General features: G+C 44.4%; 1 protein-coding gene across 2 annotated transcripts; it reads right to left on the bottom strand.

Annotated features, from left to right (window-relative positions):
• Nucleotides 1–39,235: 39,235 nt before the first annotated feature.
• On the bottom strand, nucleotides 39,236–50,158 carry POU4F3 (POU class 4 homeobox 3). 2 transcript variants are annotated; one of them, XM_032158247.2, is made up of 3 exons: nucleotides 50,107–50,158; nucleotides 41,735–41,864; nucleotides 40,523–41,419 (listed from the first exon to the last, which is right to left on the bottom strand). In XM_032158247.2, the coding sequence occupies exons 2-3, from the start codon at nucleotides 41,852–41,854 to the stop codon at nucleotides 40,523–40,525; spliced, it is 1,017 nt and encodes a 338-aa protein (XP_032014138.1). In that variant the 5' UTR covers nucleotides 41,855–41,864; nucleotides 50,107–50,158. The 2 variants fall into 2 exon arrangements, with proteins under 2 accessions (XP_058295964.1, XP_032014138.1); XM_058439981.1 differs by lacking the exon at nucleotides 50,107–50,158 and having other exon boundaries at nucleotides 39,236–41,419; nucleotides 41,735–42,128.
• Between the last annotated feature and the right edge of the window lie 21,931 nt (nucleotides 50,159–72,089).

Here is a 72,089-nt window from a genome sequence, read left to right as displayed (position 1 = left end):
TCTTTGGCTGCTTATTGTTTTTTGTTTTTTTCTCTTTTTTTCTTTTTTTTTTTGAGATGGAGGCTTGCCCTCTTGCCCACGCTGCTGTGCAATGATGTGATCTCAGCTCACTGCAACCTCTGCCTCCCGGGTTCAAGCGATTCTCCTGCCTCAGCCTCCCAAGTATCTGGGATTACAGGCGTGTGCCACCACACCGGTTAATTTTTTTGTATCTTTAGTAGAGACGGGGTTTCACCATGTTGGCCAAGCTGGTCTCGAACTCCTGACCTAATGATCCGCCTGCCTCGACCTTCCAAAGTGCTGGGATTACAGGCGTGAGCCACCATGCCTGGCCTTGCTTTTTTGTTATTTAGGCCTAATTCCATCCACTGAACCCGGAATTTTCTTTGATCATAAAACACTTGTACTAGCCATCGTCATGCTCCAGAAGTATCTTGCCCATTGGATCAACATATCGTAGACATTCGAAGCAGAAAAATAATGTCCTTGGCCAATATTTTCTTCGTGTACATTCTTTCTTGGCAAGTTTTCTCCAAGGGTTTCCTCTTGAATCCAGGAACACCTTGGAATGAAGAATATCTCTGATGCCTAATGCATCCTCTACATGAGTAGCCTGTGTCACTGAATACTAAAAGTAGAAAAATAATCTTACAAATCAAGGAGGAAAGAGATGGATGCTCTCGGTTACACTGAACAATAACTAATCACAAAAGAACTAGTTGTATGCCAGTAAAAGTATTATTACACACACAAAAAAAGGAGCAGTTCCAATTGTCTTGCTAGAAACTCCTTTAAAAGAGTAGGCAGCTCCTTTAGAAGAATCAGATGCCCACATGAACCTCAAATACTACGTTTGGCTTCTAAGACAACTAAGCTCTTCGGTAAAGCTTGGGGAGAAGGGGTAAATGGCAGCATTTAGCTTTTGTGACTGAACTGTGGGGCCTTGGAACCCTTCCACCCACTTGAAAAACGGTCGCCCATCTGACATTAATAGAAAAAGACCATTAAAAAGCTTTATGCTATTCTGTTCTCCTGGTTCTGGTCCCTCTTTGCCTTTGTTGCTGCTGGCATTTTATAAATTATGGATGCACCTAGGTGCTGCTGCTCCCACGTTTCCTCTGTAGTGCCGCTCGCTCCCCGCGCCTGCATCGCATCCTTCCTCTGAGCAAAGGACTGCGCGGCCCAGACCCCACATCAGTGTAATTAGCGCACCGCACAGAGCTCGGGTGTCAGGACTGCTTCCACTCACTGCCAGCCTTCTGCCAGCCCCTGTCATTCACGAGAAAGTCGGCCAGGCGGCTGCAAGGCCAGGAGCGCAGGCCTCCGCAGCAGGGAGGGGAGGCTCAAGGTGGAGACGCGGGGTCCCCTGCTGCCTGCCTGGGTGCGGGGACAGCGCTGGGATTTGGCAGCTGCCTCACACGATGTCTGATCACAAAGTTAGACAATGGGGAAAGGCGTGACATTCACATGTGCCCCTTGACTGGTTACAGGGGAGGTTGAGGAGAGGTAGATTTAAGGTGGGTGGAAAATTCCTAATGTGCCTGCAGCTGGAAGGGTTTTGAGGAAACCAGCAGACCAGTGCTTGCTGCTGCTTATGAGATGTGTAGCATCGGTGGTGATGGAGGGTTATTTGGGATGGCATGCTAAAGAACATTTTTTATTTTAATGGATTTGTGTTTGTCTTATATATCTGCATTATGTATCACCAACTCACAATTTCATGGGTTTTGTCAAAGTAGATATCTTGCATCCAATTTTATTTTAAAGAAAAATTAAATTATGCACAAGTTATGTGCAAATATGGCAAAGATGATAAAGAGCACACAAATGACAGAGGGAGGTTTGGGAAGAACTGAAAGAGGACCAGGGATTCTTAATTGTTTGGAGGGTCATGAATCCCTATAAGAACTTGAAGAGGCCAGGCACAGTGGCTCATGCCTGTAATCTCAGCACTTTGGGAGGCCAAGGCAGGTGGATCACTTGAGGTCAGGAGTTTGAGACCAGCCTGTGCAACGTGGTGAAACCCCGTCTCTACTAAAAATACAAAAATTAGCCAGGTGTGGTGGTGGGTGCCTATAATCCTAGCTACTTGGAAAGCTGAGGCGGGAGAATTGCTTGGGAGGTGGAGGCTGCAGTGAGCCAAGATCGCGCCACTGCACTCCAGCGTGGGAGACAGAGTGAGACTCCGTCTCAAAATAAAAAGAACTTGAAGTTGAAGAAAGCAAGTCTCTGCCCTCCCCAACAAAAAAAAAAAAATACATACACACACATTTGATGAGCAAATGCAAAGATTTCACAGATTCCTGGAAGGCCATACTTTGACCACCTAAGGATACATGGACTCCAGATTAAGACCCTGTGATCTATACAGTGAGCTCTTCAATGGTAGAAACTAGGCCTTATTCATCACTGTACCCAGGCACATAGGAGATCTTCAGAAATGTTTGCTTGGGCAGGCACAGTGGATCCCACCTGTAATCCCAGCATTTTGGGAGGCAAGAGGACTGCCTGAAGCCAGGAGTTTGAGACCAGCCTAGATAACATAGCGAGACCTCTTCTCTACAAGAAATAAAACTAATTAATTAAAAAACTTAGCTGGGCGTGGTGGTTTGTGCTTAGAGTCCCAGATACTTGGGAGGCCGAGGCAAGAAGATCGCTTGAACCCAGGAGTGTAAGGCTGCAGTGAACCATGATCATGCCACTGCACTCCGGCCTGGGCAACAGAGCTAGATCCTGTCTCTAAAAATGAAATAAATCAATGAGCTGTCATTCAGATCCTCATTTTCCTTTTTCAAGAAATGAGCCTGGGGCCCAGAGTGATCAATGAATTTGTCCAAGATCACAAACCTTAGGCAAAAGCCTATGTCTTCTGATTCCCAGTTACTCCACTGTTTCCCACCACGTCTATGTTTAATCCCAAAACCACCCCTCTACTTCTTTCACCCTTTGCCTCCATCCCCTCTAGCGAATCTAATACTGTGAGATTCCAGAGATGGAAGAAAAAGTAGGTGAAAAGAGAAGGCAGAAAAGGATCAAAGATGTCAAATTTGCTCCAGGCCCTTCCTCATGACACCCCTACCCTACTTTCACCTGAAGCACCAGTGGAAGGCTGCTCTCATCAATAACGGAGATACAAAGAGGGCAGTAACCCCAGGGCAGCCCTCTGTGCCATTTGTCATGATGGCATGGAGTAAGGAGATGTGTATATAGGTTTAATTTCCTTGGAGTGTTCTATCTACCTAAGCCCTTTCCCGGATGGTTATGAGATGCACACAGTTTACATAGGAGACCCATTAATGCTCTGTCTCTGGGGTTAATATTTAATTAGACAGTTTAAAAAATGTATACTATTACTGGGGAGACTGCTTCAGTGCTTGTCTCTTCCCTCTGGGATGCAGTGTTCAGACACAGAATTCTGAACCCCTCATGGTTCCCATGGAAACCTTCACCACTGGTGACTCCAGGCTGAACACAGGGGATGGCAAAGGCCTAGCGAAGAGTCCAGATGTAGACTTAAAGAGCTCTGGAATCTCCTCCAAGGGTTCAGCCAGAGGCCATCTGACTGGCTATGGCCAGCATTGGAGACTTTATTCTTCCAAAGGCAGTCTATCCAATTTTTGGACCACTCTGATGGTGTCAGAGGCCTTCTGTAGATTGAGCTCAAATAACTCACTTCTAATTGTCTTAGGTCAACAATGTGTGGCCACAGAGATCAAGTCAAATTCCTCTTTCATGTAAATTCCTAGCTATCATTATGATTTGAGCAACTCTTATATGTGTGTAGATACTGTGCTAAGCAATTTAGGTATAAATCTCATTTGATCCACACAACAACCACATATCATAGGCATAATTAGTGTGTCATTTTGCAGATATCCTGACCAAGACTAGGGGGCCAGCAACCACCAGAATAGGATTCCCACAAACCCAAGTGTGTCTAAGTCTACATCCCATGCTTTCGACCATAATGCCTCCTCCCTGTCACTGCTTCCCCTCAAGCACCCTTGAGATATTTTTTTCTTTTCTTTTCTTTTTTTTCTTTTATTTTTATTTATTTTTTTTTTGAGGCAGGGTCTTACTCTGTCACCCAGGCTGGAGTGCAGTGGCACAATCATAGCTCACCACAGCCTTGACCTGCTGGGCTCAAGCCCATCCTCCCACCTCAGTCTCCCAAGTAGCTGGGACCACAGGCATGTGCCACCACACCTGGCTAATCTTTGTACTTTTTGGTAGAGATGTGGTTGTGCTATGTGCCCAGCTGGTCTTGAGTTCCTGAGCTCAAGCAATCCTCCCTCCCTGGCCTCCCAAAATGCTGGGATTACAGGCGTGAGCCACCATGCTCAGTACTTGAGATATCTGAGGTAAGTGCTCCTGTCTTGCCTCTCTGAGGGTTCTGTTTTCTGAGCTAAGCTCCCTCAGTCACTTCAGCCAAAAGAACATGGTTTCTGCCTCTCTATCACTCATAGGCAACACTGGGGATTCTCCTGTACCCTGCTCCAGTTGATTAGTCTGCACACCCAGAGATGTCAAGCATCATTTCACTGTGATACCAACCAGGTACCCAAAGGTGGAGTACCACCTTCTACGGTGGAGCCCATACCCAACCCAGCTTCCTAAGTAACTAGTTGAGAGTCCCATGGGTCTTTTTCCCCTCATTCAGAACAGAAATTGCAATGTGAGATGGAATAAAATTTCTGTTGGAAACAGAAACCTAAACACATATTATGTTCAGGTTTAACTCAAACCCACGTGTATTTGGTTGCTTAAAATTTTCATCTGTTAAGCCATGTTTTCCAATCCTTTCCCTTTGCATTTGTTTGGAACTATATATAAATTTTTAATTTGCATTCCTGCCTATTTAAATTCCACCCTTAAATCTAGTTCATCATTCCAATCTCTTGAGATCGTTCAGAACTTGGTACTCATAGAATTTTTTTCTCCCAGTTCTGTGTGCTGTTCCTAAATTTGCCAGCCTTCCAGGTTTCTGAGTTGTTGATAAACACTGCACAGGAGACATGAGGACAGAACCCTTCATTGGAGACCTGTTTGGATATTGCAGGGGCTTTCTGTGCCCCGCCTAGGCGTGATTTCAGCGCTGTGGTGGGTAGCTTTCCGCACAGGATCACTTCATGTGCCCCCTCTGCTGTCTGTCAGCTATTCTGCCTTCAGGCTTTCTCCAAGGCTAAGGATGGCACCTAGCCCAGGAACACCATAGTTGGGCATAGGAGTGAGTGGATAAATGCCCAGCTTCCCATCTTTCAAAGGGACAGTTCCACTGAGGCACAGTGTACCTCGTTCCTCAGAGGGTCCCCAGGGAGGCTGGGCTCCAGTTGTGCCAGTGATAACAACCAGCCCAAGGTTATCAAATGTATTTATTAGCTTTTCTGCGTTTTGTCTCATTTTCCTCATTCTTTCAGTTAGGCTTCCTGGGATCCCCTATCAAAGAAAGCATCTGACCCAAGTTTGTATCTCAGTCTTTGCTTTCAGGAACCTAAACTGGGGCAGATATGAAGTTGGAAATAACAAAGAGATAGAGAGTTAGATCATTTCTGATTTCATTTCAGGACATCTTTTTAAAATGAGTATTCATTTTAAAAATATTTATGTTGAAGTTCTTCATCAAGAAAATAATATATAAAAAATGTAGACAACTGAGACAGGCTTGGTGGCTCATGCCTGTAATCCTAGCACTTTGGGAGATCTAGGCTGGCAGATTGCTTGAGTCCAGGAGTTCGAGATCAGCCTGGGCAACATGGCAAAACCCCGTCTCTACAGTTTTTTTTTTTAATTAGCCAAGCACGGTAGCACACACCTGTAGTCCCAGCTACTCGGGAGGCTGAGGTGGGAGGGTCACCTGAGCCCAGGGAGGCTGAGGCTGCAGTGAGCTGAGATCAAGCCACTGCACTCCAGCCTGGGTGTCAGAGTGAGACCTTGGGTGTCAGAGTAAGACCTTGTCTCAAAAATAAAAAACAAAAAGCACAAAACACACAGATATATAGATGATAGACAGATAGATGATAGATGATAGATAGATGATAGATAGATGATAGATAGATAGATAGATAGATAGATAGATAGATAGATAGATGATAGATAGATAGATAGATGATAGATAGATAGGACTGCAGGGAAATAAATCTAGCTATAATCCCACCACTTTGATAAAATTACTAGCTGGCATTTTTACATGTTGTATTTCTTTTCCATCTTTTTCTAGGCATATTTCAATATCAAGAGAATTACACTCTATATACCACCTTGTATCCTACATTTTAATTCAATGTCTTCTTATTCTTTCAATATTATAAAATCGTCCTAAAACCATCACTTTCTGGTTTTTTTTTTTTTTCTTTTGAGACAGAGTCTCACTCTATCACCCAGGCTGGAGTGCAGTGGCCCTATCTCAGCTCACTGCACCCTCCACCTCCTGGGTTCAAGCATTTCTCATGCCTCAGCCTCCTAACTGGGATTACAGACATGTACCACCATGCCCAGATAATTCCTGTATTTTTTTGTAGAGATGGGGTTTCACCATGTTGGCCAAACTGGTCTTGAACTCCTGGCCTCAAGTGATCTACCCACCTCAGCCTCCCTAAGTGCTGGGATCACAGGCGTGAGCCACCACACCCTGCCTGAAACTATTACTTTCAACTTCATTGTTTAATAATTATCTCCTGAGCAACATGGAAACATGGCAAAACCCTGTTCCTACAAAAATTAACTGGGCATGGTGGCGTGTGCCTGCAGTCCAGCTGCTCAGGAGGCTGAGGTGGGAGGATTGAGCCCGGGAGGTCAAGGCTGCAATGAGCTGTGATCATGCCACTGCACTCTACCCTGAGAGACAGAGCAAGACCCTGTCTCAAAATAAATAAAAATAATTATCTCTTCTTTGTTCAGTCTTCCAGGGGTCCCTGTCCTCTCGAGGGCTGGGTCTATGTCTTACCTTTTTCTTCATAGCACTACCTCAGTGCCCAGCATACAGTAAGTGCTCATTATGGCTCATGAAATAAATGAGCAAACACTTCATAGTCTACCCGGTATTTTTGTACATGAGCTGTTTCTAAATTTTCGGGACTGCCATTCATGCCGTGGCGAATGTATGGTATTTAGAACATCTTGGATTTCCCGTCACCCCTTGTCTTTCTGCGTCTATGTTGGCCTTATTCATATAACAAACCTTGGCAATCTTGTTCATGTGAAAAGTGGTGGAGCAAATAACTCAGAACATGTTACCTATTCCATTGACTCTGCAACTTCCAAGCAGGGCAGTTCAGCTTGGATATACAAACCTCGTAAGTAACCCTAAACTTGTCATCCTTATTGGAAATTTCCTTTAAGGTTATTCCATGCTGAGTAGTACTCCAGGGGTTCCTGGAAGGGAACACTTTAATTTCTTCCATTGATCACAGACATGAGAAGATCCAATTTATTTACCTGCTCACATCACCTAGTTTTCAAATGGCTTCTAAACACAGTGCCAATAAATAAATGATCATCCAGTAATAGGTCAAATTTATTTTTCACTTCTAAGGTGCCAGGTACTTTACATATAACTTTCACAGTACAACTCTCTGAGGTCACTACTATTATTCTTCATATTAAATAAACAAAGAAATGGGAACTAAGAGAGGTTAAGTAACTTGCTCAGGATTACACAGAAGAATAAGGTATAATTTTATTTTACAGAATATTTTTTATCAATAAGTAAATATTAACCTCCAGGACTGGTTCTCTGCATATGTGGAAAAGTGACCTGCTTGAATGATATAACCCAAGGGATATTAAAATATTGTCTCACCCCAAAACTTTACCTATTGCTTTATACTGCCATGGGGCCTGGAGATGCCATAATGAATTTACTTTTTGACTTATGGTACTGTCTGCAGACAGTCCTGAAAGAGAAATACAACGGTCCTAGTAGGGGCAGTATAGTAAGACATTTGCACACATTAAGGCCGGGCACAGTGGCTCACGCCTATAATCCGGCACTTTGGGAGGCCGAGGCTGGCGGATCACGAGGTCAAGAGATCGAGACCATCCTGGCTAACATGGTGAAACCCCATCTCTACTAAAAATTACAAAAAATTAGCCGGGCGTGCCTGTAGTCCCAGCTACTCAGGAGGGTGAGGCAGGAGAATGGCGTGAACCTGGGAGGCAGAGCTTGCAGTGAGCCAAGATCGCGTCACTGCACTCCAGCCTGGGCGACAGAGCAAGACTCCGTCTCAAAAAAAAAAAAAAATTAATTAATTTTTAAAAAAAGATATCTGCCCACATTAATACGTCAACCCTACTTAGGTTGTCAGATTAGTTAACTCTATGGTTCTTGACTCTACAATGTACCCCACACATTGTAACTATTCTTCCTCAACAGCTTTTGAAAATATTGCTGCCAGACCTCACCTGCCCCCTTGAGATTCTGATTCAACTGAGCTGAGCTAAGGCACAGGCAGGCTTGAGAACCCCTGAACTAACCACCATTCTATCACTTTATAAGATCCTGAAAACAATTGAAATATAGAATAACTAAGCTTCGTTAAGAATGTCTATTAAGATCCTGAGTAAAAGGGCAACTCCCAAGCTCAATATGTATTGGGAAACACTCAAGAACAACAACAAAATGGGGATGGAAAGGAGTTGAAAATCCATTTTCCCCATTTCCCATATGTGTTTGCCTTGGACAAACTTGGTTTGCTAGAGCTTTATCTTGGAGTTCTGCGGACCTTTTTTTTTTTTTTTTTTTTTTGAGATGGAGTCTCACTGTATCACCCAGCAGGCTGGAGTGGGCGCGATCTTGGCTCACTGCAACCTCTGCCTCCCAGGTTCAAGCAATCCTCCTGCCTCAGCAACCCAAGTAGCTGGGACTGCAGGTGCCTACCACCACGCCCAACTAATTTTTTTCATTTCTTTTTTTGTCATTCTTTCATTTTCTATCTGATTATATATAGTTTATTGGCTGAACTCCTGTCTTGGGAATCTTAGGCTGCATTCCTAGAACAGGGTTCCAAGGCCTAGGCTGCATATGGGGTGGGAATAACACCAGCCAGAGATGAAGTTGAGACAAAGCCAAGCAATTCATTTGGCTCAAGTGTCACTAGTAAAGGGGCAAGCAGAGAATCAGAAATCAGGCCTGAAGCAACAGGATGGGAACTGTAGAGTTAGGATAGGGAGAGGGGTTTTTGAATGAGGGAGAGGATGCATGGCTTGGAAGGGTTCTCCAAGGCTCTAGCACATAGGCAAGGAGGGCTTTAATAGCCACCTGTGGCATGACCTCAGGTAGGAAGGGAGCCATTGAGGCCACTGAGGCCTTTGAGCCAAGTAGAGAATTCTCCCACCCTAGCAAAATTAGCCTGGCAGCTGAAGAAAGCACAATTGCCTTTGTGTATTTTTAGAAGATGAAGTATTGAATCCCACTGCAGTAGTAGTGGTAGAAATAATTAATTTATTGATTACCCACTTGCTAGGTAGTGTTCAATGAGTATTATCTTACTTAATCTCCACAATAACTCTATAAGGTAGTTACAATCATGACTTTCTGGGATGGATATGGTCAATTGGTACTTAGCGCCAATTTCCACCTTCTTTGAGGGACATTTATGTTTTCCAAAGGCTAGAAAACTAGCTCATTTCCTGAATTCCTTGAAGCTAGGGTCTAGATGTGAGATAGATTCCATGAAGTAAAAGCATCTGGGCAAGATTCAGGAGGCAGAAATGAGAGAAAGGGCAATTTTCTGCTATGTTTGCTGTTTTTCACTTTGCAAGAAAAATTATGGAGATACTAATGTCTCATCTCCAGCTTTCAGAGGCATTTGCAGCAGTGTTGGCAGCTGATTTCAGTGGTCCAGTGTCCAGATAATTGCAGTGGCAGTGGAGGCTGATGTCTGAATAGTCCAAATAGTCCCTGAGATGGTGTGTTCTGGACCTCAGGTACTCTAGTGGCAAGCTGCTGGTTCCTCACCATCCTGATTGTGACAAAGGTCACATGATTATCTGCGATGTTTCAGGAGTCATTTCTACATACTCCATCTACAGTCCTGCCTTCAGCCCTTCCAATAATTTTTAAAGTACTTAATTCCAGTATTAACTCCCTTTGTGCCTCAAAATTCCTATGGTGATTTGATTCCTGAATTAAACTTTTTATATACAGATGAGGAAATGGTGTCTTAGAGAGTATTTTAAAAGGTTGCCCAGCTAATAAGAGGTAGATCAAGAACTCTATGCCCATTAAATTAAAAAGTGCTCCAAAATTTAGAACTAGAGTGAAGAATTCATTGGCTATATTTCTAATAGATTTGACAAAGCAAAGTACTGCAGAGCCAAGTTCACATGTACTTTCTTCCCACTCTTAAACCTATGGGTTGCACTTGTGATTGCGGTAGGTGCTTAACTTAATTGGTTTGCACCCATGCCGGGACCTCTGGGATGCCACTTACATAACTCATCCACAGAAGTCTGTCTTGCCAATAAGTACTTGCAGAAGGCTCTCACTCAGTAGCCACATTAAACACGGGGCTCCATTCCCTGTAACTAGCTACTTACCTACCCTAAGTGTTGGAGCCAGAGGAGCTGAGGACAAAGGAATCATCATAGTACTGAGAACTTACCATGTGCCAGGCATTGTTCTGCTATTTCACATTATTTTCTGGTATAATCCTCACAGAAACCCTGGGAGCTAAGCATGGTTATGATTCACATCTTAAAGATTAGGAAATTGAAGCACACAGATTAAGTCATCTGCCCAAGTTCATGCAGCCTGTGAGTGGTAGAGCCTAGATACCAATGCAGTGGTCACTTATTTATAATGCTATACCATCTTCCGGTCATACTCAGAATTTTATAAGTTTTTCTGTACCATGGTAAACCGCATGAAATCCTCTCTATAGTGAGGTCAGAAATAAATAAACAACAAAAAAATAATAATGCGTGGTGGCTTCCTTTAGGATCAGTCCTTCTCTGCTTTGCTTCTTTCCACCCCAGCTCCAGCAGGATGTGCCCTCTTCCAGGCACTAATGAGGTGGTGTTTCTGTTTTTTGTTTTGTTTTTTGAGACGGAGTTTTGTTCTTGTTGTCCAGGCTGGAGTGCGATGGCGCGATCTCGGCTCACCGCAACCTCCGCCTCACAGGTTCAAGCGATTCTCCTGCCTTAGCCTCCCCAGTAGCTGGGATTACAGGCATGTGCCACCATGCCCGGCTAATTTTGTATCTTTGGTAGAGATGGGGTTTCTGTATGTTGGTCAGGCTTGTCTCAAACTCCCAACCGCAGGTGATCCACCCACCTTGGCCTCCCAAAGTGCTGGGATTACAGGCATGAGCCACCGCTCCTGGCCAAGTGGTGTTTCTGAATAAGCCAGACCAGGATATGGTCAACCTCACCACACCAGTTCTCATGGCTACACTTGTTTGCTCCATTCTTCTTTCTGTCAGCAAGTAACAGTCACCTCATACACAACGGTTTCCCTTTCCATGGGCATACAGGACACAGACAGGTACCGTCATAGCACAAACATGCGGGCACAGAGAAAGAAATAAAAGATATTACTAGAAAATGGTTAGACTCGGCAGTTTCATGAAAATTTAAAATCAGAGTAAACACAAGCCTCTCTAATTAGACAGCCCTCTTTCTCCTGACCAGTGTTTCTACCAACCCTCATTTCTCCTAGAAATAGATCTTCACGAAGACGAGTATCTTTTTAAAATTCTGCACTACAGAGAGCCAGACTAAGATGGCTCTGTCGAAATTACAAAACACTATACTTTCAAATAGCTGCTGAATTATTTAGTGACTTTACACTGTCCAAATGCGGGGCTCTTTGGGTAGACAATGTCTTGGTTTCCCTCCTATCTCTTTTGTTATGACATTCAGTAAATGGAGAGATATTGCCCTTCTTAATAATTTATAAAATAATAATCCACATTAAGGATCAGGCTCCTCTGATAGGTTTGGGGTTTCAAATCAGGTAGTCAAGAGAATGAGAAGCTCAAAATTCTCTTCTAGCTTAGTTCAGTGATTGGTCCCAGCATACTCAAGCTTAACTTTTCAGTATTTGCTTCTTTTTCATCTCAACTTTTTCTCCTTCCTTGTGTGGTTTCTTGTACTATAAACTGTGCTTGCTATCACTTCTTGGCATCTGACTATCTGGTTTGGCCTTATGATGAAATACATCCTCTGAGAAGCAGAGAGCTGAACAATGTGTTATTGTCATGCACTTGACATTTCAAAGTTGCCTACTTACGCTGGCAAAGTCATTCCTTTCCTCATCTGTTTGGAAGGGAAGAAAGTAAAATGGAAGGAGGGAAGGAGGGAAGGAGGGAAGGAAGGAAGGAAGGAAGGAAGGAAGGAAGGAAGGAAGGAAGGAAGGAAGGAAGGAAGGAAGGAAGGAAAGAAAGAAGGCAGGCAGGCAGGCTGGCTTATTTAACATCGGAAGGCTGGTGTGGTGGCTCATGCCTGTAATCTCAGCACTTTAGGAGGCCAAAGCGGGTAGGTCACCTGAGGTCAGGAGTTTGAGGCCAGCCTAGCCAATATGGTGAAACCCCTTCTCTACTAAAAATACAAAAATTAGCTGGGCGTGGTGGCGGGTGCCTATAATCCTGGCTACTCAGCAAGTGTTTCTGATTGACTGAATAATCAATCCTCAAAAGAACATTCTCCTCCACTTCCCAGGGCCCTGGAGCTGCCCAGTGCTGTCCTAGCCACTCCACACTGGGTTCAGCATAGGTCTCAGTAGGGCACGGTACTATCAAAGGACAACCCTACACAGACCATGAGTCACAGGAAAGTTTCAACAGCTTGGGAAGCTGAGGCAGGAGAATCACTTGAACCTGGGAGGCAGAGGTCGCAGTGAGCTGAGACCGTGCCATTGCACTCCAGCCTGGATGACAAGAGCAAAGCTCCATCTCAAAAAAAAAAAAAAACACAAAAACAAAAAACAAAGATTGGGATAGGCTTGGGTGTGTGATCTCTTGTCTCCAGGGTGCAGATACATTCCCTCACCTCTGTGTATAATTTATGGCAAGATTCATGTGAATTCTGTGACAGCTATAGCAATTATTAAAATGAACAGGTATCCGCTTATCCAGAGCCAGGGAGTTCTAAAAGCTCTGCCAGTTCCTCAAGAGCAAGGATCCTGCCTTTTTCATCATTGTTCCCCCAACAGGATTTAGTATAGTGCCTTGCATGTCCATCCGGTATGTATTAATTCAGAGCTTACAGATATCACTGAGTATATACAGAGAAGAGTAAGACCTAGAATGTAAGCAGGTGAACAAATATTACAAGTATGCTAAGTGCTATAAAAATCACATGTACACAAGGCTGTGGGAGAACAGAGAAAGGGGCTACTGACTGATTCAGCTTAGGGAAGACAGGGAAGTATCACACAGGCAGTTGCATTTAGGGAAGGACTTGAAGGATGGATGGAGGGAACAGCATGTGAGCTACAGCAGCTGGAGAGTATGACACAATGGGGATACAGTGATACTTCTGAGTATTTGAAGCAGAGAGTTCCTGCCAAGTATAAGTGGAGTGGAGGCTGAAAAGATAGGTAAAGGAACTTGTGTAACACGCTTCAGATTTCCTGGGATTGTTGGCAAGAGTGGGGGGAATAGGCAGTTTCACACATTACTGGTGAGCGCACTCAAGGCATAACCTTTATGGAGCACAAATTGGCAATATCTACCAGAGGTAAAAATGTGTATCCCCTTTAACATGGCAGTTATATTATACATTTAGAAATTTATCCTATTGATATATTGTAAAATTACCTATGTACAAGAATAGTTATAATAGCATTGCTCACAAAAGCAAAAGACTGGAAAAAACAAAACTCAATTCTATTAACAGGGATTAGTTAAATAAATTATGGTACATCCATAGAATGGAATACAATGGGTAATTGTCAAAAAAATCAGTGAATTCCTTATATACTGACAGGGAATAAACTCCAAGATATAGCAAGTGTAATAAGAAAAGTATAGAACGGTATGCATTGACTGTTACCATCTAGAGAGAAAAAGAAAACATGAAAACACAAATGCATAAATATATATTTATACACACATACATAAACATGTATATGAGCAAATATATTCTTATAATTAATAAAACGTCTCTGGAAAGATACACAAACACATTGATAATAGCTCTGGGTGGATGGGAAGAGTAGAAAGAAGAATTTTTGCTGTATTCCATTATACATCTCTTCAATTTTAAACTATGTGAATGTAACACCTAGTCAAAGAAATTGAATACAATTAAAACTTTTTAAAAAGAGGTATAACAGAATCAGACATGTTATTCAGGAGCGTGAGCACTGTGAGGATCAAGAACCAGGAGGAAAGAGACCGGAGGCAGAGAGACTAATTCAGAGGCTATTGCCTACACCAGTCATGAGGTGGTGAACTCAGTGGCAGCGGGCATGAAGGAAGGCCACAGATTTCTGATATCATTTGGGGGTGATTATACTTAGCTTGTCTTGACCATTTACTATAGCCCAGGCAGGAGCCATTTTATTCCTCCTACCAGCACAAGAGTTTTTGTGGGGGGTTTTGTTTTGTGTGTGTGTGTGTGTTTTTCACAAGTCCCATAGTAAAGAGATTTTATTTGTCCCATTTTACAGAGGAGGAACGTAAGCTCAGAAAGATTAAGTGACTTACCAAAAGTCACATAGGGAGAGTAAATGGGTTCAAACCCCTACCCCCACACCACACTGGGGGCCTTTGTTGCAGCCGAGTGAGTAACCAGATCGGGGGCAACTGGATAAAGGGAGGAACCCAGGAGAGAGCATGGAAGCCTTTTGGCAGCTGTGAAAGACCGCTCTAGCTCCTGAGGTCATAGATGGCTCTGAGAAAGGGTATGTATCCTTGTCTGTGGGCTAGAATTTAGAGCACTCCTTGAGGGGCCTGTGGTTCCAATGTCTTGAGATCTACTCCAACACTGGGAAAAGTCCAGACCTCCCTAAGGTCTACTGAAGCCAGAGGCTCCATAAGACTCAATTCTTCCAGTCTCCCCAGCAGGGATTCGATTCACTGGCTCTGGGGGCTTGCCAGGGCAAGATGTGCCTCTCCCTCCCCAGCAGGAAGAGCTAGAAAGGGGTTCCCCGGGGTGCCGTTTAGCTGGAATGGGCTCCATATTTTCCTTTCCCATCTCCCTGCAGTATCAAGTGTGTGACTATTGATTTCTCCCTGCATTTGTTTTTGTTATTCATTATTTATGGGATCATTTTTCCATCGTTCGTGCATGAAGGCAAATTTTGTGTAAAAATCAATTGAGTGAGCACCGCCGATGGCTTGTTGCGTTTTCTTGGCTTTCATCTCTGAGGCATCAGTTCTCAGGAGATGCAGAGCAGGAGATGGGATTAGGGGCATGCCAGAGTGGGAAGGGGAGGTGAGGACAGGGCAGGGTTAAAAATCTGCCTTAAGAGTCCTAGCCTGTGGAATCACTTTTCATCCCTCCAACATTCTGCTGAGCTCTCCTGGAAGTCTACGTAAGGATACATGTCTTCCTGCCCTCATCTCATCCCTACTTCCCTTGCCCCTTTGCCGGGCTGCCTCGATGAAGGGGTGGAGTTCCAGCTGTAGAACCATTTCCTTTTCATATAGATTTATTTCAATGTAGAAGCCCATAAGACCCTTCAGGATTGAGGCTTGGGGGCCTGCTCTCTAGTGGCTCACCTTGAAGACTCCAGGGAAGTCACCCTGAAAGATCAGACATGGGAGAGTGGGACTAAGAGCAGGGCTGACATTTAAAAGCATCTGCTGTATGTCAAGCCAGGCTGAGTGCTTTGCTTATATTCATATTTGAGCTTCAGCACAAATATGTGTGAGGTAAGTGAGTATAAAGAAAGGAGCAAGGAGCCGGGTGCGGTGGCTCATGCCTGTAGTCCCAGCACTCTGGGAGGCCAGGGTGAGTGGATCACCTGAGCTCAGGAGTTCAAGACCAGCCTGCCCAAGATGGTAAAACCCTGTCTCTACTAAAAATACAAAAATTAGCTGAGCATGGTGGCACACATCTGCTGTCCCAGCTACTTGGGAAGATGAGGCAGGAAGATCCCTTGAGCCCAGAAGGTCAAGGCAGTAGTAAGTTATGATCGCACCACTGCACTCCAGCCTGGGCAAAAAAGTGAGACCCCACCTCCTTCCCTGCAAAAAGAAGGAAGGAAGGAAGGAAGGAAGGAAGGAAGGAAGGAAGGAAGGAAGAAGGAAGGAAGGAAGGAAGGAAGGAAGGAAGGAAGGAAGGAAGGAAAGAAAGGAGGGAGGGAGGGAAGGAAGGAGGGGTAGCCAAGGGATTTGGTGTCAGAAAGTCTTGGTTAAAGTCCCTATTAGTCCCTTCCTAGATATGTGACCTTGGATAAGATATTTAACCTCTCTGTGCCACAGTTTCTTACTTGTAAAATTGGGATAACATTGCTGCTTACCTCATATGAGGCCCTGCATTTAAGGGTAGGTGTCCGTGGCTTATGGTAAAGATTCAATCCCTAAAAGCTGGCTCCTTTATTCCTTCATCCACCAGCTTAAATGTCACTTCCTCAGAGAGCCCATCCCTTTTAACCCTAGCTACAGTGGGTACTTCTAACCCTGGCAGTGACTTTCTGTCATACCACCCTTCGTTTCCTTCTTGTGTGCATCATGATCTATAACGCTCTGGATTATTTGGGAACTGCCTCAACTCTCCTCATGCTTCAGTTAAAACATAAGTTCTATGAGGACATGAACTTGAGTGTCAGAATCTAGTATGGTGCACATGTGGCAGATGGTGAATTCTCAATAAATGTAAGTTACTATTGCCATCATTCTCATTTTCCAGATGGGGGCATAGAGGCCAGGCTGAGTAACCTGCCCAAGCATCACTAGGTAAGTGGCACAGCTGGCATTCCCACCCAGTGTGTCTGACACCAAAGCCATGCTCTTTCCACCCCCAACTGGTTTGTTTTCTTTTTTTCTTTTTTTTTGATGGAGTCTCACGCTGTCACCCATGCTGGAGTGCAGTGGCACAAACTCTGCTCACTATAATCTCTGCCTGCTGAGTTCTCCTGCCTCGGCCTCTGGAGTAGCTGGGATAACAGGCGTGCACCACCACACCTAGCTAATTTTTATATTTTTAGTAGAGACAGGGTTTCACCATGTTGGCCAGACTGGTCTCAAACTCCTGACCTCAAGTAATCCACCTGCCTTGGCCTCCCAAAGTTCTGAGATTACAGGCGTGAGCCACCACACCCAGCCGCACTCCCCCAACTTTCGTGTTGCCACGAATTCAAATTCAGGTTAATGTTTGGCAAAACTAGAAACTAGTCAAATGTTTTTTGCAGCACTTCTCCCTGTGCCACGTCCTCTTCCCTTTTTAAATCTACTTTTATAGTTTGGCAGTGGCCAACCGAGATCTGAGGCTACATTTCTTAGCAAGTGTTTCTGACTGACTGAATAATCAATCCTCAAAAGAACATTCTCCTCCACTTCCCAGGGCCCTGGAGCTGCCCAGTGCCATCCTAGCCATCCCACACTGGGTTCAGCCTAGGTCTCAGTAGGGCATGGTACTGTCAAAAGACAACCCTACACAGACCATGAGTCACAGGACCATGAGTCACAGGAAAGTTTCAACAGACCCTACACAGACCATGAGTCACAGGAAAGTTTCAACAGCTCTGCTCCTCACTGAGTCCGTCAGGGGATTGGTACACAATTTGTAAAATTCAGCATGGTTCTTCAGTTTTTCAAATGACAGGTTGCCTGGGCTACATGGGGATTTCTCATTCACTCAGAGTTTTGTCTAAGAGTCTGCCCCACTCCTCTTGTAGAAGAACATGCTGATCTCCATTTGAAGGGGCTTTTAAAAACCAGAAGGGACACAGCTTGCTGGGGGAAGGTCTGTAGGCCACAGATGTGTTTTGTTTTGTTTTAAGAGAAAAGTCAGAAAGACAAGGAAATCCAGATTCTACCTCCACACCATCCAGGACTAAGTTCTCTCCCAAAGATCACCCAAGTGGGCATATATGACTCAAGGAACAAGAGGCAAAGCATTCAGGATGCCTTTAGAAGCCTTAGATCTAAGAACCATCTAAGACTGGGAAAGATTTGGGATAGAAAAGACCCAGAAAATCTGGGAGACCCCTGGAAGACATCTAGACCAAGGGTCTGCAAACTATGACCTGACACCCAAAGCTGGCCTACTGCCTGTATTTATAAATAAAGTGTTACAGGACCACAGCCATACCCATTTGCCCATTTATTTCTGTATTGTCTATGGTTGCTTCTGCACTGCAATGGTAGAGTTAAGTAGTTGCAACAAAAATTGATGGCCACAAATCCTGAAATATTTACTATTTAGCTCGTTACAGAAAGTTTGCCACGTTGTTTCCTAAACTGGGTTCTGAGAAAAACTAGCATCCCTTGCATCATGGTTATTTATTAAGAAAAAAACAGGTGGAGGGAAGAGTTTACATTTGGTCAAATATGTTTGAGAAATGCTCCATTCTGAAAAGACTACAAAGTTTTGCAGTTAAAACAAACAGCAACAACAACCAAAAAAGTACTCTTTGAAAATCTCCCAAGTTTATTTTATTTGTCCATAGGCTATTTCCTATGGTAAAACAATATGTCTGGAGTTACCAGTGGGTGCGTGGACGCAATTTGATAAATATCTATATAGCTCATTTATTCCAAAATGTCAGTCATTTTATGACCTTTTCGATATTTGCCAATTGTATGTACAACCCACATAATATTTATTGAATGTATTTACTAAACATTTTTCTTTAATTACTCCCTTTTAAAACTTGGTCTCAACCAGTTAACAATATCCATGAAATTATGCACTCGAGATACATGCATGTGTGTGTGTATATAGGGGGGTCAGTTGAGCTATAAAAATAGTCATATTATTCTATATACCCACTTAATTATCTACATACTACCCATAGAAGATGATATAACACATTTTAAGATATATTGGATAAGTTAAATTAAATTAAAAATCCAGTTCCTCAGTTGTATTAACCACATTTCAAGTGCTCAATAGCCACCTGTGCCTGGTAGCTACCATACCGGATAGTGCAGATACAGAACATTTCCATAATCTCAGAAAGTTTTACCGGACAGCACTGGGCCTCTCTAGAATCTTTTTTTTTTTTTTTTTTTTTTTTTTTTAGTTTTGCTCTTGTCGCCTAGGCTGGGGTACAATGATGCAATCTCGGCTCAATGCAACCTCTGCCTCCCGGGTTCAAGCAATTCTTCTGCCTCAGCCTCCAAAGTCGCTGGCATTACAGGTATGTGCCACCATGCTCAGTTAATTTTGTACTTTTAGTAGAGATGAGGTTTCACCATGTTGACCAAGCTCATCTCCAACTCCTGGCCTCAGGTGATCTGCCCGCCTCAGCCTCCCAAACTGCTGGCATTACAAGCGTGAGCCACCGTGCCTGGCCTCTAGAATATTTTAAAATTACTCAGCATTGTTGCTTCCCTCACTGTCCGCACCCCCTACTGAATTGTTTATAACTCTTCCAGCAAACCCTGAGAAGGATAGCTATCAGGACCAAAGCCAGTACTCTTTCTTCATCTTATCTCCTTACCAGAGCCCACCATCTTCCCCAAATAGTCTACTTCTCTCTCTCTTTCTCTTTCTCTCTCTCTCTCTCTTTCACACACACACACACACACACACACACACACACACACACACACACACCCTGTACTCCAATGCCACAGATTTCTACCCTTTGGTCTATACAAGAAAGAGCCAGAGCTGCCTTCAGGGACCCAAAAGCCAGCCTAGAACCTACTAGAATGGCAAAGACTGAACATGGGAGCTTCCTCATTCTGGGCTGCAGGCTCCCAACATGCAAACGGAAAAAGATTGGATTGGATCAAGTATAACACATTTGTGATCTGTGAGCTACACCTGGCTTACGTATGTGTTTAGTTTGAAACATGTGATTTTTAAATTTTTATTTTATGGCAAGAGAGATAAGGTGGCATCACATTTTAGAAATCTAAATTGCCAGCTTCTCAGGAAAAATCAGATTTGCTCACATTCTGCTTATGTCTCCACACAGCAATTACCAGCTGAAGCTGAGTAACTTCTGCCCCCTTAAAGCCAGGCACATGCTAACTGGTTCACCTCAATCTGCACTACTCTGCTGCCCAATGCCCAGTGTGTGGCTATTCAAGGATATTATAGTGTTTCTTTGGACCTATGTGAGAATTATGTACTATGTGGCAAAATAAATGGGAATACATTGGTTTTCAAGGGCTGTTTGATCCCTGTGATTGGAACCTGCATTTATTAGCAGGCTTGATGAGTGTGGGGCTGGTCTGCTGTTTTCCTAAATTTGAATATCTTCAAGCCTATGATATTTCTTCCCAATGTAACATATTACTTGGCCTCTAGAGAAATGGTACTTAATTTTAGAAGAGGTCACAGATGCCTTTGGGAATTTGATAAAAGCTGTAGACTTAGTAAGTGTGGGAATATACACATAAAAACACAAAGGTTTGCATACAGTTTCAGGGGGTACAAAGACACCCCCTCACCCCCAGCACATCCCTGGCTCTCTGAGGAGTCCTCAGATCTTTATTCAGAATCCCTGCCCTGGAGACTTCCCCTTAAAGTAGGAGATTGGTTATTTACATCAGCTCCATTCTCTCCCAAAACTTAATATTACAATAATAATAAAAGAGTATTTAAAGCATAAGCCTACAGGGACAAAGAAAATGAGAAAGAAGACAACTGCCAAAAAAAAAAAAAAGTTGGACACTGGAAAGTAAATAGATAAGAAGTCATTGGTATAATAGACTCAAGGTCATTGGTATAATAGACTCAAGAAAGCTGAATCCTAAGTCCACAGTGGGACTTAGGAGAAGCAATGTGAAATGCACAGCAGATTGTCTACAAGACTTGTGAAGAGACAGTACCACTATCTCTCGAAGTGGGAGTGAAGATAAGGCCGCAAGTGGGCAGATTAGTTGAGGGTCTGTTTAAGAAGCAGTTAGATCCCAGATTACCTCCCCTACTTGGCACAGCGGGCAACTGCCTTTCCTGAAACTTGGCAGAATACTGGCAATTTATTCATTGGAAACATTTTTTTTAAAGTCATTGTATTTGGGACACCAACTATAGTTAAGGGTGGGAAATCATACTGAAAACAGAAGGATTACTTACATTATACATTCTAAATGTTGAAAACCCCATTCCTCTTCCTCCACTCAGCATCTTGAACATGAGCAGCCAGACAAACATACTCCAAGCAGGAAATTGAAAGAGTCTTCTCTGAGAATCTAACCAGTCCAAAAAAGGAAAAAAAAAAAAATACTACCATTAGGGAACCCCCAAGGAAAGAGCCCAGCTGGTTCACCCTAAATAGCAAACCAAAGTCGGCTGCATGTGGTGGCTCACACCTGTAACCCTAGCACTTTGGGAGGTCGAGACAGGCAGATCAGTTGAGGCTGGGAGTTCGAGACCAGCCTGGCCAATGTAGCAAAACTCTATCTCTACTAAAAATACAAAAAAATCAGCTGAGTGGTGGTGCATGCTTGTAATCCTCCTACTCAGGAGGCTGAGGCACAAGAATTGCTTGAGCCCAGGGGTCAGAGGTGGCAGCGAGCCAAGATCATGCCACTGTACTCCAGCCTGGGCTGCAGAACAAGGCTCTGTCTCAAAAAAAATAAAAGAAAACCAAAATAAACAAACCTAACACAGGCGCACGCAGCCTCCAATAAACTTTTTTACCCAATTAACTAAACAGTATCTAATACCAGGAACCAAAATAGATATGTTGAAAATATTGAAAAGCATCATGGAGAAAGAAAACTGATGGAAGGAGAAATTGAAAAGAAACTATTAGTGACACTCTCAGAGGTATTACTGAAGATGTGACATTCACGAAACAAGAAAAATATCTTTTTCTGGGCCCAGTGCAGTGGTTCCAATCTCAGCACTTTGGAAGACCAACACATGACAACTGCTTGAGCCCAGAAGTTTGAGACCAGACTGGGCAGCATATCAAGACCCATCTCTACAAAAAAACTTAAAAATTATGTGAGTGTGGTGGTGTATACCTGTCGTCCCAGCTACTTGGGAGGCTGAGGTGGGAAGATCACTTGAGCCCAGGAGGTCGAGGCTGCAGTGAGCTGTGTTCGCACTTCTGCAATGCACTCCAGCCTGAAAGACAGCAAGACCCTGTCTAAAATAAAATAAAATAAAAAAACAAGAAAAAGAACTAAAAAATTTTTTTCTTAAATTTAATGTGCAAAAAGATCTGCTAGAAGCTTTTTAAATGATAAGAGAAATGAAAAACCCAATAGAAAGGTTGGAAGATAAAATTGAGGATGATATAGTTTGCTTCATTTGACTCCCTCCAAATCTTATGTTGAGATTTGATCCCCATTGTTGGAGGGGGGCTAATGAAAGGTGTTTGGGTCATGAGGGCAGATCCCTCATGCCACCTGGGAGGTAATGAGTGATTTCTCACTCTATTAACTGCTGCAAGAGCTGATTGTTTAAAAGATCCTGGCATTCCCCTTCTCTCTCTTGCTTCCCCTCTCCCCTGTGAGCTGCATACTCTGACTCCCTTCACCTTCTGCCTTGGGTGGAAGCAGTCTGTGGCCCTCACCAGATGCGGATGCCCAGTCTTGAACTTTTCCAGACATCACAGTCATGAGCCAAATAAACTTTTTCTTTATAAACTGCCCAGCCTCAGGTCTTCCTTTATGGCAACACTAAATGGACTAAGACAGAAGAAAACACAAAATAACAAGAAGGCAAAAAGAGAAAAATAGTACAGAAATATAAGCAACTCAGAGAACCAACCCAGTTGGTCTAAATCGAAATAATAGATATTCCAGAAATATAAAAATATGGAACTAAGAACAGAAAACTTCAAGGAAATCGTGCAAGAAAATTTCTCAGGGTGAAAGTTGTGAGTTTCAATATTAAAAAATTGCTCAGCAGAATAAACAAAAAGAATATACCCTATAAGCTTCCAGAAAGTTTTTTTTTTCCTGCAAAAATCAAGAATGAGAATTACTGTCCGTAGGCCCAGAATGCAACTAGTCTAGCCCGAAGCAGGTCAGAAGGCTCCAATGGAGACTTCTTCAAAATTAAACTGATAGAACACTTCGCGTGTTTGAAAGTCTTGGCCGGGTGCAGTGGCTCATACCTGTAACCCAGCACTTTGGGAGGCTTAGGTGGGTGGATCATGAGGTCAGGAGTTCAAGACCAGCCTGGCTAAGATGGTGAAACCCTGTCTCTACTAAAAATACAAAAAAACTAGCTAGGCATGGTGGTGGGCACCTGTAATCCCAGCTACTTGGGAGGCTGAGGCAGAGAATTGCTTGAACCTGGGAGGTGGAGGTTGCAGTGAGCTGAGATCATGCCACTGCACTCCAGCCTGGGCAACAGAGTGAGACTCCATCTCAAAAAAAAAAAAAAAGAGAGAAAATCTTCAGAGGAGATTTACATAAATGGTGAGTGTTTGGGGTTAATTAATAATAATTAGCAAATACAAAAAAAAACAAATGTTAAAAGCCCTAATTATTAATTCCCAGAAAAATTAAATATCATGCAGCAAAGGAAAAGCAACTATAGTATTTTACATGGCTCAGCAGTAAATGTTGCTGGCACACAAAACATGAACACTGAATATTAATGTAACCAAAATTAAGATTTGACTGTATTGGAATGGTGAGGAGATGGGAATCAGGGTAGGGAATGAAAGAGAGCACTCTCCTCATCTTTATTAAAGGAAAGTGAATAAAATGCCTACAACTGAATGATCAAGGAGTAATGACATAAACATGACATTTAGAGGTAGTAAGATAATATCAAAAGAACCAGCTAAAAAAGTCGAATGTGATTGTCTTGAAGAATCCAGGGATGAGAATAGGAAGGCTGAAGGATAGTTCTTTTTCATACCAAGCCTTGCTAAACTGTAAACTCTGTACACACATAACGTTGATTTTCAAAACAAATTAAAAATACAGGAGTCCTGCTCTGACTCTTGGGAATAACATAAGCATGGCCTAGTTTCTAATTCTATATCCTTCTTGGTCGGAGAACACAGCCTGTGACCACTCCTTTGTTGGCATCAAATCTCTCATCCTTCAGAAAAGAGGCAGCTCTTCTTATACCCCTCCCACCTTTTGAAACCATAGGGGACTGGGTTTCAACTCTGAAGAGTACAGCTACATACAGGTCAGCAATTGGTTTGTTCTGGAGAAGATGTGCTTCTGTCTTAACACTCCATGTACAAAGAGGAAGGCCATGGGAAAGCTTCATCCATGCAGTTGGTAGCCAGCAGGGAGACAGAGGGAGTGGCTCCATCAGTGAAGTGGTCTAGTATGGTTGCCAGGAACACACACCTTCCTCTCCAGTTGTTAACTTCCTCCTGTCATTAAAAAAAAAAAAAAACAGTCAAGTTCCATAACTTAGTGTCACCTGATGTTAAGCTAAATCACAGGGCTTTGGAGGCTATTTTCTGTCTCTTTAGCTCCATGACTTTTCTCTCTGAAGAGGAAATGGGGAAGAAAGGAGGATATCACTTATAGGTTACATAGTATGCGAACAGTGATATTTAGAAAGATTGGGACTCGTTCCCAAACATTATAGAGAGGTCAAGATAAGGTTGACTGGTCAGCACATAAATTGGTGCTGAATCCTAGGAAATGAGGTACCACTAGTGTCCAATTTGAGTGTAAGCTTCATGCAGGCAGAGGCTGAATATCAAATTCTCCTCTGAGTTTCCAGCATCTTGAGCAGGGCCTATCACAGAGCAGAGTAATGTAACCTTTATTGAATTAACTCATTGTATTTCCAGACCATGGCTGTTTCTGAGGAAGCCAGCTATCTACAAATAAATCAGAAGAAAACTCATTTTTCTTCAGTTCTTCAGTCAACTTGTGCTAGAAAAAAAAATCTAACAACACAAGTTCCTCAAAAAATTAAAAGTTAAAAACTGAAATACCATATGATCCAGCAATCCCACTACTGGGTATATATCCAAAGAAAATGAAACCATTTTGTCAAAGAGCTATTTGCACTTCCATGTTCACTGCAGCATTATTCACAATAACCAAAATATGGAATAGGCCGGGCGTGGTGGCTCACACCTGTAATCCCAGCACTTAGGGAGGCCGAGGTGGATCACTTGAGCCCAGGAGTTCCCGACCAGCTGGGTAACATGACAAAACCCTGCCGCTACAAAAAATAAAAATATTAGCCTTAGTTGGGTGTGGTGGTACGTGCCTGAAGTCCCAGCTACTTGGGAGACTGAGGCAGGAGGATCACTTGAGCCCAGGAGGCAGAGGTTGCAGTGAGCCAAGATAGCACCACTGCACTCCAGCTTAGGTGACAGAATGAGACCCAGTATCAAAACACATATGGAATCAACCTAAGTGTTAAGTGTCCATCAGTGGGTAAGTGGATAAAGAAAATGTGGCATACCTACACAATGGAATACTATTCAGCCTTTAAAAGAAGGAAATTCTGTCATTTGCAACAACTTGAATGAACATAGAGGACACTATGTTAATGAAATAAGACAAATACCACATGATCTCACCTACGTATGGAATTGCAAAAAGTTGAACTCATAGAAGCAGTGAGTAGAATGGTGGTTACCAGGGGCTAGGGTGGTTACTGGGGAGGAGCGGTTGGCGGGGATGTTGGTCAAAAGATACAAAATTCCAGTTAGGAGAAATAAGTTCAAGAGATCTATTGTACAACAGGGTGACTATAGCTCATAACAATGTATTTTATTCTTGAAAATCTCTTTAAGAGAGTGGATTTTAAAGTGTTCCCACTACAGAAAATGGTAAGTATATGAGGTCACACAGACATTATTTAGTTCTATTTGGCCATTCCACAATGTATACATATTTCAAAATATCATGTCGTACATCATACATATCTATAATCTGGGGGTCAATTAAAAGAAACAAATATATATACACTTCGGGGTATTCATAATCATTTTATTTATTTATTTATTTATTTATTTATTCATTCATTTATTTTGAAACAGACTTTCACTCTGTCACCCACGCTGGAGTGCAGTGGCGCAATCTCAGCTCACTGCAACCTCTGCCTTCTGGGTTCAAATGATTCTCCTGCCTCAGCCTCCCGAGTAGCTGGGATTACAGGTTCCCGCCACCATGCCTGGCTAATTTTTGTATTTTTAGTAGAGACTGAGTTTCGCCCTGTTGGCCAGGTCTCGAACTCCTGACCTCAGGTGATTCACCCACCTCAGCCTCTCAAAATGCTAGGATTACAAGCGTGATCGGCCTCATAATCATTTTAATCATTCTATTTATTTTATGTTGGGTCAAATGAAGATCTTTAGAAGTGCTCAGCATCAAATACTTTGTTATTCTTTCTCCTGTATGTAATTAAAAATGAAAATACTACAATATAAAATACAGGAGAGGAGGCCCAGCACAATTCTGAATTTGACTACTAGGATGCTTTTTTTCTTAACACCAAATAGTGAAGTCTTCCAAAGCATCTTTTCTTATTTTGGGTATTTTCGACTTGCAAGTGCCCTATGTGTATGTTTAGGCTGAGTTTACGTGATTAAGCCCTGTCTTAGAGCTTTCTTTGTTTCTTTCTTTCTTTTCTTTTTTTCTTTTTTTTTTTTTTTTCTTTTTTTTGAGATGGAGCCTCACTCTGTTGCCCAGGCTGGCGTGCAGTGACGCAGTCTCAGCTCACTGCAACCTCTGCCTCCCAGTTCAAGCAATTCTCATGCCTCAGCCTCCTGAGTAGCTGGGACTACAGGTGTGCACCACCACGCCTGGCTAAATTTTGTATTTTTAGTAGAGAAGGGGTTTCACCATATTGGCCAGGCTGGTCTCGAACTCCTGACCTCAAGTGATCTGCCTGCCTCGTCCTCCAAAATTGCTGGGATTACAGGTATGGACCACTGTGACTGGCCTGTCTTAGAGCGCTCTATATAGCCTATTGCTTCTGGATACACAAAGGCTCAAATGAAAACCTAAAAATAGTCAGTAATCTTCGCAAGCACTTTGACACTCTGTGATCAGGAAAAAGGAGACAAGGGGGCAAAACTGAGCAGGCAGAAGGTCTCACTCTGTCAGCCAGGCTGGAGTGCAGTGGCATAAACATGCTGACTGCATGCAGCCTCAACCTCCTGGGCCCAAACAATTCTCCCACCTTAGCCTCCCAAGTAGCTGGGATGACAGGTGCACACCACCAGGCCCGGCTTATTTTTTAAATTTTTTGTAGAGATAGGGTCTCACCATGTTGCCCAGGCTTGCCTTGAACTCCTGTGCTCAAGCGATTTTCCCGCCTCGGCTAAAAATGGGAGAGAAGATAAAGACAGGCCAGCAGACAAAAGGCAATGAAGGCCCTCAATCTAGTTCCTACTCCACAAAACCATTTTTAAGTGACAGTGACATTTCCTCTGAAGTCTTTAGTTCTCCCTATGCTAACACTATGGACTGAAAAGTATTTGAATTTTTTTGTTTTGCTTTGCTTTTTTTTTTTTTTCCTTTGGGACGGCGTCTTGCTCTGTTGCCCAGGTTGGAGTGCAGTGGCACAATCACAGCTCACTACAGCTTCAATCTCCCGGGCTTAAGCAATCCTGCTGCCTCAGCCTCCTGAGTAACTGGGACCAGAGGCATGCACCACCATGCGCAGATAATGTTTGCACTGTTAGTAGAGATGGGGTTTCGCCATGTTGCCCAGGCTGGCCTTGAACTGAACTCAAGTGATCTGCCTGCCTTGGCCTCCCAAAGGAGGTGTAAGTGATTGCACCTGGCCTGAGTTTTTCTAATATAGTAAGTTGATAAAGGAATAGAGCCTAATATTTTTATCAGTATCAACTTTAAATCTATATCTTGGTATTCCAAAGACAAATGGAAAAAGTAAAACTATTAAAATAATATTTATATTCCATGGTACTTTAAGGAAGTTGTAAGTTTTTTGATGAGCTAGTACCTTTATATTTTACACCAGTGGGCTCTAGGAATGAACAATCATTTACAGCAGCATCAGCTCTCAGGATGGAAAGAGATGTCATCTCACTGCCCCCACTCTCCCTGACAGTATAACTCACTAGAATCTCTGCTCAAATCCTCAGACAGGGGCTCACAGCATGGCCCTTGCCTTCAACTGTGTTGACTGCCACAGCCTTCTTCCTTGAAAGGAGCTGAAATCTTTTTCTCTCTGTGACTTATTTCCTATCTAGCTACACCCCTGGGGCCCCATAAAACAAAAGTAAGCCTTCTTTCCCATAAAAGCCCTTCAGATTTCAGCCTTAAAAACACAAGTCCATTTTCTTCTACAGGAGTAAGCTTGACACCACTCTCAAGGCAAGACCATCCTGGTTTTAACTCCTAGGTTCTAGCATTTATTAGTTGTTTGACTTTGGACAAGTTGTTTAACTTTCCTGGTGCCTAATTTATAAAATGTGTAATATAATACATATACTTTACATAGGTATATAAAACATTTTAGAAAGGGAAGTATTTTGAATATATGAACACTGCATACCTTTTAAAACTCCTTTCTTGGCAAGTTGCAGTGGCTCACACCTGTAATCTCAACACTTAGGGAGGGCAAGGTGGGAGGATCACTTGAGGTCAGGAGCTTGAGGCTGCAGTGAGCTATGCACTGCAGGGATTACAGGCGCCCACCACCATGCCTGGCTAATTTTTGTATTTTTAGTAGAGACTGGGTTTCGCCCTGTTGGCCAGGCTGGTCTCGAACTCCTGACCTCAGGTGATTCACCCACCTCAGCCTCCCAAAGTGCTGGGATTACAAGCATGATCGGCCTCATAATCATTTTAATCATTCTATTTATTTTATGTTGGGTCAAATAAGATCTTTAGAACTGCTCAGCACTTCTAAAGGCTGCAGTGAGCTACGATCATGCCACAACACCCCAGCCTGGGAGACAGAATGAGATTCTGTCTCCAAAAGGAAAATGAAATAAAATTCATTTCTTTCCTTCGCCTTTTGAGGGACAGGGTGTCATGAGGAGGATAGTAAGCAAGAACAACTCATTCACTGACTCAAGTTCAAATATTTGTTAAATAGCTATTCTTCTAAAGTGATTGGTAGAAAAGGCGTTTTATTGTTATTTACCATATATTAACTACATTCCTTTTAGTTATCATCTTTGCCCTACAACAAAACTGTTGCATTAGAATTTATTTCCAAATTGGGCTACTTGTTCTTATGAGCCACATGTCACTGTGTAGAATTGCAGTTGTAGCCAAAGGTTCTGAATGCTGCATCAATCTACTCCATGATACACAGCAGTGTGTGTATGTGCAGATACACAGCAGTGTGTGTATGTGCAGACACACAGGCTCATAGACTGAATGTTTGTGTATCCCCAAAATTAATATGTTGAAGCTCCAATCCCCAGTGTGATGGTATTTGGAGTTGGGGCCTGTGGGAGGTAATTAGGTCATAAGGATGGACTCTCATGAATTGTGTTAGTGCCCTTTGAAGAAGAGACATGAGAGAAATGGTCTCTCCTTCTCTTGGCCATGTGAGGACACAGTGAGAAGGTGGCCATCTGTAAACCAAGAAAAAGGCCCTCATCAGACATCAAATATGTGGTCACCTTAATCTTTAACTTAGCAGCCTCCAGAACTGTGAGAAATAAACTGTTGTTTAAGCCACCTTGCCTGTGCTATTTGTTACAGCAGTCCAAGCTGTCAAGGTCACGTACATGTTTGGCAAAACAGTCAGAGATGTATTGTTGACATGGAATGCAAAATATATACCACCTTTAATGAAATAAAAATTGACATAAGATTTGTGTTTCAGAGTATATACCCAGTCTCCAGTGTGAGGCACTTTGGTTGAAAAAACGATACTTATAAGAAACCTTTTCCTCACTCTGGGCAAGAAATCATAATTCTTTGCAGGGAGATTGTGAAAAATATAGATTCCTGGGTCCCTAGAACTACAATGTCATATTTTCTAGTGAGAGGATCTCTAAGAACTCTTCCCAGCTCACATGCTAGGATTTCATGTGTCTAACAGTGATAACACAAAATATTTGAGTCAATATTATTAAAGCCCCTCTTGTGATGGAAAAACCCTACTGTTACAGTCCGAGAAATACAGGTCTTCCCTCATTAACCTAACACAATTAATAGAAGAGATTGGGCCATCCTACACAAAGCCATAAGCAGTAGTAAAATGCTAAAGGCAAAAACAACTAAGAAGTAGAAAGCATAGAACAGACAGAAGTTCTGGAGAGTTGGGGATGGAAGAATTGAAGGTAATCCAAGTTTTAATCATTTTACCTGGGCAATCTGACCAGTAACTCAGACCCCAAAGGCTGAATGAGCTCACAGCTGCAAATATTAACACAAGTCAGGAGGATAGAAAAATGAAGGTCTGAGAGGAGAGAACAAGTGGTCTGGTTAGGTTTTTGTTTTTTTTTTTTTTTTTTTTTTTTTGAGGTGAAGTCTCACTCTGTCACCTATGCTGAAGTGCCGTGGCAGGATCTCGACTCACTGCAACCTCCGCCTCCCGGGCTCAAGCAATTCTCCTGCCTCAGCCTCCTGAGTAGCTGGGACTACAGGCACATGCCAACATGCCCAGCTAATTTTTGTATTTTTAGTAGAGACAGGGTTTCACCATGTTGGCCAGGCTGGTCTCAAACTCTTGGCCTGAAGAGATCTGCCTGCCTCAGCCTCCCAAAGTGCTAAGATTCCAGGCGTGAGCCACCACCAGCATTTTCTTATCTGTGGACTCCAGCCAGAGCTGGGGCAGGTTTGGGTACTACCTTGCCCAGCCCACAATAAACCACAGTCCCTCTGCCCCCAGACCTAGTGATGGGGCTGGGTCTCCCTAGACCTACTGATAAAGTGGCTTGGCTGAGCCAGGACTATTTAGTCTAACAAAATGTTTTAATTTTACCCACCTCACCTGCCCACCCTGCCATTTATTTTTAAACTTACAAACTGTGAGTATTTTTATTTTTTCAATGGTGAGTAATGATTTGGGGGATCTCGTTTCTGCCAATGGTCTTAGAAGCCTGAATTCTGGGAACCCAAGAGATAGCATACTTGATAGCCCTTCTCCCAGCTCTACTTGGATTGTACAACTATCTTTCCACAAACAAAATAGAAAAATAAAATAAGCCAAAATAAATATAAACATAAGACATGCCAATGTCTATGCTCATTAGCTCACGTAATGCTACAGCTGGCAGCCTCAGAGATCGTCTGGTTCAACCTTCTCATTTTACCATTAGGGAAAGAAGGGCTAGGGCAGGGAAGTCCCAGCTCAAAATCTCAATTCTGCTTGTTGGCAGAACCGGTTAAAAAAATTTTAACCTAGCTTATGACCCCTTATGTGGTGCTTTTTTCACTCCACCATGCTGTCTCTTGGGAGACTATTGATCTGAAAAATAATTTTGTCAAAGCCATCTGGAGTCTTTATTGGCAATTGGCTCATCATCTAATTGGCACTTTATTTTTGCCTTCAGTAAAATTCTTCCCAGTTTGCTAAACTGGGTTCAGTGCTTATAAGTATTTGACCCTAAATTTGGATGGTCACATAAAGAAAGCCCTTTAGTTTACCTAGTTTTGAGGGCTCCTAACCTGGGACCCAGGAATTTATGGGTTGAGTCAGGGGATCCATGACTTCTACAAGTTAGCAAAAATTTTGAGTGCACAAAGGTGTATTTATTTCTGGGTTAGGGACACAATTTTCTTCAAATTTTCAAGGGATTCCATGAGTCCTCACCAACTTTGAACTACTGAACTATCTAGTTCGATTTCTTCAAGTTAGAGTTGAGGAAGCTGAGGCACTGAGAAGTAAATAGACTTGCCAAGGTCAAACAGAACAGAGTAAAGCCTAGAACTCAGATCTCTTTGTGTATATTCTAAATTCTTTCTCACTACACCAGCAGGCCTGTGTATTTGTATTCTCATCCGAGATGATTCTGTTTCCCTGAGCTCACTCTCTTCCAACCCACGTTTTTTGCTACGAGAGGAATTCACTGAAGGGGTATGTAGGGCTCAAAACAAATCAACCGAAGCCCAGGAACAGCGGCTCGTTGTATCTCTCCCAGCAGTAAGTCAAGATCACCACCTTGGAGTTCTGTCAAAGATTCCAAGACCCTTGGCTCCCTCCCACATGGGTGCTCAGCTGGAGTTTCTGCAGTCTGGAGTCTGGTGCTCAACCCCAACCCTTGGCGAATTATTTGGTTTTTTATTTTTATTTTTGAGATAGAGTCTTGCTCTGTCACCTGGGCTGGAGTGCAGTGGTGCATTCTCAGCTCACTGCAACCTCCGCCTGCCGGATTCAAGTGTTTCTCCTGCCTCAGCCTCCTGAGTAGCTGGGATCACAGGCGCCTGCCACCATGCCCAGCTAAGTTTTTTGTAATTTTAGTAGAGACGGGGTTTCACCATGTTGGCCAGGCTGGTCTCAAACTCCTGACCTCATGATCCGCCTGCCTCGGCCTCCCAAAGTGCTGGGATTACAGGCACGAGCCACCTCGCCCAGCCACCTAGGTGTGAATTATTAAGTGATGTCATCAATGTTTTCCCCAGCCGTGTCATAGCTGTGTACACCAAAGAAAAACTCCTCTCACTAGAGAAGTGGGCTTACTTGGAGGAGATGAAGGAGCAAAGAGATTTTTAAGGAAATGTAGAAAAACTAAGTACCATATGCACTGAAGCATCTAGTAGATAAAGGTACCTCCACTATAAATATAGTGTCTAATTCCATAGCAATAACAGATAGGCTGCTTTAAATTCTCTTCAGAAGTACGTAGGATAGAACTCAAATCAACATATAAACCCTCTTTATGAGTAGGCAGTTTTGATACATTATGATGTCTGCACCTCCAAATTAATTGTTAGTTAAAAAAATCAGAATTTGGCTAGGCACGGTGGCTCCCTGCACTTTGGGAGGCCGAGGCAGGTGAATCACCTGAGGTCAGGAGTTCGACACCAGCCTGGCCAACATGATGAAACCCCATCTCTACTAAAAATATGAAAAATTAGCTGGGCATGGTGGCGCGCACCTGTAATCCCAGCTACTCAGGAGGCTGAGGCAAGAGAATCACTTGAACCCAGGAGGTGGAGGTTGCAGTGAGCCAAGATCGCATCACTGCACTCTAGCCTGGGCAACAAGAGCAAAACTCGGTCTCAAAAAAACAAAGAAAAAAAACTCAGAATGTTCAACTGCCCACTCAATTCATTTTTTTAAATTATTGATTTTATATAAAACTTCCTATGATCCTTGGTGTGGAAAGAATATTCAAGATTATTATACCTCTAATTTTCTGATATCATAGCAAGAAGTTAAAACACAATGACTAAGAATGACAAACCAAGAAATGGCAGCTAATAAAATATCTCTGGAATCTACTTAAGAAACTGACGATGTTGTTTACCTTCAACAAAGAGAACTGAGTGACTTGGGTCAAGGAAGAAGAAACACTTTTCACGGCAAATCTTTTAGTTCTTTGGAATTTGAACCGTGTATTATTTAATTAAAGTATTAATAAACAAACCTTGAATTTTGAGAAAAGAAATAGTGCCAAAGATATATTATTTAGACATGCAATTAACTACCAGAAGAAGCAACGAAAAATGGTTGAGGGTGGGGGTTGGTCAAATTGCCCTTCTGTATTATTCCATTTTTAAATGACATGCATAAATTAATTTGACCATACATAAAATGCATCTATAAAAAACAGAAAAAAATCACCTCTAACCAACTGGTTTTACAGGTAAAGAAACTGAGGCTCCAAGGCGGGGGAGATACTACTATCAAGGTGGCAGAGTTTAGATGCACACACTTGGTTGTGTCTCAGCCCAGAGCTTTCCTTAACATGGTCAGGGACTCTTGGAGTGGCTGGTGTGTAAATGCCTTCTAATTATTATTATTAGATGATTATTAGATTAAGACATTTTAAGGGTATTTGAATAAAATTGACCTCTCCTTATTTTGATCCTCTGTGCTAATAATTATACCCTTTTTTATTTATTCAATTACAAGCAAATTGACAGGAGACATTTATATGAGGCAGCTTAAACCCCAGCTAATGGAGTGCCTAATGACTAATTGATCAGATCCCAATCCAGAGAGCAGCTCTGAGTGGCCTAAAGGAATTTATGCAATTAGTTTAGGTTTGGTAGAAATTGAGTGCATATGAAAGTGAGCTTTTTATGGTCTTGATTTATGAGGGCTGGACATTAACTATATCTGCCAAGAGGTGAGCAGCCTAGCAAAGCCTCAGGCGTTTGGGGGGCTCTGCCACAGGCAGGGATGTTGGGATTTGGAGCGGGACTGATGTGTGTTTTGGGAGGGAGTGGGAAGGAAAGTGGGGGAAAGAAAGATGGTGAAATTAGAGCTGGAATTCGGCCAGAGACCCCAATGAAATTACGGTGGTGCCTCCCACCCCATATAATTCAAAGTAAAAATAATATTAAATGCTAAATATCTATAAAGAAGTCCAACAAAAATCTGACTTTTCCCAGGATGAACACTTGAATTTGTGTGTGTGTGTGTGTGTGTGTGTGTGTGTGTGTAATCCTAAAAATCAAAGTCTTTTAAATATTAAATTACATATACAGTCTATGAAAAGAGAGCGAGCGCAGTTTCTGTCCCAGTTTGCCTCCAGTGGCAGGCAAGGCTGTGCAGGGCTGAACTGAGGGAGAGGGCAGAAATCTGACAGTTTACAGAGAAAAGCATACGCAACGGGTGGGGAGGATCCAGAGCCGCGCGGACCAGGCAATCGCCCCTCCCGCGGTCCAGGGGACTCCTCAGGCCGGGACGCAGTCGAGGGGAAGCCCCCATCCGGAGGCGCCGGGAGGAGCCGGCGAACCCTGACCCAGCCGGGGAGCCCTGGGAGTCGCGCTAGTGCGGAAGCGCCGTCGGGGGACCAAGGGAAACCTGACTTGATCGGAAAAGAGCGATCGAAGGGGAGACTAATTCGTCCGCCGGGGTCCTCGCTGGCTCCGTCTGCCCGCCGGGGCGGGGTTACCGCGGGGGCTCCCGCCGCTCGGCGGAAGAGAGGAAAGAGGGGAAGGCGACTCTGCGCGCGCCCGGGGACGCGGGCCCCCTCGCTCCGGTACATGGGAGCCAGAGTTCCGCGCCTGCGAGGCTGGAGGGAAGCTAAGAGGCGCTGAGTGAGAGACACGCGAACAGACGCACGCGGACAGGGCGGGAGACGCGAGAGGCGCACGGGACACAAAGGCGTGGAGGCTCCGAAGCCCGGCAAGGACAGCGGGCGTTCTCGGCTCCCACCACCTCCTCTGCTCGCGCTGCCTAATCTAGTGCCAAATCGGACTCGCCTGCTCCTCCTTCACCCCCAGGCGGTCCGCTTCCCCACCCCAGCCAAAGGTGATCTCACTTGAGAACGGAAGAAGCAAAGGCACCGGGTTTTTGCCAGGTCTCTCCACTAAATGGCTGTGTTCACGACTTGTCCTGGGCAAGTTACATAAACTCTCTCTGCCTCTATGTTCTTATCTGTAAAATGGGATTAAAAATTGTACCTACTCATGGTATTGTTTAGGAATTAACAAACGAATGCGCTAAAGCGCTTGGAACAGTACCTCGCATAGGGGAATCCCGCCATACGTTTTAGGTATCATTACTAGTCATTTATCCAGCAAACATTTGTGGAGCGCTCATTCTGTGCGAGGCCCTGCGTTGAGTTCAGGGAGGCAGGGGTGAACTGGGTAGGTGCTATCAGGCAGTCTTAAAGACTAGGAAAGAAATAAAACGGGTGGTGTGATAGCGTGATTGGAGAAGAGCTGTTTTAGGTAAAAGGAGCCAGCTGAGTCCGCCCCGCTCTCTAGGCCTCACTGCCTTCTTCGATTTAAAAAATAAAAATAAATAAATACATACATACATACACACATACATACACGGCTTTTAGGCGTTCTTCCCTTCGGCTCAAACATTCTGGCGCCGGGGCCAAAAAGTGGGAACAGGGCGGGGAAGGGATGTTCGCTGGGAAGGAGGAGGAGTCCAAGACCCCTGATTCTCCTTTGCCCTCTGGCGCCCCGCCCCTCCTCGGGAGGAAGCGCCGCGCGAAGTCTGGAGCCTTCCTAAAGGCTGGATGGTGCCCAGGATTCCGACAGGGAGGAGGTTCCGGGCTCCTGGAGCCGCTGACCGGGGCCAAGCTTCTCAGTGGGAGCTATGTATTCGCACCAGGCACTCCCAGGGAGCGAATACTTCGTCCCTTGCGTAGCTGGGACGCACAGTGTGCAAAGTGGTTTCTTTTAAGCTTCCATCTCGCCCGTGACAACCACGCCGAGAGCTGATAGGCACTGCTACCCTGACCTGACTGTGGCTTACAGAGGGAAAATGTTGATTCCACTTGACTCCAGGCCCTGAACTTGCCCCACAACACTGCCTTCACTCTTCTGAGTACAAAAAATGTTTTAAAGCAACGAAATATCTATTAATGCCTACTACGTGTTAGGCCCTGGCCTTACGTGATCTCATTTAATCATCAGAGCAATCCTGAGAGAGTCTTTTTTCCAGTTTTTCCAGTTTTACAGATGAGGACACTGAGGGTCAGAGCAGTAAGGTCACTTAAGTAAGAGATGGAGCAGTTATTCCACCCCAGGTGTGTCCATTCCAGAGCCGGAGCTGTTTCCATCTCAGGAGGAAAGTAAAAGAACTGGAAGTCAAACGTCAGGCACACTGGGCAGGGCAGAGGTCACTCCCTGGTCCCCCCTCCCTGACTCTTCCTCTAGGTTCCAAGGGCCATGTCACAGAGCATCCCCTGTGGACTCATAACCCCCAAAGGGTGAAGCACAGTCTCTTCTATTCAAACAAGAAGGACACTGGCTACCTTTGAATGAAAGCCTGTGATGTAGACCACCACCTTGCCCCGATCCCCATTCCCAGGGAGACTTGCCTATCCCTGATGGCTCTGTTCCTCCCTACAGTCCCTTGAATCCAGAGAGGATTCCGCCGGAAGGGGTGCTTTCATTTTACAAAACAAAAACCTAATTCATTCATTCAACAGACATCTAGTGTCTGACACTCTAGGCCAGACCTTGAGCAGAGTGCTGGACATGAAGTAGTGAACAAAACTGAGACAACTTAGGCACAGAGAGAGGAAGTCGCTGGCCAGAGATAACACAGTTCAGGAGCCCAGGACTCCTGCCACCAAGTTCTGCCTACCAGGGCTTTAGCCATGCTGGAATGTGTATGCCTAGCTCGTTCTATATGAAGCCCCTGTTCCAGCCAGTTCTCAAAGTCCCACCCTCCAGAGGCCCGATGTGGGTTTCCATGCAAACACCCCCAAATACTGACTTCACTTTCTCTTGGTACAAGTTAAAGAAACTCTCAGCTGAGTCTTGGACCGTGCGTGTTGCAAGCTGACAGAATTAGGAAAATGAAAACCTGCTGCAGGTGATCTTAGGAAACACCCTCAATTACTCTTCAAAATAAATTTGGGGAAGTTTTACAGCTGGCAGCAGAGGCTTAGAGAGGCGATATGACTTGCCCAAGGTCACACGGTTCGGATGCATACTACGCTTGTATAAACCCCAGACCTGCTAGTACCACCTCCCCTCCCCAGAGAGGTCTGTGCCTCCGCCGGATGAGTGGCAAAGGCGACTGCACAATCCTGGGGAAACCACATCTCCAGTTGCTTCCTGAGCAAGCCGAAGAGTGAGGCAACGGCGCCGGCCCGGCGCACTCAGGAGGAGGGAAAGGGTGGAGCGCTTGGCTGACCTGGCTGCAGCTCCGGCCTGCAGGTAGGAACTGGTCAAAATACTCCTGCGCATCAGGGTCTCCGGCGCCTGAAGAAGACTAGGCGCAGAGGCACGGCTCGGAGACGGGACCTAGTGCGACTGGACCGTCTTGGAGCAGACCTTGCGCTCAGGAAGCAGCTCCTCTCATCCTCTCCATAAAAGTCTCCCAAACTTTTGCAGTTGTCAATTAAAAGAAAAAAAAAGACTAAATAATGGCAGAGAACTTTTCGAAAAGAGGATGGAGGCAGATTTCCGGTTCTCTCCCGAGCCCGGAAATGCGAAGGCTCTTCTTACCTGCAGGAAACCTTGCAGCCCGCAAAAGCGCGTCTTTCTGGAGCGCTTCGCTTCGGCGCGGGACGCTCACGGTCGTCTCCTCTGCAGCCCGGCTGGGCTCCGGCCCTGTGTTTTATACCACTATAGGCAATTAATATTGCATCAGCCGTATTTTAAATTTTCAAAACCCATAATATAATGTAATGGCATAAGGGCATTTATTATTAAAGGACACCCGATGGAGAGGGAGGTGGAGGAATCGCTGGGGCTGTTGTGCAAGGCGGGGGTAAGGGGCTGAGGCCCAGGGAGCTGGGGGAGATCCGCAAGTTAGCTTATGCGGTAGGGGGTGTCGCACTGCTCGGAGGGCAAACCCACTCTGCACCGAATTTCGGCCCCGTGGTTTGATGACCCGGAACTCTTTGAGGACGAAGCAGGGAAATGTGCAGATGACTCCTAGACTTGGAGCATTAAATTTTAAATCAGGAAGGCGTTTCTACGGCTCGCAAATAAAAAGAGGGAGCGGAAAGAGAACAGGGAGCTGGCGTCTATGGAGCACCTACTATGTACAGGGCACTATGCTAGGCGCTTTGCAGCAGTTATAGCAGTACCCCCACAAAGAAGCAGAGGTGGACCACAGAGTGAATAACAACCTGGATGAGAATTTCAGATGAATTTGGAACTCCGAGGGGGTCCCACTAGAGTGTCCCAGCGAACACTTTTCTCCCTCTTTGCTTCTATTATCTCACCTCCTCTCAAGCCCTTTGAATCTTTTAAAATAATTTGTTGCCTACAAAGCCCAAGCACTAGTTAACGTCTTAAATAGACAATCTTACCTAGTCCTGACAATAACCTTGTGAAGTAAGTGTTGGTCCCTGCATTCTGCAGACAAGCAATCTTGTTGGAGAAGGCTTAGAGAAATTAAGAAATTAGCCTCAGGATGGTTCTGCCAGTGAGTGGAGGCATTGGAGGCTCGAATTCCTATTAGTCCGGCTTCAAAGTTTACTGGCTAAGTCAAATTGAGCAGAGTCTCATAGATGGCAGGCAGGGAAGCCTGGAAGGAAGTGCCTTGAAACCTCAAGTTCAGACACAAGCCGCAGGGTATCCCACGAGGAGCTCCAAGTGAGTCTGCCATGGAAGAGGAGTGGGGAGAAGGGATTGCTGGGGGCTGGCAGCAGAAACTGACAGCCCAGCCCTTTGGGGTTCTCTTTTTTAAATCCTTTCCAAAGCTAGTACCCCTTAGCCTCTGAGAAAAAATAAAACCACTTTGATTCGGGTTGAAAAATAAAGCATTTATTTTAGAAGTTAATTCAAGGGGTAAAGAGAGAAGAAAACTTAATATTTTATTTGTACCTATTCAGAGAACGAAACAAAAGTTCACACAGCAACACGCAAACTACATGAAGCAACGAAAAAATAAAATAAAATTGGGCTGGAGGGGCAGGGTGAGAAGGGTTCAGGCCAATGGTCCCACTCCTCTTCCCTCACAAAACTGTAAGTGAACTTCCACCGAAAGACACCCACATAAAGGGAATGGAAAGAAGCAGAATTAAATAAATAATAGGAATGAACGATGTTAACAACAACAGCAATAACAAAAGCGCAACGAGGTTAGACGTGTTGAAAGGACTTGCATATAACGCAGAGAAGTTACAGTCACTTTCCAGCAGCCGACTGCACGCTGAGCTGGCAATCTGGCAAGAGCAGCGAGCTGGGGTCAGAGAGTCCTCAGCGGGTACGAACACTACCAACTCCCGCTCTCCAGCAAGCAGTAATTACCCCTCAAACACAAGTAGGTTGTGAAAGATGGCCGGAGCTGGTGCTGGCAGCTGCTTACAAACAGCCAAGCGATCCCAGAATTTTCAGTCGCCAGACCGGGCCCACCTGTTTTGGAGCCCTACTTACCACGAAAAAATGGCAACTTGGAGCCCGCAACTCCCTGCATACTTTCCCTGAACCTAATTTTCATGCTACCTTATGAGAATGTACGGCAAACCAAAGGATAAGGTGAATAGAATTTAGGCAAGGAAGGGAGTATAAGGCTATCCTTTGGAAACATACATGTATTTTTTATACTCTAATAAATCTCCAGTGCATGTTTGTGTCCCCCTTAGATATCCTAGACTTTGTGTTATTATTGATCACTTCCTTTTTATCCCTTCACCCTTTGCCTAATCGCGCTTAGCAAAGTGGCGTTTTCACCCTAGCTTGGGGCGGTTGGGCCAATTCACTGTCCTCTGCTTTGGGGCTCCTGCTCTGAAGTCGTGCGGCCCCGCGCCCAAGGGCAAATTTCAGCACCACGGACAGCACAAGTACCCTCAGGCCCGCCCTTCTGGAATATTTTCCCAGCGCCAAAACTTTTTTTGGTGGGAATAGAAAGGAAAGAGAAAGAGAAGGCCGGAGGCAACTAGGCGGGACAAAGGGGGAAAGTCTGTGGCTCCGGAGGAGAGAGCCTAACTTGCCTAGGAAACGCCTTGGAGTTCCCGATAACCATCCCCCCAACCCGGGAGGGATGAGCACTAGGCTCTCCCAGCTCCCGACGCTGCGCCCTGCCGCAGTCAGTGGACAGCCGAATACTTCATTCGTTTCTGTTTCTGTCTCTGGTTGCAGAACCAGACTCTCACCACGTTCTTTTTAAGGTCCAGTTTCTCAGCAATGGCCGCGATCTTCTCAGATGAAGGACGTGGCTGGATAGCGAAATAGGCCTCGAGTGAACGCTTCTCCGGCGCCGCGATGGACGTGCGTTTGCGCTTCCGTTCGCTGCCGTTGAAGAGCTCTGGCTTGCTGTTCTTCTCTCGGTAGGCGGCCTCGGCCTCCTCCAACCAGGCCTGGAGCACCGGCTTGAGGGCGATCATGTTGTTGTGCGAGAGAGTGAGAGACTCGAACCTGCAGATGGTGCTTTGGCTCAGCGAGCCCACGCCGGGGATCTTGAGATTAGCCAGAGCCGCGCCCACGTCCGCCTGGGTCACCCCCAGCTTGATGCGCCGCTGCTTGAAGCGCTCGGCGAAGGCTTCCAGCTCGCGCGGGTCTGACTCCACGTCGCTGAGGCATGCGGGCATGGCGCTATGAGGCGCCACGGTGTGCGGGTGACTCATGCCCATGGCCTGGTGCAGGTGGCCCATGGCGCCCAGGTGGTGTGGATGGATCTGTGCGGGCATAACCGAGTGTTCCGGAGCGCCCAGGCCGCTCACACTCAGCGTGGGCGAGATGTGCTCCAGCAGGTCGCCTTCGAGGCCCTGGTGCACGGCGTGGTGAGGGTGTGAGGTGAGCGCGGCTGGGTGGGAGATGGGTACAGTGGACGAAGTGGACGTGCAGGGCACGCTGCTCATGGTATGGTAGGTGGCGTCGGGCTTGAACGGATGGTTTTTGCCGTGGGAGACGATATCCACCGCCGCCAGAGCTTCGGCGCGTGCCAGCAGGCTCTCATCAAAGCTTCCAAATATATTACCCTGCAGCTGCAAGCGAGAAGGCGCACAGCACGGTCAGTAGGGAATACTGTCAACACAGGATTAAAACACATTTTCAAGCAACCGAGATGCCTCTCCTCAAAGCCCAGGTCATAAAAATTAATACGGAGGCAGCAGCTCTGCTGGAACAGACGTGTGGATCAGAGACACGAATGAGAGAGAGCGCGCGCCGGGAGAGAACGCGGGGGAGACAAGGAGAGGGGTTCAGACAGCGGCGATTGTTCTGGGCGACATGAAAAAAACATGAAGCTAGTGCCTGTCAAAAAATGTGCCTTAGAGCGGTAATTATGCTCCACTACGTACCTGCGGGGCTGGGAGACAGACTCGGCGCATGGCCTCGGAGCCGGAGTGCAGGCTGGAGAATTTGGGTTCTTGCAGCACCGGGTGCATGCCGAAAGGCTGCTTGGAGTTCATGGCCATCATCTTCGCCCTCCTGGCAGGGTGGCAGCGGGGGACATGGAATCAGGCTTGTCTAGCTTGCTTGCCTCTCTCCAAGTGAGCGCTGCTCAGCGCCCGCGCTCCCCTCGCCCTCTCGCTCGCTGCCTCCCCTCTCCCCCACCTGCTTCTTCACTCATCTTACAAGCAGCCTGCCAGGAAGGGCCCCGGCGCGCGCAGGCGTGCTCACGCGCCCGGGACTCGCAGGGGCGGCCCAGGAGGTGAGGCGAGACAGCAGCTAGCGGCGCGCCTTTCTGCGCCCGCGGCGGCCGCCCCCTCCACAGCCTTTATACCCGGGCCTGGCCTGGCCTCTCCCAGTCCGCCCCGCCCCGCCTGGCTCCAACCCGCCAGACCTTTCGGATTCTTTCTTCTTCGTGGACTTCCCTTCCCCCATGCCACCCCAAAAGTCCCAAACCTCTCCGTCCTGTCCCAGCTGGAACTGCCAGGATAAAAGGGCAGGCCTGGGCTGAGCTGGGGCAGGAAGTTGACCCTACTCCAACTTCCTCTCTCCACCACACACACACACACACACACACACACACACACACACACACACACTCCGTCGGCCCGGCTGCCGCCAAACTGCCCATTTCCAGGGCCCTCCTGGCCTCACGCCCAAGCGGTCCACCAGAGTCCAGTCCCGTGGCGCAGCGAGGAGGCGCCTCCAAGCGCCCAGACGGGCCCGGGGGAGGGTGAGGGGCTGCCAGAACGAGCCCCAAGTGACCCCTGCCCCCCTCCTTCAACCGCGCTCCGGGGTAGAGGTAGAGGCAGTAACTGCCTTCTCGGTCCAGGAGTGGCTTCCTCCCCGCGCTTGCCTTTCTTGCTTTCATTTGAGGGAGGTAACTTGGCCCACTCTTTCTCCAACCCTCCCATCTAAGGAAGCTTGTGGAGTATTTTTTAGAATAGGGACAGTTCAGGATGGCCCTCCAGGCCTGGGAGTCTTTCAGTGCACTTCTGCTGGGCAGCCAGAGCTTGCAAGCCAATTCCTCGTGACAACAGCTACCGTTTAAGAGTTCCTAATATGTGCTAGACAATTTAGAGATTGCCCATGGGATTCTCATACCCACCGTATGGAGTAGGTGACGTTATCCCGTTTTACAGATGAGGAAAACAAGGGTCAGAGGGGTTAATGATTAGCCCATTCACTCACTCACCCAGTTATCCATCCATCTTACAAATATTTACTGACGGCCTGCTGCGTCCCAGGCGCCTTAGCCTCTTGGTCTTTCTTCTCGAAGTTTCGGAACTTGAGGGCTCTCTAGGTTAGTACTGGCCGCCTCCACCTCCCCTAGCCTCTTTTTCTCTCTACTTCCCTCTTCTTTCCTCTCCTTTCCCCCGCGCTAGTAAACATCGTGAATAATGGATGGGGAATCCTGGACCGCCACTACGCTGCACTCCGGTTCGGAGAGAAACCCCGCGCGTGCAGTTGTACCCCCTCGCCAGGGCCACTGCCTCCGCTGAGAGAGCCATCTTCGGGGCTTAGAGACCCCACCCTGCCTGTTGTGCAGGGTGTGTGCGTGCCGGGTTTCCCAGAATCTGAACGAGGTGGGGTGGGGTGGTGGAGGGGACCATCCCTTAACCCAAGAGGACGCCCTGAGAGATACGGGCTCCCTCTTCCCCTCGGCGCCCTCCAATTGCTTTTTCCCCCCTCCGCTGGTTCCGCCCTGCGATGGTGGGAAAAAGACTCAGCCCAAGTGCCTAGAGCCAAGCGCAACCCTTTCGCTAAAGCCCTCTGAGCCTTGGTTTCCGCGGCTCTTAAATGGGAATTGCACTACCGTCTGCCTCCTTGGGTTCTGGTGAAGGTGTTCAGAGTTAGGGTAAGAAGAAAAGCATTGAGCCACGAAATTGGTGCTCAGTAAACTCCCTCACAACCTGGTGCCATAGGGCTCAGGCCCTGGCCTCAGATTCAAAATGCGCCTCTGCCTCTTGCTGGCTGAAACCACGAGATATTCTCAACTTCTCTGTACTGCGGTGTCCCCATCTGTAAAATGGGGATGATCATTTATTTCCCATTGATTGTTGTGAGGAATGCACTGGGATAAGCACCTGGCACAGTGCCTGACGCATTGATATCATTGAATACATGTTCCTCTCTTCTTCCTCAACTTGAAAAGAAAGCATGTGAGAGTGGGGGTGGCCCGAGTCACCATCCTGGAGCCCGGTTTGTCTGCACGTGCGTACTGTGGATCCTTGCTCTCCACCCAACACCTGCATTGTGCCAGACCCCATGCCAAAGGCTGGGACACAGACGTGAATCAGATTCCATCCTGGCACTCAAGGAGTCACCAGTCTAATATTCACTTCAGAAAGTTAACTCTAAACTTGCCAAGCAGTAGAAGGGAGGTAGATTCATGAACAAGACACAGAGCACAAGGGTGGCGAGATTCTAAAAGTGCAGAATACACATCAGAACCACGGGCTGCAGGAGGGCTGGATTTGGGGCTGCATTCTGACACGGAGTGTGGGTGACCCTGACTGGACCTCAGTTTACCTACAAGGAGTGGGCTGGATAAGATGATTGCTAAGCTTTAACAAAGACTTCCAGCTTTAACAAGACTATCATTCTGGTTAATTTGAATGAAATATACTTTGAGCATGTCAGGAACTTATCTCCAGGGACTCTCAACTCCCCAGAGCTGAATGCAGCATTATTTTATCACTCACTAGGATTTAAGACCACTCAGTCTTTGTTTTCTTCCCAGTGCTGGAAGCCCAAAGGGAAAAGGGGAATGAAACACAGGGATACACTGGTCTGTATCTTGCCTGGCCCCATGATGCCCTGAGACCCATACTCACTCCATAATACCTTAGTTGTCTGTGAAGCTGAACCCCTAGAAACTGGGAGAGAAAGGATTCATATCCATTCTTTCTCTGCTGTGTCCTCTCAGGGGTCTGGGAGATACTGGCCAGCAGAGAGGTCAGGCATGAGTCAGAAACAGAACAAAACCAACTGGTCCTCGCATGCCTCCAATGTTGACCTTCACCTTACCAGCCCCTACTCCGGCATCCCCAGACATTAGGATCACAAATCAAGAAACACACCTGTGTCTGGTCCCGTGAGTTTTAGGGTTTTTCCCATCTTCCCCTCTAAGAAGGTCTACTGGCAGTTCTAGGCAGGCAGCGGTAAGACAATACCCATCCTTAAGAACCAGTCTTTTTGAGAAGGCCTTGGAGATAACAGACTGGACACTGGAGAATAAAAGAGGGAAAAGACCATAGAGAAAGCAATTGGAAGGACAGCCTTAGACAGCAATTTGTAACAGCCTTTACACTTTTCAGAATTTGTAAACTTAAATTCTATAAGGTGCAAAACTAGTAAAATAAAATTGAGCAAATTATCTGGATGGATAAAAGGAAAGATCGAAGCTGTCATAAACTAGAGAGCACTTATCCACCCCCCACCACCACCATGGCATTAAATTACAATCACACACACACACACACACACACACACACACACACACTCATATCATTTATGGGCCAAACAAAATATGTGAAGGTCCATGTAAGGACTATGTGGGCATTTATGCATGTGGCATCGAAGGGAGAATTTTCCCCATTCGATAAGCATTTCCGAATACCTACTAACAGCAGAGTCTTGTGGAAAGCCTTGAAGATATAGAAGACACTGCTTCAGGAGCTCAGAGTCTAGTAGGGACATAGATTTGCCACATATAAGGTGAAGTCAGGGCACAAGGCACCATATCCTCCAGAAGGACTAGCCTTGTAGAGATGCAAAGGGGGTAGGGGCCTGGGGGCAGATGCATTTTCCTGTGGGCCACGGTTCTCAATTTTAGTATGAGTAGGAATCATCTGCAACCTCTTAAACTACAGCACCACAGGCCCACACCCAGAGATACTGACCTCAAAAACTAACTTGATTTTTAATAGACATCCATGATTTTGGATGCAGATGATCTGGGACTCGCATTTAGAAAAACTTAATCTATACCCTTGTCACCTGGATCATTATTATTATTATTATTATTATTATTATTATTATTATTATTATTATTAAATCCTGCCCTAACTATATAAGTTTCATGGAAACTCAGAGTGTTCCTTCTTTGAGCTTCCAATGTCTTTTGCATTTTCCCTTATTATCTCTTAGTAAGAACGTGATATTTTATGACCTCTGTTCCTTGAAGAACTGCCTGTATTTCCAGTGCCTGTGTCTACAGGCCAGGCAACATTAAGAGCTTGATGTAATTCATGTTGAATTAATGAACTCTGGCCAAAGGGGTGCCCATGATGATGGTGACAAGAAGGGCCATTTATGGAGTGGTTCCTATGCACAAGACTCTGAGCTAGATGCTTTAGAAGTGTTGTACACTGAGTCTCCAAATCAAGCCTGTGAGGTTGATATCATTATCCCCATTTTACAGATGAGAAAAAGGAGGCATAGAAGGACTAAGTTGCCCAAGGCCACACAGTTAGGCAGTAGTGGAATGGGGATGGAAGCCTTGGTTTATCTGACTCCGGAGCTCAGGTTTGTTAGTTAGTTAGTCCTAACATCCTGGGCTGGCACTAAGTTATCCCATCTTCCAAGCCCAGGGGCCAAGGGAGTAGGGTGAGCAGGTTTTACTTCTCTTCTTGCTTCCGGAGGCTGGCCAGGCACAGGTTGCACTTGGAGAAGCCAGCAGCTACCCCCACCCACCTTCATTCCCAAACCCCACATTGGAGAGTTGGAAAAGGGGCAGGGAGGGTGGAATGGGAGATGGTCCCGATAGGAGGGCCCGAACTCAAGATGCCATCGCGCGGCGAGGCAGCTGGTGGGGCTGCCTGGCCAGGTGTTCACAGCCGCCTGACTTGCCTTCTTCTCCCTTTCTCTGGTCTGCTTTCACAAACTTCTCACATGTACTCGCCGCCTGCGCAGCTGCTGCCGGACTCGTCTGTCGGCCGCTGCCTTGCATTGTCTGCAAAGGGGCTCAGAGGATCTGAGACGCCCAGAGGGATTCAGGGGCCGCAAGCCGAGCGAGCGAGCGTCCGTCCGTGAGGACTCGGCACGTGCCAGGAGCCCTCCCCTTCCCCCCAGACGCCCCGCCACGGACAGAGCCCTGGGACTCAGGAAGTAGGACTCCAAATAGGTTCCTGCCTCCTCAGTTTCCCCATCTGAAAAAATGAGTGGACCCAGCCGAGGGATCTCTGATACACCTTCCTAGTTACATTCTTTCACTGAACATATATTTACTGGGCAACTAAAGGCAGCCACCATGATAGGAGATAGGAATTTAGCTTTAAACAAGACAGACAACTCCTCACTCCCACTCACTTCACTCCCACCTCCCACTCACCTCAGCCCCTCATACCCCCATGGAGCTGAGGCTTCTGCAGAAGGTAAGGAATAAAAAAGATAGCCTTGGATAGTGATAATTGCTACAGAGAAGATAAACCAGAGCGCTGGAATCGAGAATATATGGGTAGAAAAGGAAGGAGTGACCTTTGAGCCAAGGCCTGAAGGATAAAATGGAAGACATAAGGAACAGCACCGGCAAAAGCCCTGAGGTGGGAGCCAGCTCAGGAAGTTCAAGGAAGAGCAAGAAGGCTCGAATGGCTGGAGTGTAGTGAATGAACTGGGAGCTTTCTGATGGCTGTGCAGGAATTGGGTTGTCAAGGTCCAGCGTGGAAGAGAAAGGTTCCCATCTTTTCTGGATTTATTCTACCGCTTCATGGAGAATCAGGATCAATTGTTTGGATCTGAGGTGCCATTGCTGAGGAGACTATTTCTAATCATTTCCTACATTCAGTGCTTGGCTGTTTTATTCTCCCCCCTCCACCCATATGTCCTGCTGTGTGTTCATCTTTGAGCTCTAGACTTGAGAATATCTGTGTCATCAGCAGCATGGCTAGCTCTGTGCTATCTGGACTCAATGAGTCCATCCTGGAAGATGAGGACTGGTTTTGCTCTCCTCTTCTGCAATTCATAGACATCTTAAAGTTCAAAGCCTTAAGGTCAATTCCCCATGTGACCTAGTGGGTTTTCATCTCTTCCATGGCCAAAGAATTAGGCTTTTTCTCTTACCCAGCCGGCTTGAATATTAAGAGGTGGTGGACAGAGCACCGGAGGTGTGGATTCAAATATGGATACATGGCTAACCTGCTGGGTGACCCTAGACAAGTCACTCATGGGCTCTGAGTCTCAGTTTCCTCATCACTACAAGAGGGTTAGGGAGACAGGCTCCATCGTCCCCTCTGGTGGAGATAAGTCAACATTCTAAGTGTGGATCTGGGAAAGAGGATGGAAGCCAAACCCATCATCGTAAATGGAAATCAAGTTCTGATGGTTCTGTAAGGTCCTCTACAAGTAAGGCTCTCTCGCCTCATGTATTCATCAAATACTCACTTACCTCCTCTGTGTCCAGCATATGCTAGGTCTGGGCATACAGTGATGAATGAGTTCCACATGATTCTCGCTGCAAGAAGTGCAGAGTCTGCTGTTGTCTTATTCAGCCCTTGCAATAACTCCCTAGAAGTGAACATTACCCCCTCAGCCTTTCTTTGTAGATAAAGAAACTGAAGCTCAGAGAGGTGAAGTGACTTGTCTACCAGTACACACCTCATTGCTTCATGAGCTCTTATTCAGGTGCTGGTTCTGTACATTCTGTCAGTTGATTTTCACAGAACCCTATCTATAAGGTAGGTACTGTTACTCCTTTTTTTTGCAGAGGGAAGAACTAAGGCTCAGAGAAGTTAAGTGAGCTCCAAGATGTCACACTGAATAAGTGGTAGGGATAGAATCTGAACTCAGGTCTGCTGATCAGAGACCACAGGCTTTTGCCACATAGTACGCAGTCTCCAGGAAAAAGCAGCAAAACTTCTTGCCACTTGTTGACTTCCCCCTTAAGCCCTGGACTCAGCAAAGAAAAGCAGAGCCATTAACCAGCCTCTGTAAAATAAAAATAAAAATAAAAATGAAAAATAAAAGAAGAAGAAAAAGAAAGGTAGAAAAGAAAAAGAAAGAGAGAAAACAAGCGAAGGCTTTGCTCCCATCAGGGGGGAAATCGGCGTCTTGTCGCCTAGCTCCATGCCCTGATTTATGATAAAAGATTTAGAGGAAACCATTTATATTTTAAAGGATCTAAATAGCTGCATGAAAGTTTTATCTGAAGTGCCACTGTATTTATAGGCAGTTCTTCCATGCTGGAGGTAATTAATAGATGTATAAATCACAGGCCTCCCGGCTCCCCTGCCTGCCTGGCTGGATGGTGGCGTGGGTCTTGGTACCTGGGGACCACGTGAGATGGGGCAGACAGTCTCGAAGAGATGGGCACCATAATTCACCCACCCATTCCCCGCCCCTTGATTTGGGAAGCATTTGCTGAGCTCCCAGGATTAATTCCCACTAGACTGGTGGATGCAGATCAGCTGCAGCTCCCCACTGCCCAACTTCTAGTCCCTTTCAAGAGTTGCCAAAAGAGAGCCTGAGAGGCCAGCCCCCCTTCTCTGCCAGCCCTTCAGGGCCAAGGAATTTGCTGCTCCAGTCTGGCAGGTTTATAACTCCAGGAGGTCCTGTTAAATGAAATGCTGGGCTCTCTCACTCCTCCACCCCAATTTTAGCCAAACGGCCCATTTCTCCCTCTGTGCCCCCTGCTCAAGATGCCACGTGCTTGTTTTGGAAAAGGGAGTCAGTTGCAAGAGGCTGACATCTCTCAGCTTACTTTAATTACGGCTGTGAAATATTGATGGTTTTGGCTCTCTCCGTGGCTGCCACACCTTAACGAGCAGGGAGAGAAGCCCAGGGATGAACAAGTTAAGGAAGGCCAGATGGTTTCCCTTCAGAAAAGCTATAAAGACCGAGGGAGGTGTCAGTGCCTGAGATCATCATGGAGTCCTAAATAATTGATGGGTCTCTTGAATTTGAAAAGGAAAAACATGCACCAAATTGGAAATAACAGTGATGACTCATTCATGGTTGAACCTTTGGAAATAGAGGGAGAGTGTGTTCACCTGGTGGGCTAGGAGTGGAGAGGCTTGGGGACAAAGATCAGTCATCTTGACCCTCTTGCTTCATTGAGTTCCTTCCAGCAGGCCAAACTGAGCGGCCATCTCAGTTGGATGCAGGGCAGATAAAGCCTTCTTCACATAAACACACTCCTTTCTCTTCCTTGGGGGACCAGAGGTGGTAGGCATTCCTTACGAAGGAGAAACTAAACAGCTCCCTTTTTTTAAAGCTCTTTCATTTCCCAGCCTCTGGTAATATATCACCAAAAAGTAGGTTTGAGAGAAACTTATACACTTACCTCTTTATTTCACTATCATCTGTGGGGTTTTGTTTTTTGTTTTTGGCTTTGTTTTTTGCTTGTCCTATAGCCTTAAACACAGCACTACTGAAAGTTGCCAGCCTGGGGAATCAAGATATTTTGACCTAGTGAATTCCTGTGTGGGAGTTGAAGAGGGTGGATTGTTGGTGATGGTGGCAGTGGTGGTGGACACCTCACATTCCAAGGCCCATGTCTTCTGTCTGGTTTAAGCCATTTGGGGTGAACGGGAGTGAAAGATTATGTCAGCTTTTGACATGATTTGACCTTGACATATTTTAACGCATTAGCCCAGAGGGGTTTTTCAGACTTGCTATCCCCTTACTATTCATCACTTTACAAACAAAACAAAATACAGCAAATACCACCCCATTCTGTTTCTTCCCATGTATATTTATCTAGAATTTATTATATTTCTCAAACAACTTTTTTTAAATCTTAAAAACAAGACAATGAAAGTCTGACCCACTCATGGGGCTTAGCATCTAAGTTCTAGTAAATTACAAATATGAAGAACCTAGAAGCTCTTCTCTGTGATTTTTTTCAGACTTTGTTTTCTTTCTGTAAGAAGGGTAATTTATCCATTTTTTCTGCTCTTGCATCTTCCTGAGCAGTGTAGAAATTTTGCATGCACTTGCAACTGAGTCTTTTAAAATTCAGAACCAAGTCTGGTGGTAAATAGAAGGGTCTGGAAATGGATGTCATATTCTAAGGGGTTGTAAACTTCACAATATGGTGGATAGGTACTCTGTTACATTTCATTTCACATTTATAACCTCCTTTTTCTCCAAAGAGCACATTATACGTAACCGGCCAGTTTCATTGTCGAAGGAAATGACTGCATCGTTTGTGAATAAGTGGTAACTTTTCCTGATCAGAGAGATTTTGATAACTGCTATGAGTGGGGGATGGCTATGTGGTGGAGAGGGGCCAAAGGGCTTGGGTGAGTCAGGCAAACCTTTGAGTTGAGAAGAGCTGAATGGGAAGAAGGAACCAGCCATAAGACAATCTTTAGGAAGAGTCTTCTAGGCAGACAGAACAGTCAGGGCTGTGCCTCAAAATGGAAATGGGTTTGCATGCTCAAGGATCAGGAAGAAGGCCACTGTGCTGGAGCCAACAGAACAAGAGGGAGAGGAAAGGGATATGAGTTTGGAGAATTGAAGAGATTAAATAAGACTTTAAAAGCCATGGTAAGCAATTTATGTTTTGTTCTAAGTGCAGTGCAAGGTTTTAAGCAGGACAGTGATAAGTATTTTGATTAAAAGTCTCATTAAAAAGGGCCAGGTGCCTGTAATCCCAGCACGTTGGGAGGCTGAGGCAGGTGGATCACTTGAAGCCAGGAGTTTGAGACCAGCCTGGCCAACATGGTGAAACCCCATCTCTACTAAAAAACAAAAATTAGCTGGAAGTGGTGGCACACGCCTGTAATCCCAGCTACCTGGGAGGCTAAGACACAAGAATCTCTTGAACCCAGGAGGCAGAGGTTGCAGTGAGCTAAGATCATGCCACTGCACTCCAGCCTGGGCAATAAGACGAGACTCCATCTCAAAAAAAAAAAAAAAAAAAAAAGAGAAAAGTCTCATAAAAGAGGCAGAACTCAGACTAGAGGTAGGCAGGTGGCAGGGAGGTTTGTTTTTCCCCCTGATAGATGCATGGCTCACTGTCACACTTCCTTCAGGTGTCAGGTCAAATGTCACCTTCTCAGTGAAACCTTCCCACATTTCCTCTCCTGTTTTATTTTTCTCTAAAGCACTCATCATCTTATATACCTTATAGCTATATTTTATTTAGTAGTCTATTGTCTATTTTCCTAATAGAACATAAGCTTGATGAAAGCAGGGACTTGGCTTTAGACATTTCTGTATGCTTACTGCCACAAAAACTGCCTAGAGCTCAATAAATATATGCTGAATAAATCAATTAACCTGAGTTGAATTTTGACAATATCAGAATTTTGTATATGAAGAGAGTCACTGTCTGTACCATCCGTGAGGCATATATTTTGAAAAGTTTAGCTCCATCCATATCCCCTTTTCAGGCCCCCATGACTGACCGGGGAGGTCACATAGATTTTTTGTGGTCTTAGAAGGTATCAAAGGTGAGTGGCCAATGTGGACATCAACCTTGCCACATAGCGTGGTCCCATCTTTCTGTGGCCTTCCTTCTGTTCCTCAAACATGCTAACCCCATTCCCATCTCAGAACCTTTGCCATCATGGTCCACTATCTAGAATCTTCTTTCTTCCACTTTTTCACGTGGCTGGCTCCTCCTAGTCATTCAGTTCTTAGCAAATGTCACCTCATCAGAGAGGACTTCCCTGATCTTCCCTGACCACTGATCAAAATTAACTTCCATCTACCCCATCCCCGCGTCAGTCACTTTCTATCCCATTACTTCATTCTTACTTTTCAACCTAGCACTTACTACTACCTGAAAATAGCTTGTTTCTTTACTGGTTTACTTTTCTTTAAAATCACCTGTGAGCTCTCACTAGAATATAAGCTCCATGAAAGCAGACAAGGCTAACCTTGTTTGTTATGAAATCTCCAGTGCCTGGCACACAGGAGATACTCAATATGTGTATTGAATGAATGAATAAATGAATAAGTGAGTCAGACAAGCAAAGTTTGGCCTGGGGCTGCAGAGTAAGTGATTGGCATTGCCCAGGAAATCCAATTCCCAGTCCCCTCCTCCCTGTTAGACCACATTGCCTTCCCGATGTATGTGGGAAAAGATACCTGAAAAGATAAACAAGAAGAGCTGAAAGTTTTCTAAGCCCAAACTAAAGGGGAAATGCTGAGCTCTTGTGGAGGAAAGAGGAAGCATGTCCTGGCTTTGGGAGGATCACTGCTCCCGTTGTTCACCTGAGCCTGTGGGTCAAGAAAGCAGATTTCTGACATCATAAAACTGATTAGGACAAAAAAAAAAAAAAAAAAAGTCGACACTGGCTATGACATGACTGTTCCATTGTACAATCTGATCGAGGAAATGTATCTAGGATTACCCAGACAGTCAATTATTCATGAGCTAAACGTCCAGGCATCAATTACCTGGCTTGATGCTCTTATTCATTAAGGAGATTGAACAGCCCAACTTAACAAAGCTGGAGAAAGTTGCTAAGTAACAGAAGTTACCTGACCAGCCACAACACTGCAGCCTCCACAATACGAGTCCTTTCATGGCAAGAGAGGGCCCAGGGATCACCAGCAGGAGAGATCAAGTGGTAAACCCCACTGGGGCTAGCTTCAGCTTTAGCAAAGGGAAGGAGGCTGAGGGTGGACAGGCTAGATTTGGAGAAGGCAGAAGAAATGTGCAAGATATAAGCTAACTCATCTTCTCTAAATGAGGTGGATGTTTGCCAGGAGGAATACGAGTATTTCACAACACAAATGAATTACTATTTAAGTAAGAAGTCAAAGATGCTTATCTAGCATTTAATGAATGAAAGTAAACTACAAGTATAACCGAGATTCCCCTGGGTGATGCAGATTCTTGGGTTTTCTCTTCAGGTACCCATCTCAGAGTGAGTCTAAAAATCATTCTAAGGATAAGGAAATTTATAAGCAGGATATGAAAGTTTATACAGAAGACACAGGGCTTTATATACTCAACATAATTAACTTTCTCCTTGTAAAATCTTTCTCTACTATATATAAAACTATAGTCCCCTCGACTACTACCTCCAGTGCTTATATTACTTTTATCATCAGAAAAAAGTCTTATGTATTTTTAGACTTGAGCATGTAGATATTGAAGAAAAGAGTTTGTCTTTTGGACTTCAGTGCGTACAGCATTTGACACAGGGTCATCAAAAAATCAGGATGCTCACCACACCTGATATGTTGACACCAGACACAGGGCGGGTATAGGCAGGCCCAGCTACATAATTTGCAGGGCCCAGTGAATAATGAAAGATGGATCCGGCTGGGTGCGGTGGCTCATGCCTGTAATCCCAGCACTTTGGGAGGCTGAGGAGGGCGGATCATGAGGTCAGGAGATTGAGACCATCATTTCCACGGTGAAACCCCATCTCTACTAAAAATACAAAAAATTAGCCAGGCGTGGTGGCAGGCGACTGTAGGCCCAGCTACTCGGGAGGCTGAGGCAGGAGAATGGCATGAACCCAGGAGGCAGAGCTTGCAGTGAGCCGAGATCGTGCCACTGCACTCCAGCCTGGGCGACAGAGCCAGACTCCATCTCAAAAAAAAAAAAAGATGGATCCCCTTGTTCAGAAATTATTAAGAATTTCCAGATAGCAACAGCAGAGCATTTAATCAGGTACAGGCCCCTTCTAAGCACAGGACCTTGTGCAACCCCAGTTTGCACACCTGAAGCTGACCCTGGGCTGTAGGGTTAAGAGCACAGCCTTCCCAATGAGACACATCAGAGTGCAAGCCTGTTTTATCCTTACTGTCTGTAAGGCCTTGATAAGTCTCCATGTTCTCATTTGTAAAATGGAAATAATCATAGGGTTTTGTGAGGATTAAACGAGACCATGCCTGGCACATGCTAACCACTTCATCAGGGATAATTATCTTTAATGCTATGAAAATGTTAATGACAAGTCCATTACTATGGGGCCAGGCTTTGCCAAGCCTGGTGCTAGGCACCTGCATAGGGGAGCTTTAATAGAAGCACACAAAAAAATGATGCAAATTCCTTTCTCTTCTCACTTGGGTATCACCTAGTCTCAGTGTTCAGTGGAATTCCTTTCTCCCTACAGCTATTAGCACATGAGAAGGACCTGATTTGGGTTGATGTAAACATTTCTTTGGAGGTAAGGCTGTTGCAAGTTTGATAACTAAGTTTCATTCCAAGTCAAAATAATTTGGTTCATTTATTCATTAAATACTCTGATGGCCATACTGAGCACCTGCCGTATGCTGAGCACTATGCCAGGTATTGAGGAGGAAGCAGATAAATTATATGCAATTCCTATCCTTAGGGAGGGGGAATGGGCATGGGACATGCATTCTGGAAAATACTGCCACAGCCCTTCACATGACTGACTTGCTCACATTCTTTTATTTTTTTATTTTTTTGAGATGGAGTTTTGCTCTTGTTGTCCAAGCTGGGGTGTAGTGGCGTGATCTGAGCTCACTACAACCTCCATCTCTTGGGTTCAAGTGATTCTCCTGACTCAGCCTCCCGAGTAGCTGGGATTATAGGCCCCTGCCACCATGCCCGGCTAATTTTTTTTATTTTTAGTAGAGACAGGGTTTCGCCATGTTGGCCAGGTTGGTGTCGAACTCCTGACCTCAGCTGATCTGCCCGCCTCAGTCTCCCAAAATGCTGGGATTACAGGTGTGAGCCACCATGCCCAGTCTCACATTCTTTTAGATGTCAGCTCAAATGGCAGCCCGTCAGACATGTCTTCCTCAACTACCCTACCTCAAGAAGACTACCCAATGACCCTGTCACATCACCCCATGTATTTCCTTCCTAGATGCTGTTGACTTATTTGTAAACTGGGACCATGTCTTGTTCATCTCTGTATCTCTAGAACAAAGACCTGACTTGCATAAGAGCACAGTAAATATTTTTCAACAAATTAATTAATCAAGTCCTAGAGGAATCTGATGGTGACATGGGAATACAGAGGACGAGCACGGTGCTCTGCCTGTAGTCATTACCGAAGGAGGTGCCATTCACAGGAGGTGCCATCTTAGATGAGCCTTGAGGGATGAGAGGCAGCTCGATGGGCAAACAAAGGTAGGTGAATCCGGATTGAGGGGACAGCATGTGCAAAACCAAGAAGCCAAAGAGAGCTCAGGAACCGCAGGTGTTTTAGGAGGCAGAGGGGCAAGGGTCAGGTGACAGGAGGAGCAGGAACTAGGTCCTGAGATGGAAATGGGAACCAGATCACAAAAGACCTTGCATGCAGTTCTGAGGAATCTGAGTTGTATACTGTGGGCAATAAAGCATCTTCCATGTATCTGCCTGCCATATGCCAAGCGTGGGCTAAGTACAAGGGATACAGCAGTGAGCAAGACATAACATGGTCCCTGCCTTCAGGGAGCTTACCTTCTAACAGGAAAGACAGACATGACATAATTATTTATTATTTTATCATTAAATAAAAATAATCAAAAGCACTGTGATTACACATTGCAGAGAACAGGGTGTGATGAGAGTCCATAACAGGGAGGTCTAACCTGGTCTGGGATTACAGAAACGTACTCCCCCACCCACGGCACCACTCCTTTTGACTTTCAAATCTCCTGGAAAAATCCATCGCTTGATGCCAAAAGTTAGCTTAAATTTTTCCTACCTGTACCAATGGGGAAAAAATATTTCACATGTCCTGATGAGCTCAGTTAGTCCATTCCCAGAAGGATATATTTGGTCCGATGCCATTTATATACAATTTTAAAATGTGAAAAATGCTATTATTTTCTATGGATACATACATATAGTATAAAGACAAGGGTAAGACTGATGAACACCAGGCAGTATGGTGGCTCCTTCGAGGACAAGGTTAGGGAAAAAAATATCACTGGGGAGGTTCAATTGTTTTTATAATGTTTTATTTCTAAGCTGGGGATAGAAACATGAACTTATTCTCTACACATTTTATAATTTGAAGTATAGTTTCACTTTCTAAGAAAAAGTTAACTAGTCTATACTGAGGGTTTTTTTTTTTTTTTGGTTATTGTTTTTGTTTTGTTTTGTTTTTTGAGACGGAGTCTCGCTCTGTCACCCAGGCTGGAGTGCAGTGGCACGATCTCGGCTCACTGCAACCTCTGCCTCCCTTCTCCTGCCTCAGCCTCCCAAGTGGCTGAGATTACAGGTGCCTGCCACCATGCCTGGCTAATTTTTGTATTTTTAGTATAGACGGGGTTTCGCCATGTTGGCCAGGCTGGTCTCAAACTCCTGACCTCAGGTGATCACCCACCTCAGCCTCCCAAAGTGCTGGAATTACAGGCATGAGCCACTGCGCTCGGCCTACACTGAGTATTTTTTATTAACCATCATTACCACTAAAGACATTGTATCACCTGTTCTTCAAGAGAATACAAAAAAGGGAAATACCTGTGTGGTATCAATTCTATCACGTACTGCAGGGTAAATAAACCCCAAGCCCCCACACATTTTTATTGGATAAAAACTTTCCTCGGTCCTGTAAGTTCTTATCAGGGCTTCTGTATATAAAACAAGTACAGAGGAAGGAAGGAATGCTCCTTTTATTTATTTTACTCTGTCCTTATAAAAGCAACTCTTCTTCTAAACTAGGATCCTTTGGTGACTGGCTGGACCCCTGGAAAATTTCCTTTATCTTTATTTTGGAAACAGGCAACTAAAACGAAAAGCAATCCAGCAAAGGCAAAAATAGCTGGAACCTCAAATTCTCACCAACAATGCCAAAGCCTAGGCGCCAGTGGAACCGCTCCCCAATCAATGGTTAAGTGCATGGGAATGACTGATCTTTTGCCCTGTCATAAACAGCTTCCAGCTGAACCCCTCTGAAGATATTCCTGGTTTGCCTGCATCTCAAGGATCTATGACTGAGGTCAAAGCTAGACCCTGGTAGAGAGGAGGAACAAGGGGCTTCATTGTTTTCAAATATTTTCTCATGAGTCCATGGTAGATCTCTATGGCAGTCCTTAAAATAGCCAGTGAGGAGTAGGTGGACTGGCAGCCAGTTATTGATCATTCAACAGAGTGCTAGCAGCTGTCATTAGGCCAGAGTAATAGAGAGACCATGTACCCGCCCTCCGCTGGCAGAATACATTTCCCAAATCCTTATCACAGGCCCAGAACTAAAAGCCCTAACTAATTTGCTACCTCAGCAGCACCATGTCTAATAATATCCTCTGATAAATGGAGATAAATGATGTTTGGAAGATGGACAGTGCTTTCTAGATTGACAACCCAGTCCTAGGAGACACAAAGGCGTCAAGCCATCATCTGGAGTGAAAGTCTATAAAACTATCAGCAGTGGAAGCTCTTTTCCACCCCGGACCTGTTTCTAAGGGCCTATTCAATTGCTAAATCCATCCACTCATTCATCCATCAAAACATAGTTTAGTGTCTATCTGTGTTAGGTTCCATTTTTGGTTATGGGATATGAAAATGACCAAGATTCTGCCCTGGAGGAGTACAAAATCAATGTCGACCACTTACACCACTGGAAATAGAAACTGGCCTAAGGTTTCTAGGGGGAAAAAATCCCCCTCCAGCTTTAATATGCCGAGTTAACTAGATGATGAAGTAATTGATGAAGGTTAGATAGTCTTGTCCAGGAAAGACCAATAGGTTTGTTATATCTCCTGTGCCACCTATATTCAACTGGTGGTGGCTGTCTGAAGAATTGTGATAAGAATGATTCTGAGCATGAGTTCAGGTGGTAAGAAAGAATGCTGTGGTCAATTAGTGATGTCTGTTACAGGTGAAGAATGAGAGAGTGGCTACACATCTCTGCTTTCCCTGCCGTAGTAAAAAGACAATAGCCTAGAAGCTTATGCCAGCTTACCTGGGAGATATTATGGGTTTGATTCCAGACCACCACAATAAAGTGAAAATTGCAATAAAACAATTCACACAAACTTTCTTGGTTTCCCAGTGCATATAAAAGTTACATTTATACAATAGTATATTCTATTAAGTATGCAATAGTTTCATGTTTAAAAAATGTACATAACTTAAAAATACTTTATTGCTAAAAAATGTTAACGACTATCTGAGCCTTCAGCAACTCATAATCTTTTTGCTGGTGTGTGGCCTTGGCTCAGCGTTGGTGGCTGCTTACTGATCAGGGTGGTGGCTGCTGAAGGTTGTGGTGGCTGTGGCAATTTCTTAAAATAAGACAACAATGAAGTTTGCCACATGCATTGACCCTTTCTTTCATGAAAAGTTTCTGTATAGCATGCAATGCTGTTTGATAGCATTTTACCCACAGTAGAACTTCTTTCAAAATTAGAGTCAATCCTCTCAAAACTTGCCACTGCTTTATCAACTAAGTTGACGTGATAGTCTATAATAAATACTTTGTGGTCATTTCAACAACGTTCACAGCATCTTCACCATGAATAGATTCCATCTTAAGAATCCACTTTGTTTGCTCATCCATGAGAAGCAGTTACTCATCTGTGAAAGTTTTCTTATGTGATAGCAGAAATTCAGGCACATCAACAGGCTCCACTTCTAATGCCAGGTTTCTTGCTATTTCCACCACACCTGCAGTGACTTTCTCTGCTGAAGTCTTGAACACCTCAAAGTCACCCATGAGGGCTGGAATCAACTTCTTCCAAATTCTTCTTAATGTTCACATTTTCACCCCCTCCCAGGAATCACAAATGTTCTTAGTGCTATCTAGAATGGCAAATGCTTTCCAGAAGGCTTACAATTAACTTTGTGCTCTGATGGCAGAGGAATCATCATCTTTGGGTAGCTATAGCCTTGCGAAATGTATTTCTTAAATAAGAAGACTTGAAACTTGAAATGATTTCTTGATCCATAGGCTGCAGAGTGAATACTGTGTTGGTAGGCATGAAAACATTAAACTTTTTGTACATTTCCATCAGAGACCTTGGGTGACTGGATGCATTGTCAATAAGCAGTAATATTTTGAAAGGAATCTTTTTTTTGAGCAGTAGATCTTAACAACGGGTTTTAAATATTCAGGAAACCATACTGTAAAAAGATGTGCTGTTGTCCAAGGTTGTTTTTTTAGTACAAGTCTTGCTACACTGACCAGGCTAGTCTCAAACTCCTGGGCTCAAGAGATCCTCCTCATTTAGCCTCCCGAGTAGCTGGGATTTCAGGCTTGTGCCAGTACAGCTGGCTCATCCAGGCTTTGTTGTTCCATTTATAGAGCACAGGCAGAGTAGATTTAACATCATCCCTAAGGGCTCTAGGATTTTCAAAATGGTCAGTGAGCATTGACTTCAGTTTAGTGTCACTATCTGCATTAGCCTCTAATAAGAGAATGCATCCTTTGAAGTTTTGAAGCCAAGCATTGGTTTCTCCTCTCTAGCTATGAAAGTCCTGTATGGCATCTTCTTCCAATAGAAGGCTATTTGATCTACACTGAAAATTTGTTGTTTAGTGTAGCCACTTTCATCAATGATCTTAGATTTTCTGGATAACTTGAGGCAGTTTCTACATCAGCACTTGCTGCTTTACTTTGCGCTTTTGTGTCATGGCGATAAACCAACCTCTGCTAGCTTCCAACTTTTCTTTTGCATCTTCCTCACCCCTCTCAGCCTTCATAGAATTGAAGAGAGTTAGGGCCTTGCCCTGGGTTAGGCTTTGGTTTAAGGGAATATTGTGGCTGGTTTGATCTTCTATCCAGACCACTCAGGCTTTCTCCATATCAGCAATAAGGCTGTTTCACTGTCTCACCATTCGTGTGTCCACTGGAGTAGCACTATTAATTTCCTTCAATACTTTTTTAATTTCAAGATGAGTTGTGTGGTTCATGATCAAATGTAGCCCTGGGGCCTTGCTGCACCCTCAGCAGCAGCGGCCTCTGATCCCCCACATCACGACAGTGGCTACTCGTCTCTGTGATGTTGACGATCATGATGAAGATGAAGACAGTTATGGATACTGTGCCAGGCACTGTGCTAGAGGCTTTACTGAGATTTCTTTATTTAATCCTTCCAACAGTCCTACGAGGTAGATTCTACTATTATTCGTAACCAAGAATTAAGAAGCTAAACAACACCCAAGTCCACAATGTAGCTGCCTTCATCAGTGAGGATCATCTAAAAGCAAAGCCTGTTGAGGTCTCATCCTTTACACTCTAATACCACCCATCCTAGAAGTCTCCAGGCAAAGAAGAATTTATACCTCAGGCTGGAAGTTAGATTTAACAATTCTGCATGCCTCTATAGCTTGGAATTCTGTAAATTTAGCCCCATGAACATAGAACACTGGTATAAAATGCCCTCGCTTTAAGCGGAAGGGTTTTTTTCAGGAACAGGAAATTTGATGGAACCAAAGTGAGCACAATCAACCATAGAATGTTGTACTTGTATTATTAATAATTTTTAAAAGTATTTTGGATTATTAAGTTATAACAATGCAGCAAAAAGTAGAATTTTCCCCCATTTCACTCTCATCACCTGTTTCTGTTCCCAGAACTCATAAAATTTCCATTTTCGAATATCACATTTTACAGAGCCCTTGTCCATAATGTAGACCACATCCTTTTAGCATTTACATCTTAGCAGGTAAATAACATTAATTTTAAGAAGTTCCCATCATATGCTTCTTAAGAACTAGCTAAAGTCTATATATAGTCCAAACGCTTGGGCCTGTCTAGACCACCAAAAGGAACTATTCTGACATAGAACATTGGGGAAAGTTTGTTGAATTGACAGCCCCCTTATATCCATTGGTTTCAAAATATCTTGTTGCAACTTCACATCTTAAATTGTGTCCATTTCGCCCACAAAGCAATTATAGAGACCTGTAGCTGGACAGCATGGGCAAATGGAGCTCAGCTCTTCAGTCCCCACATCAGTTCAAGCCTAGGGGCCAGAAAGTTCTACCCTTGCTTAGAAAAGTTACAGAGGGTAATGTGTCTGCATTCATAGAACAATATTTAGTATCTAAGCATAGGGCTGTTTTCAGGGGGAAAAATAAATGTATGTCGGCAAAGTGCTCAGTGTCCAAAACATTTAGGCCTTCAATAAATGATAGTTGTCACCATTGTTGTGGTGGTGACAGTGGCCACCATGGGCATTTTTCCATAACGTGGGTATCTTTCCCTGACCAACCTTTTCCTTAGCCATTTAATGACTGCATAGTATTCCCTTGTAGAGACATTTTGTAATTTATTTATTCATCTGTATTGTCTGAATGTCTTAGAGTATTATGTATCACATAAGTAATAAAATATATTTTTAACTGGTACTTGCAGCCACTTGTTCTTGCTACCAAAAAGATCATAATCAGGTTGAAAAGTTATCTATTGAGTACAATGTTCATTATTCGGGTGATGAGTATTCTAACAGCCCAGACTTCACCATGACACAATATATGCATGTAAGAAATTTGTACCTGCACTCCCTAAATATATTTTAAAATAAAATTTTGAAAGATAATCAGATATTGTGGCTGGGCACAGTGTCTCACGCCTGTAATCCTAACACTTTGGGAGCTTGAGGTGGGCGGATCATGAGGTCAGGAGTTCAAGACCAGCCTGGTCAACATGGTGAAACCTCATCTCTACTAGAAATACGAAAAAAAAAAAAAAATTAGCTGGGCGTGGTGGCGTGCACCTGTAACCCTAGCTACTCAGGAGGCTGAGGCAGGAGAATTGCTTGAACCCGGGAGGCGGAGGTTGCAGTGAGCCAACGAGATCGTGCCACTGTACTCCAGCCTAGGTGACAGGGTAGATTTTTTTTTTCTTTCTTTTTTTTTTTATTATTATACTTTAAGTTTTAGGATACATGTGCACAACGTGCAGGTTTCTTACATATGTATACATGTGCCATGTTGGTGTGCTGGACAGGGTAGATATTGAAAGTAAAGTACTCATGGCCGGGCTCAGTGGCTCACACCTGTAATCCCAGCACTTTGGGAGGCAGAGGTGGGTGGATCACCTGAGGTCAGGAGTTCAAGACCAGCCTGGGCAACATGGTGAAACCCCGTCTCCACTAAAAATACAAAAAGCAGCCGGGCGTGATGGTGGGCACCTGTAATCCCAGCTACATGGGAGGCTGAGGCACTAGAATCTCTTGAACCCAGGAGGTGGAGGTTGCAGTGAGCGGAGATCACACCACTGCACTCCAGCCTGGGTGACAGAGTGAGGCTCTATCTGAAAAAAAAGAAAAGAAAGTACTCATTAAACATACACATTTTTAAATACAAAAATGTGCTATTTTTAGGATTATTGAAGAAAGTCTCACCTAGCTGATCTTTAAATAACAACAAATTTCCTACATTATTACTAAGCATCTTAGAGAGACAGCACATAGTGACACCCTTCTAAATTGAGAACATTAAATCTCTTTGTTTATTCTTTGCAATGCTTAGCAGTAGTCAGACAGCAGAGATTAATGTTATGCTGGTTAACTCATGTCATTAAGAGCCCGAGTGAGAATTTTAGCCTGAACCCTTACGTAAACATGGGGTCCTCAACAGTGTCTCCTATTCTATACCTGGATGGGCAGATGGGCTACTTTAGAACCCACAGAGACATTAAATAGGCATAACTATTTGGGGAATCATGGGGGCACTGAAAGATAGTTTCTTATCTATTTTATTTTGAAAAACATCTAAAATATCAAATAAACTTTTTAAAAGCACATAATAATTTCAAAGCTATTGTAATAGATCTCTTCTCACAATATACAGGGGTTTTTGTCTTTCGGTTTTTTCTTTTTTTTTTTTCCTGAAACAGAGTTTCACTCTTGTTGCCCAGGCTGGAGTGCAATGGCGTGATCTCAGCTCATTGCAACCTCTGACTCCCTGGTTCAAGTGATTCTCCTGCTTCAGCCTCCCAAGTAGCTGGGATTACAGGTGTGCACCACCATGCCCAGCTAATTTTTGTATTTTTAGTAGAGACAGGGTTTCACCATGTTGGCCAGGCTGGTCTCAAACTCCTGACCTCAGGTGATCCGCCCACCTCGGCCTCCCAAAGTGCTAGGATGACAAGCGAGAGCCACTGCGCCCAGCGTGGACTTTTTGTTTTTGTTTTTTTTTGTTTTGTTTTGGCAAATGGAATATTTCACATATCCGGCTCTAAAATGAACTAAAAGCTTTTATTTTTCATTGGAAGTTTCATTGAAGTTTTTCTGAAAACCGTGTTTCTCTTCTAAATGTGTGAATAAGTTACAGCTTTGCTACACATTTTATTGTGTCTTCCTGTTACTTTTGGTGTGACATTTGCCTTGTTTGGTTTTGTTTTAAGACACAGTCTCGCTCTGTCTGGAGTGCTGTGGCACAATCTCGGCTCCCTGCAACCTCCACCTCCCAAGTTCAAGCCATTCTCCTGCCTCAGCCTCCCGATGAGCTGGGATTACAGGTGCCCACTACCACTCCCTGCTAATTTGGGTGTTTTTTTAGTAGGGATGGTTTCGCCATGTTGGCCAGGGTGCTGGCCTCCCAAAGTGCTGGGATTACAGGCGTGAGCCACCACACCCGGCCTGCCTTGTTTTAATTACACAGTTATTTCAAGGCTTTTGAAAGGCACTGGTGTGGGAGGGAGAAAGCTTATCCAGCAACTTAAGCAACACTTTGCAAAGGGCCATTTCAGTCCACCGCAGAGACCATGAGAGCATGGAAGGATTGTGCCATCACAATGTATATATCCCAGCCCTTACCCACAGGATCCCTTCTACTCTTGTAAATTAAAATGTAACTGTTATATGCTTTGTCTTTGGCATTTCAGACTTGTGTCTGTGAAACTATGAGTGTGACTTAACTCCATCTGTGTCATGAATGTGTGTGTGGTAGTAATAAAGTTGGTGCCTGAGTCTGTTCCTTGAAACAAAATGAGATGAGAGCAAATCGACGTATCCAGCTCCTGAAAAGAACTTCAGATGCAATAATAACCTCCAAAAAGTCTTTCAGTTCACAGATTTGGAAAACAGAATGTTTGGATGAAATGCTCTCAGGCAGTTAGAGTTGTTCCCCAGGGACCCATCAATGGACGTAGCCCACGGTAGTGGATGGTGCTAAAAACTGCAGGTGTTGATAACACTGGAGGGCCTTCTGTCAAACTCTGGCCAAGAATCTTGCAGTTTGGGAAATGCCACAAGACGATGTGTTTGCAACAATACAGAAATGGCAGACAAGAAGCAAAGAACAGACTTTTCCCACACAGGGGCCCAGCAGGTATACGCAAAACACGTAGTGTTCAGAGAGGGTACACACATCAGCTCCACTGGAAGACGGTCTGAGATAATGGCTTAAGAGCACCAGTTCAGGCTGGGCACGGTGGCTCACAGCTGTAATCCCAGCACTTTGGGAGGCTGAGGCGGGAGGATCACTTGAGGTCAGGAGTTTGAGACCAGCCTGACCAACACAGTGAAACCCCATCTCTACTAAAAAATACAAAAATTAGCCAGGTATGTTTGCTCATGCCTGTAGTCCCAGCTACTCAGAAGGCTGAAGAAGCAGAATCACTTGAACCCAGGAGGTAGAGGTTGCAGTGAGCCGAGATCCCACCATTGCACTCCAGCCTAGGCAACAGAGCAAAGACTCTGTCTCAAACAAACAAAAAAGAGCACCAGTTCTAGAGTCAGAGGGACACGAGCTGGAATCCAGGCTTAGCCTTTTCCAGGCTGTGTGACCTGGGGCTAATTAATTAATCACTCTGAGCTTCAGTTTCCTCATTTACAAAACAGGAATACTATTAGTACCTGCTTCACAGGGATAGGTGTGAGTGCTTATTACGATTGGTGCAGATAAATAAGGTCGCATATGCAGAGGCTGTTCTACCATTAGTCGAGTCTCCCAAATCACACATGATAAAACAACAGCAATGACAGTGCTGCTGCAAGAAGAAGAAAAGTATTTTTAAAAACTATAATGTTTTTTGTCCTTGCGATAGTTTACTGAGAATGATGTTTTCCAGTTTCATCCATGTCCCTACAAAGGACACGAACTCATCATTTTTTATGGCTGCATAGTATTCCATGGTGTATATGTGCCACATTTTCTTAATCCAGTCTATTGTTGTTGGACATTTGGGTTGGTTCCAAGTCTTTGCTATTGTGAATAGTGCCGCAATAAACATACGTGTGCATGTGTCTTTATAGCAGCATGATTTATACTCCTTTGGGTATATACCCAGTAATGGGATGGCTGGGTCAAATGGTATGTTCTCACTCATAGGTGGGAATTGAACAATGAGAACTCATGGACACAGGAAGGGGAACATCACATTCCGGGTACTGTTGTGGGGTGGGGGGTGGGGGGGGGCGGGGACAGCATTAGGAGATATACCTAATGCTAAATGACGAGCTAATGGGTGCAGGAAATCAACATGGCACATGGATACATATGTAACAAACCTGCACATTGTGCACATGTACCCTAAAACCTAAAGTATAATAAAAAATAAAATAAAATTAAAAAAAAAAAACAAAAACAAACAAACAAAAAAAACTATAATGTTATAGTCTTAAAGAATTTTAAAAGATGATAGGAATTTGTGAAGGCCACCAGAGAAGTTTGCTGGACTCCCACAATCCCCAAGTTATAATTGGAAAAATACAACTTCTCTATAAAAGCTATTTTTCTTGGCTGGGTGCGTTGGCTCACGCCTGTAATCCCAGCACTTTGGGAGGCCGAGGCAGGTGGATCACTTGAGGTCAGGAGTTCGAGATCAGCCTGACCAACCTGGTAAAACCCCATCTCTACTAAAAAAAATACAAAATTAGCCAGCCGTGGTGACACATACCTGTAATCTCAGCTGCTTAGGAGGCTGAGGCAGGAGAATCACTTGAACCAGGGAGGCAGAGGTTGCAGTGAGCCGAGATCGCACCATTGCACTCCAGCCTGGGCAACAAGAGCAAAACTCCATCTCAAAAAAAAAAAAAAAAAGAATTCTACTAAATGTTCAAACAAAAGAAATATCCACAAAGTCTGAAAACAGGAGAATGCATAATAGTTTACTGATACTGCAATTTGTGACAGAATTACATCATCTCATTTCCAGAGTTTTGGCTACCTGGTATTTGGTGGACGGCACTAATGACTTTCTCAGTGCTGTGCAGAAAATGTCTATCTCCTCCATGGTGACTCTGAGAACAAATAACAGAGATCTGAATCCTATTTGTGGGGTCAGAAGGCTTTCCTGAGAAAGTGATATTTGAGCTGACATCTGAAGGATGTGTCACTAAAGGGACAGAGGGAACTTCTTGGGCAGTGGATCTATGGTGGGGGGAGTTGTTGAAAGAAGAGTCAAAGGGACAATAGTTGGAGACAGGGTAAGAGAGGCAGCCAGGGCCAGGGTTCTGTGTTCTTGTGCATTTGTGTGATGATGAAAGTGTGCATGTATGTATTATTTTTACAAAGCAGATACTGAACCCAAATTGTTTCACAGCTTGCTTTTTTTTTTAACTTAACATTATATCATAAACAACTTTCCTTGTCGTTATGAATTCTAATACCCATAAAAGAAATTTTCTTTTCTTTTTTTTTTTTTTTTGAGATGGAGTCTCGCTCTGTCGCCCAGGCTGGAGTGCAGTGACACGATCTTGGCTCACTGCAACCTCCATCTCCTGGGTTCAAGCAATTCTCCTGCCTTAGCCTCCCAAGTAGCTGGGATTACAGGAATGTGCCACCATATCCAGGTAATTTTTGTATTTTTAGTAGAGACGGAGTTTCGCCATGTTGGCCAGGCTGGTCTTGAACTCCTGACCTCAGGTGATCCACCTGCTTTAGCTTCCCACAGTGCTGGGATTACAGGCAAGAGCCACCATGCCCAGCCCACATTCTTTTTAATGACAGCATATAACACCATTATATAGTCAAGTCATAATTCATTTATCCAATCTCCTATTATTCAACTTTGAAATTTTTTTTTCACTACAGTAAATGACACTAAAGAGAAGACCCTTTGTAATTCAGTCTTTGCACTCTTCCGCTATTATTTGCTTTGGATAAATTACTCAAACCACTGTTGCTGGGTAAATGGGTGTGCACACTTTTAAATTCATTTATCTCTCTTTCTTTCTTTCCTTCCTTCTTTCTTCTTTTTGTGAACTGACAAATCATTCTCAGAAAAGCTTCTGCCTCTTTGTACTCACAACCAATATGACTTTTCTTTAAACGTCAAGACAATGGAAAGTCACTTAATTTCACTATTTTCTAGCACAATACATTATACCAGAGGTAAGGGAAAGGGTTGGGAGGAAGAGATCTCCAGTTGCTCAGGGATATTTCATTGAGACAAAACAGCAAAACTCATCTGTCAGGCAATAGTTTCCAGTAAGTACCCATCATCTATCCACAGTATAGATCTCTGTGGCAGCAAACATTTAGGTGCCATATAATTCAGGAGTCATTGTCGAAACAGATCAATGGGTCTTGCACATGATAACAAGCTTTCACCCGCAATTGAGAGCTGGGGAGTCTGTGCCTCTCTGTAGAGCAACCTGGACCGTGAATGGCAAATCACCATTCAGCCCTCGGTGAGAGGCAGCACTTTCCTTTTCAAGCCCAGCCCTGAAGCAGCGGAAAAGGGAAGCAGTGTGGCTTTGTGGTTTGATTAGCAGACTGGGCCATTACAACTTCAGGTTCTCTTTGGGCTCTGCCAATGACTTCTCCGATGGCCTCAATGTTGTCTGTCTGTCTCCTTCTTCTCAGCAGTAAAATGGAGACAAGAATGCTAGCTTCTTCCACATAAAGAATACAACCAAATGCTTGAAGATTTTTAACACGTCTGGGCATCTATAAAGGAAACTTTGTAGCTCAGGGCAATTCGTTTTTTTTTTAAATCACCATTGTATCAGAGGTTTTGTTGCTTCGGAGAAATCTAAGTTTAATGGTTATGTATAAGAAAGGGGGAAAGCTGGGCACGGTGGCTCACGCCTGTAATCCCAGCACTTTGGGAGGCCAAAGCGGGCAGATCACTTGAGGTCAGGAGTTCAAGACCAGCCTGGCCGACATGGTGAAATCCCATCCCTACTAAAAATACAAAAATTAGCCAGGCCTGATGGCAGGCACCTCTAACCCCAGCTAGTTGGGAGGCTGCAGCAGGAGAATCACTTGAACCCGAGAGGAAGAGACTGCAGTGAGCCAAGATTGTGCCACTGCACTCCAGCCTGGGCAATAGAGCGAGACTCAGTCTCAAAAAAAAAAAAAAGGTAAAAAAAGAAATGGGGCAAATAGTCTCTTCCCTGTCTCCACTATGACCAAGTAAGCATAACAGTTTATATTAATTAAATACATATTAATATTTTCATATTAAAATATGAAGCTCATTGGAAGTATGAAAATGAGGTACAATAAATGTGTGTTTATAATTAAGGGAAGATAATAACTTATTGTTGAATGAAAAAGATAATGAAAACGATATGGTCATTTTTGAAAATTGTGAGCACATATGTATGTAATACATTAACATAATTTAAAAATCTAGAGGCATACAAAAAAATTTCAGGTAGTTGTCTATGGATTTTCCACTTCTTCCTTTGGCCTGTCTCTATTTTCCAATTTTTCTACAATGAACACTTGAGTGCTAAATGAATTACTTGAGTGAAAGTGAATTACTTGAGTGCTAAAAATTATTTTAAAGTAAGTGATGAATATTTTAGAGGACAATGATCTTTGTGAACCTAAATAGAAAATAAACCGGGAAGCTTTTATATTATATATATGGACACGATCCAAAACTGAGTAATATGAAATATTTGTTTTCACTGGAAAGAAGTAAGTAAATCAAGAGAAGCAAGCATTTCCTGACTTGAAGTAGACATGTTCAGAGACCTGGTTAGAAACAATTACTGACTTTAGCATAACATCTTAGAAAACTCTGTCTCTAGCTGTTGTTACAGATCAGGTTCTCCTTCTCTGCAGATGATGCAGATTTTAGTTCCAACCACAGACCTGGTTGAAGGTGAGACGGAGTATCTAAATACTCACTTCCTCTTCATATTCTAGTAGCAGTAGACAACTCAGCACCTAGCACCGTGAAGTCTCATGTAACGCGAGACTCTCCTGCCAGAACACACGGGCCCATGAATACCCAGTACAAGCCTATTGTGCTAAGTAACATGGAGCCACATGGCATCTCCATCCATGACCATGACAATAACAAGCCTATATATGGTGGCTCTCAAAGACTGCTTGCTCATACCACTCTGGGGAAGAGATCAAATAAAATACTGAAAGGATAAAATAAATAACTGCTTTTAACCTGACCCCTTCTACTGGTATGCACTCCACTTTTGCTTTGAGAACCAGCCCTTTCTGAGTGGAGACAATTTTGGTGAGCCTGTCAATCAAGAGTCCTACCCTATTCTGGTTGATGGTGTGACATAGGCCAGGCCCATGTTCTCTACATAGAAACAGGAGCTTGAGTGCACTGACAAGACCTGCAGGAGTTCAACCTGAAAGTACAGTCCTGGCTGGGCACGGTGGCTCACACCTGTAATCCCAGCATTTTGGGAGGGCGAGGTGGGTGCGTCGCTTGAGGCCAAGAGTTTGAGACCAGTCTGGGCAACATGGCAAAACCCTGTCTCTACTAAAAATACAAAAACTAGCCAGGCTTGGTGGTGCGCACCTGTAGCGCCAGCTACTCGGGAGGCTGAGGCAGGAGAATCGCTTGAACCTGGGAAGCAGAGGTTGCAGTGAGTCGAGACCATGCCATTGCACTCCAGGCTGGGCAACAGAGCGAGACTTTGTGTCAAAAAAAAAAAAAAAAAAAAAAGAAAAGTAAAAGAAAGAAAGAAAGTACAGTTCCTTTATTCCTGCTCCTTCTAAACTGTCTGCTTTCTGTCGTTCCTTGAGATTTTCAGCCTTTCTTAAATTCTGTAAGCTTCTCTATATTTCCAGTAATTTTTTTTTTGGTGTAAGTTACACTTAGTTTCTATTGTCACAACCGAGGAACCCAAAGAGATACTAAGCCTCATTTATGGACTACTTTCCCATCTAGCCCTTGGATTCACTGTAAAGTCACAAGATGACACCAGATAATTGCATGTGCATTTTAAAAATGTGTGCCTGGAGGCTGATGACAAGAGGTCAGAAAGTATCTATTATTCACTGAAAATGCAATGAATGCAAATCAATGTGTATTATAATACTGAACTCCAAAAAATAGCACACTTTTGAGATTAAGTCCCCTCTACTATCATCTGCTATAAGAAGAAAAACATTCTGAAGTGTAACTAATGTAAAATAAGCTAGAATCCTGCAAAACATCCCCCAAAGCAATGATGATGCAGCAGCAAAAGTTTTAGTGACTCCCAAGTAAAGAGTTCTGAAAAGAGAGAAGGGGATAAAAGAAGCAAAGATGGGGCAACATATACAAACTGCTCTAGGCTGAGAATCAACAGAGCAGATCTGTAGGATGTAATTATAAAGCTGATGACTTCAGGAATTTCTAAACAGCATCACTCTGATTAAGAAAGGAGACAGCATTATTTCTCAACTCTGTCTTTCTTTGTCCAGATTCCCAGAAGACAGCCTGGCTGATTCTACCCACTAGTGATTGCTTTCCCCAAGGTTAGGTGTTCACCCACAGTCCAATCACCTGAGGCCTGAGATGGACAGGGTCATATAATATAAGGAGGTACAGAGGTCAGCCCTGAGAAAGGAGAGGAGAGTTATGAGAAGTGATGGCAAAAGCCAAGAAAGAGGTATCAATTTTACCTCTGTAGCAATTTTAGAACAAGAGGGGGATTAGAGAAGAGGTCCCCTGTCAACTACCTGACCACATTATCACCTATAATATAAGCTTTAAGATAGAAAGGGTCGGGCCGGGCGCGGTGGCTCACGCCTATAATCTCAGCACTTTGGGAGGCCGAGGCAGGCGGATCATGAGGTCAGGAGTTCGAGACCAGCCTGGCCAACACGGTGAAACCCCATCTCTACTAAAAATTCAAAAATTGGCTGGGCATGGTGGCAGGCGCCTGTAATCCCAGCTACTCGGGAGGTTCAGGCAGGAGAATCATATGAGCACAGGAGGCGGAGATTGCAGTGAGCCGAGATTGCAACAGTGCACTCAAGCCTGGGTGACAGGGCAAGACTCCGTCTCAATAAACAAATAAATATATATATATATATATAAATAAAATAAAAAAGATAGAAAGGGTCATGTTAGATCATTCTCAAGGCCCTGCCAGTAATAGAGCATTGTGGCAAAGTTTCTGCACAGTTTGAAGATTACTTTGTTAGTACACGAAGAACATTTATTCACAGCATGAATTTCAGTCAGGGCAGGAATATTGCATGGTGACAAATAGAGCATAGACTTTGGAGTCAGGCTCCCTGAGTTCAATCCTGGCTTACAGCGTACCTCTGGGTTCATGTAAGCACTCTAATACCACTTTGTATGT

The sequence above is a fragment of the Hylobates moloch genome, unplaced genomic scaffold (genome assembly GCF_009828535.3).
Source record: "Hylobates moloch isolate HMO894 unplaced genomic scaffold, HMol_V3 SCAFFOLD_6, whole genome shotgun sequence".
In the NCBI taxonomy this organism is placed as follows: Eukaryota; Metazoa; Chordata; class Mammalia; order Primates; family Hylobatidae; genus Hylobates; species Hylobates moloch.
This window is presented reverse-complemented; position numbering and strand designations above follow the sequence as displayed.

Bases quoted from the DNA above. Each gene is read 5' to 3' on its own strand.
- POU4F3 (XM_032158247.2), bottom strand. From the start codon at position 41,854: ATGATGGCCATGAACTCCAAGCAGCCTTTCGGCATGCACCCGGTGCTG. The intron at 41,420-41,734 runs GTACGTAGTGGA...TCTCGCTTGCAG, and splicing joins TCTGTCTCCCAGCCCCGCAG to CTGCAGGGTAATATATTTGG.